Source organism: Lissotriton helveticus, chromosome 4_1 (assembly GCF_964261635.1).
Source record: "Lissotriton helveticus chromosome 4_1, aLisHel1.1, whole genome shotgun sequence".
NCBI lineage: Eukaryota > Metazoa > Chordata > Amphibia > Caudata > Salamandridae > Lissotriton > Lissotriton helveticus.
In genome coordinates this window covers 1,210,663,991-1,210,736,079 of record NC_136063.1, presented here as the reverse complement: position 1 = coordinate 1,210,736,079, position 72,089 = coordinate 1,210,663,991, and positions in this window count along the sequence as shown.

Here is a 72,089-nt window from a genome sequence, read left to right as displayed (position 1 = left end):
CCCACCAACTCATCAAGAATGAAGCGATCTTACCTCTGTCTGGTTTGCATTCAGCAAACCCAGCGCAAGGCATTTTGATGGTATTTACTTTCTAAAGCAAATCAGGATTTTCCATTGAAAAGTTGACCAAAGTGATAAAAAGTAGCACTAAGCGCTACTACGCTTCAAAGGGGTTGTTCCATGGGTGTCTTCATGCAACCATTCATGGGTATTGATGCGAATACTTCTCTATTAGCAGTTTTATAAAAAGATTTAAACCAAAACATCATGCTTCCTGGAGGCAGGCGTAACGGAGGAGAAACATTTTAGTTTGTCAAAACTTTTCAAACTTTGCATGTGTGCTGCATTATACAGCAGACAAACAAAGTGGGTAAAATATTAAAACATAGTTTTTGAGCAGGAAAACGCTCCAATCAGTATTTAAACTATTCTTGATGGAGTGTACACCCTCTTGCACCATGGTGCACAAGTGTGTTTTGGGGAATGGCAGCCTGAAGTGCACCAGCGCTGGGTGGGATGGAAAGCAGCGCCATTTCATGGTAGAAATAACACAGTTTTTCACACTCCCCTTGACGCAACGCAGTGCTGAAATTCTGGTACTGCATTATGTAAACATTTTGCACATTTCTCCCTTAGGTTTTAGTTTTCAGACTCTCCCAGATATATCTTTCAAGCCAATTGGAAAGGCATACTTTGACAGCACATTTATTAGTTAAAATATATGGTATGTTATCTTTATCCGGTGCATATTTATGCACATCTAGGAGGTCTGCTTGCCATTGATGATTAAGGACCCGATATATAATTTGGCGGAGGGGCTTTTACTCCCTCAGGGCAACAGAGTAAATGACTCCATCCCCGCTATCCAAATTTAGAAATGACCTCCAACCCTGTGGTCATTTTTAGGCATGGGCAACAACTGTAGTCATAGCAGGTCCTGCCAATGCTTTTTTAAGTGTGACGCATGGCTCTGCCAATATTACAGAGTCGTCCGTCAAACTTATGTTGTTTTTATTTTCAAAGAAAATCTTTATTGAAAAAAAATATCTATATATATATTTTAAATTGTCTAAAAGGGGGGGAGGAGCCAAGCAGGTATTCGAAATGGTCGCATAGTCGCTCGGCTCCGCGAGCCCTCTCTCCCCACACGGTTATCCTGGCCCACGGAGGCATACTTTGATCGAGGAAAGACAACGAGCACCTACCGTTTGCTCCCGGAGCTCCTGCATGCCGCCGATCCCGGGAATTCTTCCCAACTGCTCTGAGTCTTACGCGATGGAGAGACCGGGGCGTTGATTAGGCGGGGCCTCCGGCCGCAACCACAGCGCCAACTATCGTTGATGGCGGAGGGGAGCCTTGCCGGTGAGAGCCACTGATCTGAAGGACCGCTGCCTGCGGTGACACCCCGTGCCGCTTGACGGAGGCCCAGAGGGGCGGTGTGGTGGCGAGGACTCGGAGGGGGCGCTTGGCTCCTGCCCCCCTCCCCACGTCTTGTTGCCCTGGTGTAGCCTGAGATCGCCCCCGACATAGGCGGGCGGCTCCCGGGGTCCGGCGGGACTTTTAGCCTTGTGGTGGCTCTCCTTTCTGGACCCTGTCCCACAATCCGTTTGACCTGAGGACACGTCCTGCGGTGCCCTCGCAGTGCGGCCTGGTCCCTGAATGTGTGAGGAGGGACGGTGTTAATTGGATTAAGATGGCGGCTGGTGCCCTTCTTCCCGGCTCACGTCCGGACCGGGCGGCTGTTTCGGAGACGGGGCCGAGATGCTTGCAACAGAGTTCACGCCCCGGGACGTGTTGGTGGCCATAACAGCTTTGCACGAAACCATTGATTGTCACGCCCACGATCTAGGCGTACGGCTCGACGCCATTGTTGTTTCGCTGTCTGTGGAGGCCGCGGTTCTACTTCAGGGGTTGGCCAATGAACTTGATACTGTCATCATGGAGAAGGTCTTGGATCTTCGAGTGCCCTTCGGGCCGTTTAGAGACTGGACTCCTGTGCCCGTGCGACTCGTCCCGACTGCTCGTATGGCTCTATCCCTGGGACACATCTCCGACTTGCGGTTGGAGGTGGAGCGTTGTTCTCCTCCTTGGACTGGCCTGGATGTATCACGGCAGTGGCCGGATTGTTTGACTTTCATCTCCTGGCTGTTTCTACTCCTTGCCAGCTTTGGGAAGTTCATGGGACCGGCGTTGTTATTGCCTGATCTTCACTATCTATATTGGGATGGATTTAGATTATTATGCCTTTTTATGGCCTCGTCCCTTCCGGGCCCGCTCATCCTGTTTGGACCCTCGAGACTGTGCTCCACATTGATTACTGGGAGGACTTCGGGCTGTGTCACCGACAGGCAGGGTCAGGGATGAGATGGCTTACGGCTTATTTGCTCTATTACCGTTAAACGATGCAGTGGGTATCTTCGACTGACATTTCATTGGTTTTTTTATGCTCATGATTTGCATTTTTCCTTGTGGTACTGCTATCTTCGTGGGATTTCTGTAGTGTTGGGGTACTGGGCGGGGCCGGGCGGCGCGTTGTGGGCCATCCTCCGCTTATGTTTTATTTTCTTTCTTCTTCCCTTTCCTATCTTTCTATATTTCGGGTTCTCTTAGGGCGACGGGCACGCGGCTGGGGGGTAGGCCATGGCCTTCTGCGGGTGTGCAGGGTGGGGGGTAACGGGTTGGGTACTGGATCAGTATTTGTTTCTATGGCCCTTTAGCTTCCTTTTTCTTCCCTTTTTTCAGTGTCGCCATTGCCCATGTTTCCTGCGGGGTGCTTGGGGCGGGAGGGCGGGGTTTAGACTCGTTGCATGTGGGGGTTGTGTTTCCACTTCTCCTACCATTTGTATCTTATTCCCTGATGACCCCCCCCCGTATTGTCATTGTTCTTAATATCCTGATTCTTATACCATCGCGAGAGTGGGAGTAACTGTGCGACACCACTTTTCAGTTCTTTATTTGAAAATGAACCTTTTTCATCCTGACCCGAGCTGCTGTGTTCACTTACAACTTCTATACTGTTTTGATATTACCTTACGCTCTGAACTGTTGCCACTGTACGTAATGCTTGCAATGTCTGATCTTTTAGCGGCCAGCCGTGATGGTTGTAGGCCCATCCTTGTAATCGTATTTGCTACCAATAAAGGTTCACAAATAAAAAATTTTTTAAAAAGTTAAAAAATTGTCTAAAAGGCATTCAACATGCATTCAACATTTTTCACTGCCCTTTACCACAAGAGTTTTCCTGGCGTGATGGGCAGTGAAAATTGACCTGCATGTCTGGGAGGACATACAGGTCAACCGCCCACAGCCCTTACTCTATCAGGCCGTCAGAGGGGTGTAACCATGGCGGAGATGGAGTGGTCTCCACTGTGGTTACATCAATGGACCTCCTACATTTAAATCAGGCGGACGGACCATTATCTTGGCCGTAAGCATATCCGTAGCGTCAAGATATGAATCAGTCCCTTAGTCCTGTGACGAGTGTTGTTTTTTTTTTACAGTCTAAAGTATAACGATGCCTTAGGTCTGATTCAAAAATTCTTTTTCTGAAAGAGCAATATAAATTATCTCCTTCTAAATGCAATTAATCATTTCCAAGAAAATACATTTTGCCTCATTTATGTACCTCCATACCCAATTCCAACTCAAAACACCAATTTCTAACTTGTGCTTTATTTTTGCGTTTGATTAGAAAAATTCTGTACCACAGCGACTTATTGATTTACCAAACAATATTTAGGTACAATCACAAAATAAACATCTATATACACACATTACTTCTATACAAATATATATATACACACATATTTTTTATCTCTTTTAAAACATGTTAGCCCAACACATTTTTTGAAAAAAAAGGATGCTATAAACATGTACAACTAAGCATTCCTAAGAACTAAGATCTAACCAGAAATCAACCAAAGAGCAAACCAGGTCTATATTCTTTCGACCTATCTTCTTATTATACTCTTTTAGATATGTATTTTCACAACGTAAACTGTTTTAGCACTGGTGTCTTTTCATGGGTGTCGACGCGTTTCAGCCCATTCACTACGGGCCTCATCAGGACAAGGGCTAATAATGATCCGTCGTAATGGGTGAGCTCAAATCAAATTGAAGACAACAAACGGCGAAGTTCTTTTCCAAGTGAACTATTCAGACACGAAAAAAACGGGGGGTAGGGGGCTTCTCTTTTCCAAACAGTATGTCCTATCCAATTCTCCTCTACCGATGTTATTGAGGCCGCTCCCTCTAGTCAATGCGGACCCAACTCCAACTGAATACGTGGGGGCACTCAATTCCTTTTTCTTATTTTCCACAGGTTTTTTAGTTATGAGTCGCCACTTGTTCGTCCTAGTGCTTGTTCGACATCATCTTTAATCAACCGCCATGATCGATCTGTTGCGTTTTTTTTAAGCATTTCCATGCACTGTTACCTAATGTATGAGCATATTCTCCTGATAAACCACTCAACTTCATGATTTTTGATGTTGTGAATTTAGCATTCTTTGTAAAATGTGTCTACCCCTCCAAAACTACTAATCCACAAAGGGTTGCAATAAACGCCTTGGAAAAGCTTCTGCATTCTGTCATTTCTTGAATACAAAAAATGGCCACTATCCTAAATCATCAGTCTTTCTTAATTTAATTTTTATTGTGGTATTAGGAAATTAAGATGCTGGGATATTTTAAGTCAAATCAAAAACTTATTTGATTGATTATGAATACACATGTATGTTTTAAACTTCATGTCGTATTGTAACACACAATGCTTAAAATGAAAATTTACATATGCATGTATGGCACTGAGACACAAAATAATCCATTTAGCTCAACCCTGTCAAAAACTTGTGGCACTTAAGCGCTTTGTTGGTTTTAATTGCTGTTATTAGAATTATTCTTTTTACCTTCTTCACACCCCCTTCAAGAAGACTTGACAAAATAGATTTCAGGACATATTCATTAGCTGAAAAATAGTTTTTTATTCAGAGTTATTCCTTGTGTGCAGAATGCTCATAATGCATGTGTTGTTGCAGTTGTCCAGCTCATCTTTGGGGCTCAAGGAGATTCTTCCAGCTCATCTTTGGGTCTCAAGAACATTTAATGTGTTTTAATGCTGTAAAATCCTGACAGTTTCTGCCTTAGCTTGTTTTCGATCTCATCAACTATTTCACAACACTTGCTATGGCACAGAGAAGTCCACCGAAACTGTGCCTTGGGTGCTGGCCCATTTGTTCTGATCAGAAAGTATCATCTTCCTTCTAGACTTGTAATGCTAAGCTGTACACTGGTCTCCACCACATGCTGAAATATATTTTCCTGCAATAGAAAAAAATACATAAATTACAGCAGCCACAAATGTATTTATGTTTTCATTTACTACTTTATAAAATAACAGAGGCCACATTTTTAGACCCTTATAAAGATAATTGATCTTCAATAATACTTCCTACTGAAATTATGTTTCATTATGAAACAAATGTCCTCATTGTCCGACTTGTACATGCTTGCCACTTTCTCAGATGGGCTCCATACTCCTTTAAAGCACAGTCAAACCTGTCCAATCTTCTTAAAACATTCAGCCGGTTCAGCCATCTTTTTCACACTGTGAACGACTCTCACTACTTCCATAATTGTAAAGGGGTGGAGCTTGAACAATAAGTTTTGTATCAACTTTTCCTAATAATCAGCATCCATCCATTATGGAGCCATGATTCAGTTGTCTGAAGTTAATAATTTCACAACCATCACAGTGGTCACTCCCTGACCTTAGGCACAATTGTGTGGTTCTTGCTAGCACAGTCTGAAGAGTACAGAGCCCCTTTTTACGATTGTATCTGTTTACTTACAGTTTCACTTTTAATGAGAAATGGAAAAAAATTCTGTCGTGAGTAGGAGAGGTATGAACAGCTTTGCAAAGGGTGTAGAACTCCCATAGTCGTGCGAGCGGCTTCATCCTCCCACAGCACCTGTCTTTGCTGATAAAAGAAACATCAACCGGCTATAACTACTGCCTCATTACCGTTGATTTAAATGCCACTAAATGTGCACTGGATAAGGGTGAAATAGACTTACTTTTCATATTACAGGTTCACATGGTCCTTCACTATCCAGTGATTTCTATATATCATGTACACATTACTGTTCTAGAATCCAGATACATACTATTACTAGTAAGTTACTTACTTGTTTACTTACTATTTCTTGAGTTCTGCATCTGACTCTTCCTGTTCAACGTATTCATATTCATTGTTCCACCTTGTTCTCTCATGGCCGCCTGTAGCTGGTATATTGAACACACCTTTAATGCTGGCATTGTAACATTCAGTCCTGGCTCCTGGTTTTCCTTTGTATTGTCGAGTAGTATGTCCACATTTGTGGCTACCTTCATCATTATGGCCATAGACTCTCCTAGAGGTCTGGTGTTTACACTATTACAAGCCATTCTTAAAGAGGTTGTGGTGTTGTCGTGTCATGCCTGGAATCGGGAACACTGCTGAGTTCCAGATTCCAGGGAAGAAGGTTACGACCCAGGCTTCACGTTTAGACCTGTAATTATATCTCAAAATAAATATTCTATTTCTACCCACTAAACCACGTTGTAACATCATTTCACTGGCGACGATTGGGCGAGAAACGAAAACATAAGAGCCTGGAGTCCCTACCTGCATCGTTTGATGTCAAGATAAGCGGAGGATCACGAATCGTCTTTGAATTCCTTAAATGCTGCCAACGCTGTGTCACGGACCGTAGCGGAAACGTGCAGGTGAAAACGCCACAATTTTGTACCCTTCCGTGACTGAAATATTAAATTTTATCCATTTTGAGCATTTGGAATGATAAGTCTGCGCGAGTCTACTGGCCCCATGACGAGCTTGTGCGCATGCGCGTGACGTCACAGCATGTATACACGCATTTTGACGCACGGCGGCCATCTTTTGGGACAAAATTTATTGAAAACCCATTGAGAACGCGTTATAAGGAAAAGAACGCGTTTTAACGAGCAAATGTCGGCAAAAAGCCTCGCAAGTCAATAAAAAGCCTCGAACTATCTTTGCCAAACAGTCTAACATGGCAATTATCAACAAATAAACAACAACAATTTTTTTTTAACTTCAACATTGTTCACTGCAAAATTCACCTACTGTTATTTTAAATTCTTATTAATCAAGATGGAAAGTTTTTCTGCTCCACCACCTTTTCTACCAAGCCCAGGTGATCCAATTCTAGAATGGAAAAGATAGAAAGAAGGTTTTTATGCTTACATTGAAGCTATTGGTGGAGAAGACTACACCGATAAAAGGAAACTAGCTATTTTAAAACACTGTTTAGGTGCTGAAGGAAGACATGTCCTAAGTCATTTACCTTTAGATTCACGCAGTGTAACATCTACTGAACAAGTGATAGATGTTTTCGAAGAAGCGATCAAACAGTTGGATAAACAATATATAAAGAAAGTTAACGTTGTGATTTCCCGTCATAAATTCTTAAGTAGAGGTCAATTACCAGGTGAATCCATTGACTCATTTATGAATGACTTGAGAATTTTAGCATCTAAGTGCAATTATTCAACCTTTCATGATCAAATGTTGCGTGATCAAATGGTCCACAAAATTGCTGATGTCAAGCTTCAAGGGAAACTTTTAGACACTGAGGATCTAACTTTAGACAAAGCGTTGGATATTGCTCATCGTTTTGAAAACATGAAAGTGGGTGTGAAAGAACTTGGGGAAAGGAAAATTGCTGAAGTCAATATTGTAAAAAAAAAATCTAATTTTGAGGAAAGAAATTCTTTTAGAAACAGAAACCAACCATTCCAAGAGAGGAGAGAGTATGCATGCTTCAAATGTGGTAGTCCAGATCACCTAGCGAATGACAGAAAATGTCCGGCAATTGGACAATTGTGCAGATATTGCAGATTGAAAGGTCATTTTCGTAAAATGTGCAAAAATAAGAACACATTTAAAAGTAAGGGTTTTGTTCAGAAAAGGAATTCTGATGAACATGTTAATGAAATAGATGACGATTATTTAGAGGAAGAATTTCTTTTTGCAGTGTATGAAGTTAATGAGTGTGATAAAGATTCTCCATATTGTACTGTAGATATTGGAGGGAAGAATATCAGTGTTATGGCAGACTCTGGAGCAAAACGTACTCTCATTGGTGAGGAATGGATAAAAGAGTTTCCAGGTTTAAAATTATCTCCTCCAGACATAAAGTTACTAGGGTATGGGAAGAAACCCATTGAAATTCTTGTTTTTTTTACAACATCCCTAAGTTTTAAGGGTAAAACCATCAATTCCAAGGTTTATGTGGCAAAAGATGGCTCTTGTTTATTGGGATGGCCTCAACAGAGGGACTTAATGATAAAATTGGATCCTAACCATCCTGAACAAGTGCTTGGTTATTCAGACCTGGTCATGAATGTAGAGTCTGATCTTAGTTCTGAGTGTGAAAAGAAGTTTCCTTCTGTGTTTTCTACATCTGCATTAGGTCTCTTAAAAAATTTTGAACATAAAATTATCCTTAGGGAAGATGCTGTACCAAAGGTCCATAAAGTTAGGAATGTTCCTTCACATTTAAGAGATGCTGTAAAGTCTGAACTCAAAAGATTATGTGAGTTAGATGTCATTGAAGAAATAGAATCTTCCGTTTGGTTGTCCCCTGTCGTTGTCGCTCACAAGCCCAATGGCAAAGTGAGACTTTGTGTGGATTTGAGAGATTTAAACGAGAACGTATGGGTGGATAGGCATCCGTTGCCTAATATTAATGAAATGTTCACAAAATTGAAGGGGGCATCAATTTTTTCTACATTAGACCTGTCTAATGCTTACCACCAGATAGCATTACACAAAGACAGTAGGGATTTGACGTCTTTCATCACTTCAGAAGGTGCTTTCAGGTACAAAAGGATGCCTTTTGGACTAATATCAGCATCTTCTGTCTTTCAAAGAGTGATGCACAACCTTTTTAAGGATTTTGAAAATGTCTTGTACTTCCAGGACAACATTTTAATCTTTGCACCCAATCCATCTGATCATTCAGAAATACTGTATAAGGTATTATGTGTGTTGCAAGAGAGTGGTCTCACTCTCACAAAAGAAAAATGTAAATTTGGTGTGTCTTCTGTTGACTATTTGGGACATACTATTAGTAAAGAAGGCATTTCCCCGAAAATAAATTTAGTCAAGGCCATTGAATTAGCTCCAGACCCTGTGAATAAAGATCAGTTGAGGTCTTTCTTAGGGCTTGCCGAATATTACTCCAAATGTATTCCCCTGTTCTCTGATAAAACTGTAAATATGAGAAATTTGATGAAAAAAAATGTACAATTTCTTTGGGATGAAAATTGTAAAAAAGAATTCATGTTGTTGAAGCAAAACATTGCATCTGCACCTGCTTTGGCAACATTTAATACTGCACATTGTTCATTTATCATCACTGATGCTAGTAATGTGGGTATCGGTGCAGTTTTAATGCAGCGTCAAAAGGGTCAAATGGTAACAATTGGATTTGCATCAAGACCTTTAAGGAATGCTGAGTGCAAATATTCTACATTAGAAAAGGAAGCTCTTGCTTGCTGGTGGGGCATAGAGTATTTCCGCAAGTATGTGTACGGTACTGTTTTTAAACTCTGGTATGACCATCGTCCTTTAGTGGATTTATTTACTACGAAAGGTTGTGGAAAAGCAACTTCAAGAATTGCTAGATGGCAATACAAGCTTCAGGATTTTCATTTTAAAGTGGAGTATATTCCTGGTGTTAGGAATGTGTTAGCTGACTGCTTGTCTAGATTGCCTGTGCCTGATGACAATGTAGTTGAAGAGGACAAGGATGATGATAATGTTGTGTCAATTTGTGAAATTTCCAAGGGTTGTATCCATGAGGATGCATGGAAATTGGCATGTAGTGGTGACCCTGTTTTTAGTGATATATATAATTTTGTAAAAACACAGTGGCCACGCAAGGTTTTGTTGTCTGATGATATACAACCTTTCTTTCACGTTGCTCAAGAGTTGTCTGTGGTTGAGGGAGTATTGTTTAGAGGTCTGCAATTGGTGGTTCCTCGTGAATTACAACCTAAGATTTTAGAGATGGCTCATGAGGGACATCCTGGAATGACATCTATGAAAAGGAGGATCAGAAGTGAGTTCTGGTGGCCAGGGATGGATAAATGCATAGAACGGCATGTCAGGGACTGTATGGATTGCTGTTTGAGTGATAAGTCTCAAAAACATGTTGCATATGAACGTCATCCCATTTCTAGACCTTCACGGGTTTGGGAAAGTGTATCTTTAGATATAGCCGGTCCTTTGTCATTCAACAAGAATGCGATGTATGCTATTATCTTGGTAGATCAGTTGTCCCAATGGCCTGAGGTAAAAATGTTTTCTAGCATAACGTCTAGTGTGGTGATCAAGTTTTTAAATGAAGTATTTGAAAGAGAAAGTTTCCCAGAGTCTATTACAACAGACAACGGTGTGCAATTTGTGTCTCAAGAGATGAAGGAGTTTTTGGTGCGTCATGGTATAAGACATAAACGTGTGTCAGTTTATTATCCCAATAGTAATGGCATTGTGGAGAGGTGGATCAGGGTGTTTAAAGAGGGTCTCCAATTAGCCTTACGTAATGGTAAAGATTGTAAACAGACCATAAGTGAAATTCTGTGGTGCTACAGAAATACACCTAGGAGTATGGGTGATCTCTCTCCTTTTGAGAAGATGAGAGGGAGGAGGAGTGACTCCAACATGAGTCAACCTTGGATGAGAATGCTTGGTTTAGAAAGGGCCGCTGAAGTTGATCGTTCTCTGTGTAACGGTTCTTCCCAGTTCAATGTCAATGATTGGGTGCGTGTTAAGAAGTGCAGATTAGTCAAGTCTGGGGAGTCACGGTATTCGGATCCTTTGATGGTCAAGCGTGTTGGTCGTCAGGTTGTTGAACTTTCTGATGGTAATGTGTGGAGTATGTCCAAAGTGGTAAAGATTCCCAAGTGGTTGTGGCCTAAAGAAATGTCCCAAGAGTCTGGAATTCCGTCCTACTCAAGGTCCTCCAACAGTGCTGACAATTGGAGGAAGTTCTCTAGTTCAACAACTTTTCACAATGTTACTGAAAATAAGTCTTCCTGTGCTCCTGACGACTCTGTTCCTGTCCAACGAGCACAGAGAAAATGTCTCACTCCAGTGCGGTATAAGGATTATCATCTTTATAGATGATCCAGTTTGTTTATCATGCAATTTGTTCTCTTATTATTGATACCTCTGTTTTTCTTTTCAGAGTTCTAATTGTACTTTGTTTATCTAATTTTGTTCTTTTTATGTTGGTTTAAAGTGTTTCTTTATTTCTCATTACGAAGGGGAATGTGTGGTGTTGTCGTGTCATGCCTGGAATCGGGAACACTGCTGAGTTCCAGATTCCAGGGAAGACGGTTACGACCCAGGCTTCACGTTTAGACCTGTAATTATATCTCAAAATAAATATTCTATTTCTACCCACTAAACCACGTTGTAACATCATTTCAGAGGTCTAAAGTATTTACTTTCTTATTTATAAAGTTAGAATGTCACACTTGCATCTCTGGTGACCATACTTGTCATGCAGAGATCTGTGTATAAAGCGTTGTTCGCGGTTTGCAATCGTATGTATAGATAAGTGGCTTAATGCACCTAGGGTAATGTGGCCAATGTTTACCTTTTGTTTTACAAGTTGTAATTCAAGTGGCATACCCCCTCCCCCATAGTTTACTCGTAGAATGAGCTCCAAGTCACCAGAGTCCTACAATACTTAAAATATGTGTTTAGAAAATGCACTGGCATCCGAAGACGACCTCAAATTCCTCCTAGCCCCAGACTTGTGTAATAGCTTACAATGTGAGCATTGTTTTGCAAAAGGACACAGCCGGTACTACAGCGATCAGGTAATTCTAAAACAAACAAATACTTTTCTGTGCTGTTAATCCCCTTTTAGAGACTGTGCCAAGGACACTGCAAGATATTTACGAATCAGGGCTGTAGCTCCTATGTCTCTGCTTGTCAATTGTTTGAAAAGCGACAACACCCATTATTTGCTCCCCTGCTGTAAAAGGAACAAATATACATACAAGGACTACATCATTTAGTGTTTCAAGCCAGTTCCTGCATACATAACGCAGGTAAACTGGACGTCCTGAGAAAAAAGGTGCTCTCAGTCCCCACCCCAGTACCAAGGTCATTGTTTGCCACTAGATTTAGAAGTGTCATCCATCATAAGCGCTGACTGATACAGCCATTGTTTTTTTTTTAATGTATTTTATTTGCATTTCAAAACAAACATAACATAACAGTCAAACAATTAAATAATTGCACAGATATTTGCACGGTCACAAGTCTCTAACCCAAGTGGGGAATGAATAGTTCCACTCCGTCCAGAATGGAGAATCTGTATCGCAATAAGACTGGGGGGTGAAGGGGTTGAGCACCATCTTAGCGGTCCATAATCTCCATTAGCACTGCTCTGTCCCTGTCTCTACTCCGGGCCCTGCTGGTCACCCATGCAATCCGGTATCCCAATCACCCCAAATATTCCCTCCCAATCTCCCCAAATGTTCTCAGATTTCATCTCAACACCCTTTCACTTGTATACCAGCTTTTCCTTGGCACAGTATATGTTCACTTCCCTTTCCCAGTTCCGCACCTGCGGGTTAGTTGGGTTCCCCCATAGCCATGCAATCTCCCTTTTTGCCTACAGGAAGTCCAAGTTAACCAGCAATTGTTTTCATAAGAGGAGACATCCGAGTTCTGCCATATCCCCAGCAAGCCTAGGGCTGCCTGTCTGTCAGTGGGTGCACCTGCGGTGCTTTCCAGCCTCTCAGTAACTCCCTCCCAGAAAGGGCGTATCTTGGGCAAGCCCACATGGTATGTATGAATGTACCCTCCTGGATGCAGGTGCGCAGGCACGTTTTGTCACTGGCCCTCCATATTTTGTGTAAAAATGACTTACTGTAAAATCTTCTTTGTTGTATTTTCAGCTGAATCAGCAAAAAATGCGCCTGAATGTCTACTGCACACTAGTTCCCACACATCAGTTTGCCAACGGGACCTCAATCGATCACGCTCCTTTTGCATGTTAGTCAGTAAAGTGTCATATCTAAGGGACATTGCCTTCGTGGTCATGTGGAAGTTCAGCAACCTCCTCTCCAGCAGTAATTCCTCTTTAGTTTCCTCCCCAGATGATATCTGTGCTTTCAGTGTGTGGCTCAGTTGTCCCTTTTTAGGGCTCGGGCCTAGCGTGCACTGCGCATGCAGTGTCGTGCAGCGAGAGTCCTTTTCCCGGAGATTTGAAAATGGACCTGGAAATTCCACGCAGCTCGTGTGTGTTATTTCCAAGGTCCATTTTCATTGGTCTTCGCGTGCGTGCTGTTTTTTAACAGAACACGCAATCGGCCATAGGCGGTCGCGTAGCTCCGCCTATGGCCTATTGGTGTCTGTTACGCGCACCAGAGGCCATATGTTTTGAATTATCGTGGCTTGACAGCCGCGATAATTCAAAACATATGCTCGCAGTGGCGCGCGCGCACCACTCGCTGGCTTTTTTTTTTTGTACTATAGCGATCGGATTCACAAGGCTGTCTGCGTGCCTTCCAGACATGTGCCTCCTGCTCCCTTCCCTTTTGTTACTTATGGCTCGCTAGAGACTAATGTGTATGTGTCCTTGGGGGGCTTTACTGGCACTCTGGTGCGCAGCCTGAGGAGAGCGTGCTCTCCTTCACGAAGGAGAGCATGTCAAAGGTCTGCGCGCTTGTCACTCACTATGTGCCCTGGAAAATAATCCCAGGATGAAATAAATCACAGCCTGCAAGTATGGAACAAGCAGCTCATAGGAGTCACGAGGCAGGGCGGCTTCCAGGAACAAGCAGACAAGTACCTTCCAGTCAGGAAAACACGGCTGCAATGAACACCCCTCCCGCCCTGCCCCACTCTTCCCTGTTGAACAGAGGCTCCCCTTCTAGCCTGCCCTAAACACTCACCGCACACTCCCTGCCCCCACCCCATCCCTGAGTTACCCCAAGCTTCAGGCAACATGGGCAGAAAGAAAGGCGTCCATCCTGCCCTACACTCCAGATACCTCCCTGTGCCACAGAGACCATGTCCCAGCCGGCCCCACAACATCCCACTCCTCCCCTGTCTCACCAAGGCTCAGCCCAGACTTACCCCAAGCTTGAGGCAGCAGCACCAGGAGTACACCCCCTCCACGGACAGCTGAGTGCGGTGTCCGCCTGTCCCGTCTGCGCTTCCGAGGAGTTCCTTGGCGTGCTGTGTGCTCGGTGCTGCTCCCGGCACCACACTCCCTCCCGATACAGTTCCTCCGCTTCCCCCACTCTGTCCCATAGTGCTTCCAACACTCTTTTCTGAACCTCAGCGCTCCGTTTCTCTGACAGTTCTTTCTAGTTTGTGGTTTTCCCGTCTCTGTCACCCTCTGTCTAGTCTAACCTTGTTTCTAAATCGCTCACCCAATGTCCCTTCCCCTTGACTGTTATTTCTATTTTCCGACCACTCTATTTTCTTTTTTTAATATATTTACTTTACAGTCGTATGTGGCGCCAAGTCGGTCCAAAGGTATTGGAGCGCTTTACATGAGCAGCAGTTACATTACACGAGGTTACTATTTTTATACACACTAGGAGATTAAGTTGTTTTCTTTCCCAAGTCCTTCTTCTGTTTGTCCTTTTCTCTTTCCCACTTTCGCTGCCCCTCTTCCCATCTTTTATTCCCCTGCCACTGCCTGTCTTCTTTGTGTCCCTCTCTTCTTGTGTTCTTCCACGTACCACTTTTAAGCGACGGTGCAGCGCTGCACACACACAGCAGTGCTTTGCAGGAGAGGGGGAGGGGGTGTTACAAGAGAAGGGGCATTTTCATAGGGTTTCGGGTGGACCGTTTTCGTCTCTCTGTCTACCCTTCTATCTCTTGTTTTCTTGTCCCAGTGCCTGTCTTTACGTTATCATTCTGTCTTTTTCATCCGTGTAACATTCATTCCATGTATGTGTTTGCCCCTATAAATGAAATTGCGTGCCGCCATCTCGAAGCTGCTGTCTCTCTGACAGATCGGCTGTGCCGGTCTCTGGCTTGCATTGCTGCACTCTTTCTTTCTGTGCACTCTCACGCCCATCCCCAAAGCCACCACTGGCTGGGTTGGGTGAGGAAGCCTCAGAGAGTGTGAATGCGTCTAGGTCGACCATTATGTCTTGGGCACTCATTGCACTGTATATGTGTCTCTCGAGCCCCTCTCTAATGCTCTGCGTTTTAACTTCCTGTCTCGTAATCCACGTACCTACTCTTGAACAACATCATCAAGCTCTCTCTCTGCATGTCTTATGTTCCACAGCCAGGGGTTCATGATAACATAAATTCCTGTCTTTATCCCTACCTCTGTCTTTTTCCCTACATCTCTTTCTCCCTATCTCTGTCCTCCCTATATTTGTCTACCTCCCTACCCTGCCTCTATCTTTCTCCCTACTCCTTTCTATCTTCTCTACTCCTATCTCTTACGTTTCAGGCATCAACCCCTTGCCTCAGTGCCTCTCTACTGCTCCTTACTCACCAGCACCCACACAACCACGCACACACAACCACAAGCACACACACAACCACACACACATACAACCACACACACACACACACACACAACCACACACAAAACCACACACACAACTACACACAACACACACACAAACCACACACCAACCAACCACACACACCCACACACACACAACCACACACACAACCACACACACCACCACACATACCACCACACATACAACCACACATACAACCACACACACGACCACACACACACAACCACACACACAACCACACACTACCACACACACAATCACACATACACAACCACACACACAATCTCACACATACAAACTAACAATTCCAATCCAACCCACATAATTCCACTACACACCACATGCATACACTCCATAACACATGCCTAAAAGACATTGCCATTTTCAATGCCATTTGCTCTATCTCAAATAAATCCGAGACCTATTGCATTTCCAATGCTTGTTAAATACCTGTGTGGGTGCACTGTCATACTGTATCTTTAGATGTGCAAAAGGTACATTACCATTTGCCTCCACACATCTTCCAAGGTGGAGAGGCTGATATCACCCCATTTTGTTAAGCATGGTAATGTAGTCACCCAGCCCAGTCTTGTGCCCAGCCACAGTGGGGTCTTTGAAGTCAATCTCCTCTCCCATTTCATTTCACTAGGTTATCTATGCCACGTAGTTGCCAATGTTGCATGGGGGCATCAGCTAAGCGTTCTCCACTGTGCAGTGCATGCCGATAGCCCCTCATGCCCAGCCAGACAATCCAGTAGGAAGGCGGGATACTCTAGCGGTACGTGTCCCATTTGTTTACAACACTGATCTGTGCCACTTCAGCCAAGCCTAGTATTTGTATATGTTAGATAGTGCTATACCCCATCATAGGTAGACTGTTGAATTGTTTGGAGTGCTCTTTGTGGAGGGCTCTCAAGCCAGAATAGGAATCTCAGGAGCCTATGTATTGCGAGGAAGAAAGTGTTGGGCAAGGCACATATGCTATTCTGCAGTATAAAGGTGAATCCAGCAGTGGTAGTGCCCTCCAGTGTTTTGGAGAACCGCAGCCTTAAGGCCCAGTGGCGCAGGGTACGCCTAAGATCCCCGGGATTCCCCTGCCTTGTCAAATACAGAGACACGGACTCTTCGTCTGGCGTAGAAGATGATTTTTATTAGCTGCAGCTAGTACAGTGGTCTTAGAAGTCGTCAGTATAACGAGGTTCAAAAGAGACTGCCACTTAACTCCGTGGCGTACAGGTTTATAAATGGTACAATACAATGCAAAATGCAATCATACGAGAGCAGGAGACATAAACAAATGTTATAAACAATGCCTTAAGCCCAAAGTAACTCAAGTTTCCCGGTTGTATTTGTTACTCGACCCCTTGAGTAAATTATCGAGTGAATCCACACAATTCGGTTTACAAGCAGAGAAAACACAGCTGTATGTGTTAGAAGAATAGTCGTGAAACAGGAGAATACATGAGACATGTAGCGAAGGACAGCAGATAAGATAACCTGGAGGAAAGAATGGTGTGAGCCAACAAATAGTCCGGACGGCGATTACTCAGCTCAGACAGGAATTAGTGTACTCGGCCAGACCCTGACGCTCGTTAGTAAACATAAGCGAAGAAGCCACCTGACACGTGAATGCAGAAACGACAAAAACATCGTGTTCACCGCGCTGCCTGAGTGAGGGCAACACAAAATGGCGGCGATTACAAAATGGAGGCTGAGTACGAACGAATTCGTATTTTACAGAATCTCAGACCCTCCTTTTGCCATTACTCAGGCAAGAACAAACCAACTCATGCTAATCTGAGTCGGAATCAGCATCGATGTTCATAAAGTCCTCAAGCTGTTGCTGCACCATCATCCTAATATTCTCTGTCCTCTGTGTTGCAGGATGTGGAACGCATAAAGTAGCCAGTAGGCCACACACTGCGGGACCACATTGAACACACAGACAACAAGAGAATATGATGGCCAAAATTGCTCCCAGGAACGTCAAAATCTTCCATCCCCATGTTGACAATATTCTCCAAAACCATCCCATAAAAGACAAATCGCCTTCATCCTGATGAATCGACTCGGAGATGGTATGCAATTTGGAAATGGCTTGATATACTGCCGGAGCATCGTCTGGAATATAAATGCAGCAGCTAGATCCGATCAATTTACAGACACCTCCTTGGTCTGCTAGGATCACATCTAACGCAATTCGATTTTGCAACGTCATAAGACGGTCAGCCTGAAGCTCTGCTGTAACGTTACCTATTGCGCCTGCAGTAACATTAATAGTGGTCTCGACCACACAAACCAATTGCCTGATGTGTCTGCTGTTAATCATTGGGCCCCAAAAGGGGAGGAATCCTTTAAGGAAATCCCCTCCTTCTTGGGCTGACGTGTCCTTGGCATCAAATATACCTCGGCTATATCTAATTTTATGGTGGTCTGACGGAGCCGAATATGTAGGGGGAAGAAGGAAGGCTACATAACAGGTTCCAGAAAAGTTGGAAGGGAGCCAGGTGTAAGCTCTATCTTTACAAACAAAATATGTTCCTTGGGATGGAATCAATGGAGGGGAATCAAGGGACGAGAAAATGTAGGTGTGTAAACAACTCTGCTTATTGTCAGTTTTCTTACTGTTGACTTGGAGACAAAGATTACTTTGATGGGGTACAGTCCATAAAGGAGAAGACTCACCCTTTTTAGTTTTGTCACCAAGACTCGAAACATAGTGGGTGGCATTCCATCCTTCATAGGCTCTCTTCTCATCTAACGGAATTTTTGCTTTTTCTACAATCTTAGCCATCACCACTATACCTTTAATCAAAGAACTGTGGCTGAAATCCAATCCAGTCCCTTGTCAAAAACAAGATAATGTTTAGGGAGATGGTCTTAGACAGAAAGCCTGCCCTAGTGTTCATCACTGAAACTTGGGCTAAAGATTCATCTGGTCCTGATCTGATCGAAGCGGTCCCGGAAGGGTACTGCCTGGCCAGACTGGACAGACAGGGACGAGTGGGAGGGGGTATAGCGATCCTCTTCAAAGACCACTTGCAATGCCACACAGTACCTATACCCGACTTTCCGGATAACTTTCAAGCTTTCTATTTCACCATAAAGGAAGTGCAATGCCCTTTTTTCAACGGAATTCTGCTGTACCGACCTCCTGGCCCGAGGACCGACTTCATGCACAATTTCCTCCAGTCCTTGGAACCTTACTTTGGTCGAGAATTTTTTTCCATTTTAGGTGATTTTAATTACCATTTAGAACTGCATGATTTATCTGATACTTCATGTCTTATTGAGGCCTTGGCGTCCTGTGGACTCACGCAGCGAGTTAGCGGGGTTACCCATCGTGCGGGCCACACACTAGATGGTATTTTCTCTAATGACCATCGTTTGACCATCAAGGATCCGGTGTATCTGTCTTGGTCCGATCACTTTGCGGTCCCTTTCCTTTTGGAATGCCATAGGATGGATGGAAGTAAAATAGGGAAACACTCAGTGGAAACTGCCAGAAATTTTAGGAATATCAGCAATGACTCCTTTGCGCCATGGGCTGTCAGTCTTTCTACCACTGGCATGGACAGTGTTCAGACCGCGGTTGGTCATTTTGAACAGGTTATTACTGAGGCCTTGAATGAACTGGCCCCAGTACAGACCCGCCGCCGAGCCAGGAAAAGACCATCTGCCCCATGGTTTTCTGAATCCCTCAGACTCCTCAGGCAAGAAGTGAGGAGGATGGAGAGGCTCTGGCACTCAGGCTGGGACCTCAAGAACAAGGAAGCTCACAAACTCCTGGTCAGGAAATACAAGGCTGAGATTGTGCAGGCCAAACAAGATTACTTTGTGGCCATGACAACCTCGCTCTCCTCGCCGAAGGAGCTTTTCAGAATCGTTGACTCCTTAGTCAACCTACAAACTCCTGACCCTGTTGTACCCTCGCAAGATCTATGTGATAAAATTGCTTCCTTCTTTCACACCAAAATACAGGATATCTACCTGGCTCTTGAGGAACAAAGAGCATCTATCAGTGGGCCCCCTGCTCGGGTTGAGATGAACATGACCACCACAGATATCTCCCTTCTGAGCACCCTGGATTCCTTTCCCCCGCTGGTCTTACAAGATCTGGAGACCTTGCTTAATAAGACCAAATCTGGCTCCCCCCTAGACATCTGCCCACTGAAAATCATTAAGCAGTGTAGGGAAACCTTCCTACCGCCTCTGCTAGAAATCATGAATCTAGCTATGAGAGACGGTGTCTTCCCCTCGGAGTGGAAGAGTGCAGTAGTGAAACCCCTGCTAAAGAAGGCCTCCCTTGATCCGGAGGTCCTAAAAAACTTCCGTCCGATCTCACTGCTCCCAGCCCCTGCGAAGATGCTTGAGGCACATCTAAACAAGCATCTCGCTGCCTTCGTGGAAGACTCGGGCTGTCTGGACTTTTCCCAGCACGGATTCAGGAGGGAATACAGCACTGAGTCGGCCCTCACTATTGTGCTTGATAAGATCCGCACGAAAGTGGATGGGGGCCAGACCACCCTCCTGGTCCTGTTAGATCTAACTGCGGCCTTTGATACCCTCTCCCCCTCAGTACTTACATCTCGTCTGAGGGAAGTGGGGGTGAAGGACGCAGCTCTAGATCTACTGACCTCCTTCCTTTGTGGTATATAAATAAATAATACCGGATCTATTTTTGACTGGATATGGTAATAACAGATAGCTCAATAAATAAGAGTCAAGATTCGAGGTAGTAGGAGTTTGCAGGTTTAATACAGCATAAGGACAGGAACAGAACAACCTGCACAGGACTAGGATGGCAGCGCTGCCGGGGGCAGGATCGGAATCGGCGTAACATTTAATAACAGTGCACAAGTATATATACTAAAACAATTGCATTACAGTACATACAATAGGCGGAGCAGTGGGTGTGGTCAATAGCAGTCGCGAAAGATAAGGGTGAAAGTAGGTGTAACAAGAGGCGTGAACATAGACATGTGATGTAAACGTAACAGAATATGTCATAAAATGGGGCGGAAACATGGAGGGGGCTACCTAAGGAGCTGGAACCTCTAACCTAGTGGTGCACGCAAACTGACAATGACGTGTTACTAGGAGAAGCTGGGGGCTATGACTTCTGCGCTAGGAGCAGAGACTGAAGTCTGGAGAGTCAGGGCGACATGTACCTAAACACTATCTAGTATCTGATGTTTAGAGAACATGTTGATAGAATCCAAAAGTTATCAGGGTAAAGGCTAACAGACACTAAGACTGGTGCATGCATTATTCTACATGTAGTGCGTGTTGAAGAATATTAAATGACCATAAATACAGTATTTCTCTTACATGGAGACGTAAAGGCTAGACCATTACGGAAACTATTGATGCGATTCAGTAGCTTAGGAATGCAGAGAAGGAGGGCTGGACTGATAACTGGAATCATAACATACTTTTGGCAGACTAGTAGGCAGAGGGCCAGGCCGAGCCGGGCACTGTGAGGCAGGAAGTAAGTGAAGGGTCAGGAATACAGGTGGGGGCTGTATCGCTCCTCAGCGAGGGCTCAGGAGACAGGAGCTGAATCTGGTGTCCGGGCCCTTTTGAGGCCTAGAAACGGGGACTTTACAATGAAATAACGTGCACACTGAGAAACGTGGTAACGTAACTTTACATAGGCCTAATACTCGTAGCTTTCACGAGAACTGGAAACTGGCATACTAGAGATGGACACAACTGTAATTGCGTCTTTAATCGATCACGGAGAATACATATGCATATTAATCATGCACATACAACATAGGATGGGGAACACGTAGGGACACAGAACATGGCAAAATTTACTTTTCCACATTCCCTCCTTGTCACTACGTTTCCATCAGGAAACATCAATATTCATGATACCATCTATCATCTCATAAAGTATCATTTGCTCGTCTCGAATTGTCTTGGAACGGGATTTAGGACGGGACTTGGGACTAGGAATACAAGAGGTAGCACAAATGCCGCAAATCGCAGGGCCACATTGTATACAGAGGCAGCAACTGAATGTGATCGCTACTGCAATACCTAGGAAGGACAACACTTTCCATCCCCAGGCAGAAATTATACTCCAGAACCAACCGGACCATGTCCAGGTGCCTGGATTTTGGTGTAACAGATGGGCAATTTTATGCAGTCTGGTTATAGCTGAATAAACGGACGGCGCGTTATTAGGAATGAAAATGCAGCAACTAGATCCGATGACTCTACATGCCCCGCCCCTATCGGCCAGTATGATGTCAAGGACGAGACGATTCTGGAGCACGACAATTCTCATAAAAGATTGCTCTTCGGTTAAGTTACCTAGAGCAGAAGTAGTTTCAGTCACTACTACTTCAAGGGTTCTGGTCAATCTACGTATCAATTTACTATTCACGACAGTACCTAAGTAGGGAAAGACACCTTTATTGATATCTATGTATTGTTCTAGAGCAGTTTCAGTATAATCGACAATCGGGAGGTCTCTCTTGTGTCTAGTATGTACTAGGTGGGAGTTCCTATGATAGTCAGGTGGGGCTAGAAAAACTGGTGGCAGTAGGAAGGCAATGTAACAAGTTCCCTCCCAATCGAGGGGCAGACGAACATATGCGGTCTGACCACAAACAAAATAAGAATGACGTGAAGCTTTGAAAATAGATTTCCCACTGTCACTATACTTGACAATAGTAGTACAATCACTATGTCCTACATGTACGGAACCATTATTTCTGACACATAATTCGCCTTTGACTGGTAGTACTGACGTAGCAGGTAAGTCTGGAGTAGAATCAGACTGAACATTCAGGACCATAAAATTCGAAGAATAATTACCCAAATTATAAACTTCATTTTCTAGATCTAACCCTGTTCTGTGGGGAAGACCTTGCTTGTCTGGAAAACATGTACCGTTCAGGAAGGACATATCAGTCGAGGATGACGTTAACGTGGACCATGCTCCACACGAACCAGTATGTGAAAATGGATAAGGAAAGAGTGGCAGAACTCCCTTCGGTGTCTGGAAAGGGGGGAGTCGACCACACACCCAACAATTAGTGGCATTGCTGGTCTGGTGTGAATAATGTAACATGCGGATAAAGGAATTATTTCGCATAGCAAGACGATAAGATAGTTCATGAGGAGGCAGATCACTAAACGTATGCTCTACTGTAGTATTAGAAGACTTATTTACATGAGAAATTGGAAAACATAAATGCAATGCATAACTCGTGCAGGTAATCATAAGGCTGAGATATAGCAGGAAACATAAAATAATAATGCAACTTTTAGAGTTCTCACTAACTCTCTCTCTATGCGGGTCTATTTTATACATGTCAGAAACCGGTCTAACCGTTTCACCTAGGGGAGGACTTAGACAATCAAACTGGCTGACTTATTTTACTAGACCTTAATTTCAACTTATACTCCTGCTGCGGAGTTTTCTCTAACAGGGAGGGTTTTGAATCAGTGTCTTTTGCGGGACAGTCCTTGAGAATAGTACTTTGGCAGTCTTTAAAATCCTCGGAAATGTTCTTGGAAACAGTCTTTAGTCCATAAAACTTCTTTACATGCGACAAATGCACCCAGCCCTTCCTGCCTTCCAGCTTGACGGCAGTACGGGTGGCCAGGAGGACTTGCTTGGGCTCCTTCCAGCGGGGCTCCAGCGGACTTGAACGGTCAAAGTTCCTTACGAGAACCAGACTTCCGGGAACGATTTCATGCGGTGCCACCTCGGTATTGTCTGGAAATGCGGCGGCAACCTGTGAACGACAAGAGTGTAGGGCAGACATCAAGGAAGCTAGGTAATCTGTCAGCATATTACTTGAAACATCTGTAATACTTCGGGGTCTAGGTGTACCCCACATATTCGGGGGGCGGCCAAAAACGACCTCGTACGGGGACAGACCTGATCTGGAATGTGCGACCATGCGCATATAAAACAGAGCGACTGGCAGAGCTACTAGCCAGTCCACACCTTTCTCTTTACAAACTTTAGCAATGCGGATTTTCAGGGTCTGGTTATGTCTCTCTACTAGACCGGCTGCTTCAGGATGGCGTACACAATGGAACTTCCACTGGTATCCCAACAACAGGGAAACGTGTTTCATCAGTTCAGATGAGAATGGCTGGCCGTTATCAGAATATACGACCCTAGGGAGTCCATAGCGGGGGAAGAATTCACGAACCAACTGCTTGGCAGTGGTCGCGGCTGTGTAATCTGGGACTGGATATGCTTCTGTCCACCTGGACAAAGCGCATACAACTACAAGGACATACTTGAAACCTCGACATCGCTCCATCTGAATATAATCCATCTGGAGGGCTTCAAAAGGGTGGTCAGGGGGCTGGAATCCACCTTGTTCCACCGGGACACTTTTACCTGGATTAAACTGGCAACATATCATACAGGTACGGACTTTCTGCTTGGCTGCAGCTCGTAAATGCTTGTTAAACCAAATGTTCTGGATACTGTCTAACATGGCTTTTTCTCCTAAGTGTGCTGGACTATGTGCGGTATTGATAATGACTTGAACCATAGAGTCGGGGAGAAACCATGTGGCTTTTCCCTTCGTTACCCATCCCTGATCTGTCTGGACCCCTCCTTGTTCGGACCATTTCTTGATTTCATCGGGAGTAGCATGTAACTGGATATCTATGACATCTTGAGTGGGGTCCTTAACTGTCATACTAGTAGTCGGATCTGGAGTATGTGTCTGTGTCGGATTAACTGACATGTCTTGAGTCTGTGCTGTAAGCTTGGCTGTTCGATCTGCTAGATCATTACCTTGGGAAATAATGTCTGTAACTTTCGTGTGTGCTTTGCATTTCATGATGGCAATGGATGTCGGTAAATGTATGGCATCTAACAGAGCTTGAATAAGGAGACCATGCTGAATCTTGGTTCCATGAGAAGTCATGAAACCTCTCTCCTGCCAGAGCACTCCAAAGTCGTGTACGACTCCAAATGCGTAGCGTGAATCTGTGTAAACATTGACTTTCAGGTTCTTGGCGTGTATGCAGGCTTGTGTCAGAGCAACTAGCTCTGCTGCTTGAGCAGACAGGGTGTCAATACGGTGTGTTTCTATAACTTCAGTGTCAGTAGTCACTGCATACGCGGCTACTAGTTCTCCTGTACTTGTTCTCATACATGAACCATCCACATAAAGTGTCAGGTCAGGATCTGGTAATGGAATATCTGTCAGATCTTGTCTTGGCTTAGTCATAGTGTTAACTACTTCCACACAGTCGTGTGTGGCAGGATTCGAATGAACTGACGGTAACAGTGTAGCGGGATTTAGAACGTTGCAGCGTCTGATTTCTATGTGTGGCTGGAACAGTGTCAGTTCATAACCTGTTAAACGTGCAACTGTCAAGTGCTGAGTCTGTGTTCGGTTTAAAAGAACTTCCACGGAATGTGGAACTTGTACTGTCAAGGAGTGTCCTAATACTATGGAATCACTTTGTCTGATAGCTAGTGCTGTGGCTGCAACTGACTTGAGGCACGCAGGCAGAGCCTGGGCTACTGGATCTAATGTGCTCGAAAAATAAGCACAAGGCTTGTATTGTCCTGCTTGATCTTGTGTGAGAACAGATAATGCTGTACCATCACGTTCTGTAACAAAAAGTGTAAAAGGCTTACTGTAGTTTGGTGTAGCTAGAACAGGAGCTTGACATAGAGCTTTCTTTAACTCATTGAAGCTAAGTGTATGTTCAGATGTCCAAGGGAGGACAGTCGATACGGCTGCCTCCTGTGTCGTTAACTGTATCAGTGGCTTGGCTAGAAATGCATACTGAGGAATCCATTGTCTGCAATAAGAAGTAAGGCCGATAAAAGCACGTACCTCCTTCTGTGTCTTGGGCTGAGGAAGACTCGCTATTAACTGGATACGATCGGGTGTCAACTGCCTACCCCACTTGGACAGTAAGTGGCCTAAGTAGATCACTTGCTGGACACAGAATTGAAGCTTTGAAGGGGACACCTTGTGCCCCATCTCGGCAAGGAAATACAAGACTGTAAGTGATGCTCGCTCGCAAGCACGTTCAGAACGGGCTGAGATCAGTAGATCATCGACATACTGGAGCAGGGCAGTGCCAGTTGGCATGTGAATGTTGTCTAGTTGTCTCTTAAGTGCTTGACTGTAAATGCTAGGACTTTCTGTGAAACCTTGAGGAGCTCGTGTGAATTTATAGCTCCTTCCATTTAAACAAAAACCAAAAAGGTACTGGCTGTCCGGATGAATGGGGACACTGAAAAACGCGTTCTTGAGGTCAATTACGGTAAAGAATATTGCCTCAGAATCAATGGCTGTCAACAGGGATGAAATATCTGGAACAACTGGGTACTGGGGAATAATACATTTATTGAGTTCTCGAAGGTCAATCACTAATCGATATACTGGGGGAGCATTTGGATCAGTACGTTTCATGACTGGAATGATCGGAGAATTACATACATTGGAGTCAGTTTCTACAACTACTCCTTGAGCCATGAGCTCGTCAATTATTTTAGATAAGGCCGCTACAGCCTCAGGTGGTAATCTGTACTGTCTGATTCGTGGTAACACTACACCGTGCTTGAGAGTCACACGATGGGGTGTGATTTGCATGTAACCTACATCAGTTGGACCTTGCGCCCATAGATGCTGCGGGACATTAGACAATCTCGGATCAAAATCTCGTAATACATAGTGACCCTTGAAGTCACGTAAAAACAAACGTATTCCCTCTGGGGAACAGCAAATAACTGCACCTAGTTCTTTCAGTGTCTTAATGCCTAACAGATTTTCTGGACATGATTTTGTAAGTAATAGATCAGTAGTGCGGGACAATGGACCTACTTCTAGAATAACTGGCTTTGAAATCTCGTTTACAATAGGCTTTCCTGAAAATCCAAGGGAAACATTTCTAGAGCCTGAGAGCGGAGCCCCTGGAACCTCGTCGTGACTTATGGTAGTCCTACTTGCCCCTGTATCAATCAGAAACTTTCTGTCTTTTCCTAATATTTGACTATGAATATAGGGACCTTCTTGATCTACAGGAATCTCGATGAGAGGCAAGCCTACCTCCCTCTCTAGGCTGTTTCATGAGTATTGTTGGTACTCTGGATACTCTGTCTGAGCATACTGATACATCTGCTGTGTAACATGCTGTGTTGCAGCGATAGGCTGCGGTGCTGGAACTGTCTGTTGTGCATTCTGTGGCTGAGAAGTCTGTGAAACTTGTTCTTGTCTAGGCGGACGTGGTCTTTCTTTAGTCTTACCAGTGGCTATATTATGTTTCAGAACTGCACACTCGTTTATAAAATGACCTGGCTGTTTACAATAATTGCATGTCCCTTTAACGGGAGCTGCAGGATGACTGACTTGATTCGGACCCCTCTTCTGACTGTCTTGAGGAACAGATTGTGCAACTAGTACTTTCATTTTCGTGTCTTTCATACGTCTTCTCTCGTGTTCTTGCTCTTCTCTTATTCTATTCTGGTGATACTGGAGCATCTGTAACATCTGGGACGGGGTACTAGCTTGCCATGTACTTTTGACTTTCAAAACTCGATTCTTAACTTGTGGACTTGAATTCTCGACTAGTTTAGTAACAAAAAGATGAGGGTATGACTCGCTACTCGTCTTCAATCCACTGTTTATAATGAAACATTTTTCAAATCTAGAATAAAAATCACTAGTGTCTTCATCTTGTTTCTGTTTACAGGCTGAGATTGCATCCCAGTCTTCCTTTTTAGTGGCTAACAATCTGGGCAAAACTTGTATTAACAGTTCTGGTAATTCTTTACATTTCTCTCCAAGACCGGTACCTGGTACTCGTATCTTATCTTCAGCTTCTAGAACTGCCCAATCGATCTTTTTCTCTCCCACCTCCCATTCTTTTTCCTTGAGTTTTTCGTATACCCCTGCGGGCAACAGGACCTTTAGCATTTTAATAATATCTGGATACGTATATTCTCCCATACGGAGCATGTCCTTTAACTCTCGGTGGAACCCTGCTGGATCTTTGTCGTGACAGGGGATTAATTTCTTCATCTCTAAGAGTTCCATCTTTGTAATCGGGGTGTAAACAAATACTCGTTGCATTTCACCATCTGCTGTCCTGACTGGGTGTACTTCTCGTAACGGATTCTGTCTATCTATGTAAAACGGTTTACTTTCTGGAGGTGAGACGTGAACAAAATGCGGGTTCAAAAACATACTATATTTATGACGCTGTTCTAGAATGACACTAATTAAATCGGTACCTAAACCTTTCCATCTATACTGGAGTAACTCGTTCAGGACATCATGTAACGGACCTGGATCAGAATGTTGACCCTCATACAAGGTAATGAGGTGCTGAATCATATACATACCCACCAGTCGCTGCTCGGCTGGGGGCAGTTTCAGAAACATTTGTGCCACTATTTCGTCTGGAAAAGTGGTAGAATCAGTAACCCATCGGACTGCTGATCGGGCTAGTTCTTGTTTATGCATAGTACTTAACTCACTATAACCGATTCGTGATTTCAGAATGTGATCGGTAGCTTGAAACACTTGTTCTAGAGAGCCTTGTTCTGGTGCTGGATGATGAAAGACTTTCTTGTGTTCTAGGCGTAAATGTCGGCCTGGAAATCTAGATTTACCTACATACGCTATTCTGGCGGGATTCTCGTCGTCTACCTCTTCGGTAGGAGAGTCATTCTCTTTCTCACTTACTTGTGCTGTTTTACGTTGTTCGTGTAACCTTATTATTTCCTTACGAATTTTCTTGTACATACTCTCTATACTACTGATGGTTCTGTGCTTACCCTCGGCTATATTATCACTCCACCTGGTCAGGGTTCTCATTTCGGCCGGATCTTTGGTCGGATAATCTTGTTCCCTTATTAAACAATTAATCAGAAATTTTAATATCATGAGCTGGATCTCAGCTTTCCTTTGAGACATGGCTTCGCCAATACTTTCTGGATCATCCCCTGTACGGATGAAACGATATATTCTGTCTAGATCTTCTTTCATATCCGGTAGGGTGTCCAAATACCCGGTCACCCGTCTTACACGTATGGAATATATAACCGTACTATCATCGCCTGTGACTGGATCATAGCGGCATTCAGTAAGAGCTCGTCGGATTTCTGCAACGGACTTATATTTGGGCGTACGCTGTAACGCACGTTCATGTAACTCGACTAACGTTACACGTTGGTGTGGCGGCGGGGTACCAGGAGGACCTCCTCCTGCGGCCCCTAAACTGGAATCGTCGACTGATACTCTTCGTGCTGGCAGAGTGACTGATGTGGCGGGAAGTTGTACTACGGGCTGGACCGGGGGTACCGTAGCAGATACTGCAACAGGTGCCCTGGTGACTGGAGGAGCAGGAATTTCATCATTTACAGGAACTGACGGAACAGGATTTGCATATTCTGGGACTGTGTCGTCCAAATAGGACGAGATAAAAATATCAGCTGCGGTCGGTTTGTGACGTAGCTTGGTCGGAACTAATGGTGGCGGAAAATTACTGGATGCCTCCGGGGTCGCTTTTGGCAAGCCCTCGGCAAGAAGAGGATACATACCCTTAATGAGGGCATTCCTCTGTCTGTCTGACTGTTCGGTTTTAACTCGTTCACCTATTTCGATTAATTCCCTTTCTTGGGCTCTTTCTATGGATTCTCTACTTAATTCTGACTTTCTGATTTCTTTTTCGGTTCTTTTATGAGATTCTTTGCGCCATAACTCGATGGCATCTTTCTGTGACTATCTGGCTTTCTTTTTCCATAATGCTTCTTCTACTCGCATGATGCACTCGGCATCCCACGTACCTGATACGGGCCATCTATACTTTTCCTCTAACTCTTTGGTGTACTCCACCCATAAATCTAGATACAATATGGCACTTATGCCATGCTTTTGATACATAAAATGACCTGGACTGTCCCTAGGCGGGACAGGAACTGCTTCTTCTAACAGACCTTTTCTAGTTTTTAACTGACGTAGTTTGGAAAACAAAGGCATGACTGGACTGTAATCTAGACACAATACAATACACAATGAACACGATAATTACACCACTTTCATTCCACAACATTAAAATACATGAATGACATTTTAAAATAACAGTCTTGACAAAATACTACCTGGAATACTGAAAACAGAATACATGAATTTTCTCGAGAACAGAACTGACTAGAACAGAAACTAGATGCACTGCTGAAACAGTACGAAACTTACCGGTCTCATAAAGAGACGCGTCAGGACCCGCGTCCACCTAAGTGGACACTTCGTGTTGGATCTGTGTACCACCAAACCCACGGACCAGAGTCAATTAGATTGACCCTGTCTAGATACTACCCCAGCAACGGTACTCACCGGGCAGCAAGAACGGAAGGCCTCGGACTGGACTGGACTGCTACGACGCCGGACGGACACACTTCGGACTTCTGTTACGGGTGGGCCTCCGGATACCTCGGACCTTGGACTCTCGGCTTGGGCTCTGGTCGGGACTCGCCGCGTTCCTCCACCGCCTCGTCTGGATGCTGGACCGCAACCTCCGTCTCCTCCGTGGGCCTGAGGGATACTTGAAGCAGAAATATCTGCACGTGGCCGGTATGGTTCCGTCACGGCTGCAGAGGATCAGGGGGCTTGCGTGGCTTCACCGGCGCGTGGGGAAAGGGCAAGTCCCTATTCGGGCGCCATTATGTGGTATATAAATAAATAATACCGGATCTATTTTTGACTGGATATGGTAATAACAGATAGCTCAATAAATAAGAGTCAAGATTCGAGGTAGTAGGAGTTTGCAGGTTTAATACAGCATAAGGACAGGAACAGAACAACCTGCACAGGACTAGGATGGCAGCGCTGCCGGGGGCAGGATCGGAATCGGCGTAACATTTAATAACAGTGCACAAGTATATATACTAAAACAATTGCATTACAGTACATACAATAGGCGGAGCAGTGGGTGTGGTCAATAGCAGTCGCGAAATATAAGGGTGAAAGTAGGTGTAACAAGAGGCGTGAACATAGACATGTGATGTAAACGTAACAGAATATGTCATAAAATGGGGCGGAAACATGGAGGGGGCTACCTAAGGAGCTGGAACCTCTAACCTAGTGGTGCGCGCAAACTGACAATGACGTGTTACTAGGAGAAGCTGGGGGCTATGACTTCTGCGCTAGGAGCAGAGACTGAAGTCTGGAGAGTCAGGGTGACATGTACCTAAACACTATCTAGTATCTGATGTTTAGAGAACATGTTGATAGAATCCAAAAGTTATCGGGGTAAAGGCTAACAGACACTAAGACTGGTGCATGCATTATTCTACATGTAGTGCGTGTTGAAGAATATTAAATGACCATAAATACAGTATTTCTCTTACATGGAGACGTAAAGGCTAGACCATGACGGAAACTATTGATGCGATTCAGTAGCTTAGGAATGCAGAGAAGGAGGGCTGGACTGATAACTGGAATCATAACATACTTTTGGCAGACTAGTAGGCAGAGGGCCAGGCCGAGCCGGGCACTGTGAGGCAGGAAGTAAGTGAAGGGTCAGGAATACAGGTGGGAGCTGTATCGCTCCTCAGCGAGGGCTCAGGAGACAGGAGCTGAATCTGGTGTCCGGGCCCTTTTGAGGCCTAGAAACGGGGACTTTACAATGAAATAACGTGCACACTGAGAAACGTGGTAACGTAACTTTACATAGGCCTAATACTCGTAGCTTTCACGAGAACTGGAAACTGGCATACTAGAGATGGACACAACTGTAATTGCGTCTTTAATCGATCACGGAGAATACATATGCATATTAATCATGCACATACAACATAGGATGGGGAACACGTAGGGACACAGAACATGGCAAAATTTACTTTTCCACACCTTGACGGAAGGGAACAAAGAGTCAAGCTGGGAGAGTTCCTATCTCCATCCCGACCGGTGCTGTGTGGGGTCCCGCAAGGGTCGGCTCTTAGTCCGACCCTATTTAACATCTACGTGACCCCACTAGCCAGACTAATTAGAACTTTCGGGATGGAGGTAGTTTCTTATGCAGATGACACCCAAATCCTCGTCTCTCTTTCCCATTCAGATGTACCAACTGCCTCCAACTTTAGATCTTGCATGGAGGCGGTTGGTCAGTGGATGATCCAGAATTCACTCAAACTGAATGGGGATAAGACTGAGGTGATGGTGTTTGGAGGGAAAGAGAACATCTGGTCAGCCAGCTGGTGGCCTGACTCGCTAGGAGAGTGCCCTTCCCCCACGACACCTGCTAAGAATCTTGGGGTGATGATAGACCCTGCCCTGGATATGGGCAGACAGGTTAGTAGAACCATCTCCACCGGTTGGGGCTTAATCCACACCCTGCGAAGAATTAGGAAATATCTCTCTCAGCAATCCAGAAAGCAAATAGCTGTCGCACTTATCGGCTCACGACTGGACTACTGTAATGCGCTGTACGCGGGGCTAAACAGGAGCCTGCTGCAGCGCTTGCAGGTAGTCCAGAATGCCGCGGCCAGATTTGTTCTGGATGTCCCCAGACGCTCCTCGGCCACGTTGGCCAGGAAAGCGCTGCATTGGCTACCGGTAGAGCACCGAGTACGGTTTAAAGTCCTATGCATGACCTATAGAGCCATTGCAAAGAACAGCTACATGGGAGTTGGTTCCATCATCTCCCACTACACTCCTGGAAGGGACTTGCGCTCCTCCAGGAAACTGCTCCTGACAGTTCCCCGCATACGAAGAGCCAAGTGGGGTGGCAGGGCCTTCTCCACCCTGGCCCCTAAATGGTGGAATGATCTCCCTCTGGATCTCAGGTCCCTACCCTCCCTACAGAAATTCCCAAGTGCCCTTAAAACTCGCCTCTTCCTGCAAGCCTATGTGTAAGGATGCATGTTTCCTTTTTTAGATGTTATTGTTAGGCGCCTTGATACCTGCGGGTATTGTTTTGCGCATTATACATTTTTTATCAATCAATCAGTCCCAGAAGTCTTTACAGGATTTCTAAGTTTGTTGTGGTATGCGGCCGAAAACATAGTCAGATAGGCCCAAGCTGAACCTTCATATGAGAAAGGGAGAACCAAATAAGGCATTCCCTTCTGCGTATTATGTGGCATAAGACAACACACCCAATAGTCAGTCATATTAATGGCCAACTGGTGTTGGTGCAACAACTGGATGAATGTTTTATTCATATATTCAGCTCTCCTTATCTGTTCATGAGGGGGTAAGGCATGCATTTTATGTGAAAAGACAGAAAGACGAGAGGGCAAAGAAGTTGTAGAGTTAGCAGCATTTCTCGGGTGTTGAACATGGACAACCCAACCTATGCAAGCTAATAAAATACACAAAAACATAAAAATACACAAAGTTATGCCAAATCGACTACGCAATGATTTGCAATATTTCAATCTCATTTCTTGTTATCTATTTTCCCTACCTATGGTTGTTGTTCCATCCATCTTTATCTAAAAAAAAAAATCGCTTGCGGCAATCTTCTTGAATCACTCAGCTATGTACTTCTGTATATCCTGAGGCGCTAGCCACTTACTAAAAGAACAAAAACCAGGTTACAGTCTGAGTCTCCTACCGTGACCCTGCGACGGAGACGGATGGCACATCTAATACTAAATATCACATAAAAAAAACAAGAAGGCAAGAGATCAGTTCATATATACGAAAAAAAATGTCTTTGAGTAATAAAGAAAAAAGTGTTCAAAATATTCAGTTCTTCTGGTCAGCTCTCGATCTTAGGTTGTAGCGAGTTTTGCTCGGCACTGTCTGGTCCTTAAACAGCGTTTTTGGATCCGTAGTGTCTATTCGAAGGTGCGCAGGCACAGCGGCTTGAAGAATGTCATCATCTGCTTTCTCAGACTGAGTTCCATAGATTTGAGCATCACTGAAGGGCACAAAACAAGGGACTGCTGCAGTATCCGATTCTCTTATACCACTGCGAATCCACTGGTCAAAGGGTAATGGCAATGGCACTTTTTTACAGTGCACGCCATGCACCCAATTTCGTTTGCCGACCACTTTCACAGCCGTGCGGGTGACGAGCAAAACTTGCGTAGGTGTAGACCAACTAGGCTCCAGATTTAGTCCGCTGAAAGTTCTTAATGCAGACCCAGTCACCGGGCAGAATGGTGTGACCTGGGTCCGTGGAGGCCTCTGGCAAAGCACTTTGTACCTGTTGACGAATAACACTTAATTTAGTAGTCAAATCGTGCAAATAGTCAATTAACAAAGAATACGGTATATCAGAATATCTCTTGGGGCGAGGGACACCCCAAACATTAGCTGGGCGTCCAAATACCACTTCATATGGGCTAAGTCCCATACGAGAGTGTACAGTAGTTCTGGTTGACATGAGAGCTAGGGGCAAGGCATCTGGCCAAGCAAGACCCGTACTGGCTTGAATCTTAGCTAGTTTAAGTTTGAGTGTACCATTATAACACTCAACCAATCCTGCTGACTGTGGATGGTTTGCCGCATGGAATTTTTGTCTGATCCCAAGACCAGAACATACTTTCTGCATAATTTGACCCACGAATTCACTTCCATTGTCACTCCAGACAATTCGCGGCAAACCAAATCTGGGGAAGAACTCTTTAAGTAACACCTTAGCAGTTGACAAAGCAGTGTTATCTTTCAAGGGGTAGGCCTCTATCCATCAAGAAAAGGCACAGACCACCACCAGAACATGCTTAAGGTTGTTGCATCGATCCATATGAATGTAATCGATCTGTAACATTTCAAAAGGATATGACGGGGAGAAAAATGACCTGCCGGAGTTGGGGTACCCTTTCCTGGGTTATGCATTAGACAAACAATACAATGCTTAACCACGTTCTCTGCACATTTTGGAATTCCCTCATTCTGCCACACAGGAGCCAAGAGCTTACAAATGCCTTTCGCACTAATGTGGGCTGGACCATGAGCCATAGTTACAACCGGTAATACATAAGCATCTGGTAATAACCATCGCTGATGTTCCGACAATTCCGTCCAACAACCTGTCGAGTCTAACATTCCCGTACTTTCTTTTCACGTTCTTAATTCTTTCTCAGTTGCTTCTCCCTGAATCGTTTTCACACTCTCAATCGTGTCTTCACACATTCCAATTTCCCTCACCCAGTTTGCAGGACCTGCCACGTACATTCGACTAGCTGTATCTCTAGCTGTAGATTTTGCTACTTCATCTGAAAACGCATTTCCACGACCCACATCATCTGTAACTTTCTTATGTGCGCTGCACTTTATGATTGCTATCTGTGCAGGTAAGTGACTCGAGAAGATCAGTCACTAACTGGCCATGCTGGATCTTTGTCCCGTGAGAGGTAAAAAATCCTCTCTCCCTCCATAACCTACCAAAACTGTGTGCAACGCCAAAAGCATACTGGCTATCTGTGTACACATTCACTCTCTTTCCCTTTGCCAACACACATGCTCTAGTCAAGGCTATCAATTCAGCTGCTTGGGCTGAATTATATCCGATACGTGCCGTCTCAACAATTGTGCATAAGGTGGTAACAGCATAAGCAGAAGTAGTCTCACCATTTGGAAGCTTGAAACAAGAACCGTCTACCCATAGGATCCCGTCCGGGTCCTTCAAATCAATCCTACCCTTCGTTTCTTCTTCCGTTCGTAGAAAACAATCATGTTTTTCCTGAACATCTTTCTCATCTGGCAGTGGCAACAATGTAGCTGGATTTAACGTGTTACATCTTTTGATGTGTACATGACTCGCCAGAAGTGTCAGCTCGTATCCAGACAAACGAGCACTCGTAAGATGCTGTGTTCTGGTTCTGTTCAACAAGGTATCCACTGCATGTGGAACCATAACAATGAGTGTGTTATCCAACACTAATCCGGCAGATTGTCTGATAGAAATCGCTGCAGCTGCTGTGGCTCTGAGACAACTGGGCAAAGCTTTAGCTACTGGGTCTAATGTAGCGGAGAAATAGGCACATGGTCTCTCCTTATCTCCAAATAACTGTGTCAAAACTGACAATGCACAACCCTCTCTCTCATGAACGTACAGTGTAAAGGACTTGCTATAATCTGGGGTACCCAACACTGGAGCAGAACATAGAGCAGCACGTAGGTCGACAAAGCTTTTCTGACATTCATCCGTCCAAGGGAGCGGATGTGGCGTATCTTTCAACGTTAATGCCAACAATGGTTTAGCCAAAAGTGAAAAATTAGGAATCCATTGTCTACAGTAGGAAGTGATACCCAAAAAGGCACGCACTTCTCTCTGTGTGATGGGTACCGACATCTGTGAAATAGCGTGAATACGTTCTGGGGTCAATCACCTTCCCTCCTTCGACAAGAGATGACCTAAATAGGTAACCTCTTGGCGGGCATATTGCAACTTAGAGGGAGACACCTTATGACGTAGAGCAGACAAATGATGCAACAACGCAACAGTCACTTCCTTACACACATCTTTCGTATCAGCAGCCACCAACAAATCATCTACATACTGAATAAGTGTAGCACCAGGAGGCAAGGAAAAAGTATCCAGTTGTGACTTAAGAGCCTTACTATAGATAGAGGGACTTTCACAATAGCCTTGAGGAGCTCTCTTAAATCTAAAACTTCGGCCACCAAGAGAGAAACCAAAGATATCCCTACTTTCTTCAGCAATAGGAATACTAAAGAAAGCATTCTTGAGGTCTATAACTGAAAACCAAGCTGCCGAAGCAGGAATTATCGTCAACAAAGCTGTAATGTCCGGAACAACAGGAATCTGTGGCACAACAATTTTATTGACCTCTCTAAGGTCAATAACAAATCGATAGACAGGAGGCTGTGAAGGGTCAGTTCTTTTAAGGATCGGAAGAACAGGACTATTACAAATATTGCCTCTCGTCTCTTCAACCACACCTTTCTGAATGAAATCATCGACAATAGCCAAAACTGCTCTCTCTCCATCACTGGAGATACGGTATTGGGGAATGCGTGGCATCCTCACATTCTTTTTAATTGTAACAACATACGGTGGGATCGCAAGACAACCCACGTCATTCGGGCCTGTAGCCCAAAGACTTTCAGGGAGAGAAAGCAACTCAGATGGGAATTCGTCCCGGGACAGATACACACAAGATGTCATTTTCTTTCCCAATGTAAGATGCACACCCGAAGGGGAACAGTACAATGTTGCATGTAATATTTTTAACAAATCCAAACCCGGCAAGTTCTCACCGCAACCAGTTGTCAGAATAAGCGGAGCATTTAAATCATAGGGACCAATCGAAACAGGCAAGGGACAATAAACCGGATTACGAACTAGGGCGCCAGAAAATCCTACAGAAGTATTTATTAAGCCAGACAAAGGTGCCCCAGGGAGTTTAGTATGCATAATAGAACTTCTCATCGCACCTGTAGCCAAAAGAAACGGTTCTGAAACACCCATAGTATTAATCATGACTTATGGCCCATTTTGATCTAGTGGAATCGACACAACTCCCTCACTTCGTCCATGGCTGTCCTATTTGATCTGAAAATCATCAGCCCTGTCTTCACAATAATTGTCATTATAATACTGCGCGGACTGAACTCTCTGTTGATCAAAATAATTTGTCGTAGATGGAACAGTAGAACGCTGTTCCTTAGAGGACACACCTCGTCCTCTACCTCTAGATCCTGGCTGAGAATTTCCACGTCCTCGTGGAGCAGATATCCCATTATTACGCTGTAATAAGACCGGACAATTATTCTTGAAATGTACCTCTTCTCTACAATACGCACATTGATTAGGACCCAACGGAAGACGTGGCGTGAAGTACTCAGGCTTCTGAAACACTTTCTGAAATTGCAGGGGTTGAGAAAACTGAGGCTGTGCAGAACGCGGAGGATAAGCTTGCTGTAAAAGAACCTTTGTTTTCAAATCTTTATTTTTCTTCTCTTGTTTCTCTTTCTCCTCCTTATCTCTATTCTCATAATACTGTGCAGTAGCCAGTATTTTAGCAGGAGAAGAGACAGCCCATGCACTCTCAGAACTCTTTAATTTATTCGACAATTCTGGAAGCAAGTTGTATACAAACTTTTCCACAAACAACCGCTGGCCGCCCTTTGTACTCAAATCCTGACCACTATGATCAATAAACGTCTCTTCAAAACGTGTGAAGAAATCCGAAACACTTTCGTCTTTCTTTTGCTTGCATGCGGCCAGCTTATCCCAATTAACTCGCACCGCGGGCATCATAGTTTTCATCAATTCAACCTGGTAGGGCCGTAATCAGATCATCGGGTTTCGCACCACCCACTTGACCTGCATCAGCGGCTCTAATAGCAGCCCAATCACCACCTAATTCAGCATTATGATTTTCCCTACGAATCCGTGCCCACAATGCTTGTGGAACAACATTCCCAAATAACATATAGATGTCGGCCAAATTCATAATACAAGCGTCAACTGTCTGAGACAATTCCTTATAATATCCAGCCGGATTTTTACGAGGGTCCGGAAGAGTTTGTTTAAGCGCCAATACTTCAGACCTTTTCCAGGGTTCGTGGACCCATATACGCTGAAAATGAGCAGGGACGGGAGGCGGACAAACTACTGCGTCCCTCCATACGGTAGGAACTTCACGCATCGGATAATTCTTAATGCCTTTGGTTTTGGCAGGACCAGTCTCGGAAAGGGATAAAGACAAAAACATTGTTCGAAACGCAATGAGTTTATTCACCGCATCTTCGACTCGTGGCCCTACAATAAAACCGTTATCAAAGTCGGCTTGTAACTTCAATAGCTCAGAAGGGACTATATGTAACTCCATATCTTCCCAACCTTTAATAAGAGTCTGACATATGACATTGAAAACATATCTCTGTGTGGGCTCTACCCATTGGTGAAAAGAACTCATAATATCTTCTGTACTATAGTCTAGTCCTCTCTCAATCCATTTACGAGCGAGGGAACCCAAAACTACTTTCTGGTCCATAAGAGGAAGTTGACAACGAGATTGTCGTCTAGAGAAAGCCGGAGACAGATTCAAAGAACTGAGAAGAGGAGAAAGGTAATTGGAGACAGCATCAGCTAATCTCCTGTGCGACATAGGGGAATCCCCCGAGAGAACGGGAGGCAATACAGATGCAGAAGGTGACGGAGACTGAAATGTAGACGGCTGAGGGACAGGAGTGAGGATTTGTAGAGGTGGGGGCTGAATTGTAGGCTGGAAAGACGGAGCAGAAACAGGCAGGGAAGCATTAATGGGCTGAACCGGTTGCTGAATAATCGGCAATTGAGCAACCACTGGTTGAGCAATAGGAGGGGGGCAACAAAGGTGCAGTAGGATTTTGGGCATAGGGCGGAGGTGAATTCAATAAACAAGACATTAGAGAATCTTCTTCTAATTCCTTACTTTTTTCTGAGGAGGAAGTAGGCAACACCGGATAGCATCTATCTATCGTCATGCGATGGTGTCTTTCTGATATTTCATTTGCACCATCTGTTTCATTATTTTTAAACTGCTGAGCAGCCTCTATAATTGACATATTTTGTGCTTTCTTATCCTTTTTCGCTTTCTTAATTTCTTTCTGTTTGGCTTCCTTACGCCAAAGGCGAAAAGAGTCAAACATTGCCGGCCGGGCTTTTCGTCTAAACAGAATCGTTTCCAAATTATCTAGTATGGCAGAGTCAAAACTACCATTTTTGGGCCATCTTAAAACTCCACTATTTTTCGTGTATCGGACCCATGTCTCATTAAAGGTAATGGGACCAATACCATGTTTAGAATAGAGCTCATAAGTGGGAGTTCCAACTGGAGGAATCAGACATGAATCCTCCAACTGGGAATCCCTCGTACAACCTAAACAACAAATTCTTTTAAACTTACTTAACCCAGGCATCGTTACTTCTCTAGGCTATTCACAAACAACAAGGGGTATAAATCAATGAAACAGTACAAGCGTACTTACCCCTTGGCTTCAGTTATTGCAATAACTGAATCAAAACCCAAAAACAAAACAAAGGATTGTGGGAGCGACCCACCAAATACTTAACTATGGATCGTCCTACACCAGCGAAGGTCCGTCTATCGCCTCGCTTTACCAAACACCATCAGAAGGGTCCAAGGCAGGGCGACAGTCAGGGCAGCAGTCTTCAATAGCCGTCGGAAAGGAGTAGCCGCGCTGTCAAAGACCTTCGATCCACTTACGACATACAGGGGTCGATCACGTGGTGCGCGTCCTCCAGAATTTTCTTGCGGGGCTCCTCACGACCTTTCCCGGTTGTATTTGTTACTCGACCCCTTGAGTAAATTATCGAGTGAATCCACACAATTCGGTTTACAAGCAGAGAAAACACAGCTGTATGTGTTAGAAGATTAGTCGTGAAACAAGAGAATACATGAGACATGTAGCGAAGGACAGCAGATAAGATAACCTGGAGGAAAGAATGGTGTGAGCCAACAAATAGTCCGGACGGGGATTAATCAGCTCAGACAGGAATTAGTGTACTCGGCCAGACCCTGACACGTGTTAGTAAACATAAGCGAAGAAGCCACCTGACACGTGAATGCAGAAACGACAAAAACATCGCGTTCGCCGCGCTGCCTGAGTGAGGGCAACACAAAATGGCGGCGATTACAAAATGGAGGCTGAGTACGAACAAATTCGTAATTTACAGAACCTCAGTTTTACATCTTTGTCTAGCTTACTAATCAGTGGGATCAGGTTATCCTCATAGTGGGTATCATCTTTGTTTGAGATCCACAGACCCAGTTATTTAAAGTGCTGGGTGGCAACATTTAATGGCATGGGTGGCCCTTGGCTTCCCAGCTGCCCATTGGAACTATTAGGGAATTCTCCCAGATTATACCAAAGCCGGAGTTCCCATAAATAGTGACGATATCACCTATATGCAAAAAAATATTCCGGGTTTGCTAGGTGCAATATTGAATATCATCCGCAAAAATGGATAGACGTTCCTCCCATGGGTGATCTCATCTCCAGCCCCAGATTTGGGCATCAACACAAATCGATGCCACCATCGCCTCTATCGCTAGAGCAAGTAGCACTAGTGATAGGGGGCAGCCCTTCCTCGTGTCGCTCTTTTATGGTGAATTCCCGAGAGAGGACACCATTGACATTTAGCTGCGCCCTAGAGTTAGTGTAGTGCAACCTGACCCATTTCAAGAAGTTGGGACCAATTCCCATCTTGTTCAAATATATATAGGAAGGACCATTCCACTGAATCGAACGCCTTATTGGTGTCCAGTGAGACTACCACCAACAGGGCCGCAACTTCTTCTATTGCAGCAATGTTAGCAGCAATGTTATTATAGAGACAACGAAGGTTAACTTTTGTTGATCTATATGGCATAAATCATATCCAAGATTACCCTTCTGAGTCAGTTTGCCAGTACTTTAGCCTATATTTTGGTGTCCGAATTAAGCAAAACTATCAGCCTGTAGGAGGCCCACTAATCTGCAGGTTTCCAAACACTGGGTATTAGGACACTTGTTGCTATGCACATATGGTCAAGGAGCGCCCCCTGTCGACACAGCCATTGATAATGCAATATTTTCAGAACAGCCTGTCCAGTTACATGGGCTGCATCTTGGCCTGTGTTCTGTGATTACCAAGCTACCTGAAATTACCTATTACAGAGCATTTATGTTAGATGGTAGCATGTTTTGTACAGACAAGAATAATACCGCTTTCTATTACAAAATGTTTTATTTTAGCATTGTTGCAAAGCATTTCATTTAAGCTGGTTTTATTAAAACAAAAGTGAAATCAATTAATGCTTTTTTGCACAAACATATAATTAACTTAGTGAGTAGACTTGAGTAATACATTTCTATATAAGACCCAATATGTTTCACTAGCATTTTGCCCTTTGGGTAAGTTTATTGTGTAAATAACGCCATTCACAGCAAGTTTGATGCAGTGTGTGGACACATATTGATAATGACTGCTGTATGACTAGGAGCGGGGAAAACTGGGCATATAACAAAGACTAGCACATGATGGGTATGACAGGTTTTGTACAGTGTGACATGAAGCAATTCAACTGCCTTTTAATGCACAGTATAATGAATGTGCTGTTGCATTGTTTCCCATTTGAGGGATCTTGTATCATAACTTTAAACAGTGCCTGCCACTCGATGCTCATTGCAGTACTGCTATTTTTACCTATACTTTTTATGCTTCTGGCCCAAAGGTATTGTGTCTGTAAATCACTGCCTGTTGCCGTCTGAGCTGTTGCGATTTATCTCATAGCATGTCTTGGAGGGTTGCATCTTGAACCTCACATCATCCCCTGCATTTTAGGATATGTTTGGTTTGTGGTTGGAGATGGTTGTGTCAGTGCTCCTGAATCTGCAGGTTACTTTTCAAATGTAGTATGATGCCCTTTGGTCTTGTATGGTGAGTTGGGCGTAAGTCCGTAGTTAGCAATAGGTGATAATTTTAGTTGGACTGGATGCACAGTTAGAATGTGCTTGGTTCCCTTAAAGTACTAGACATTTCTGTAAGTATTCTGAGTTTTGTTTGATCTTTAAGTTCTGATGCACAGACACATTTTTTTTGTATTATGTTTTAATGATCTTTAAATACAAACAGCAAACATAGTATGAAGTTGGTGATCTATGAACCCGACAAGCCATCAGTTATAGCCTAATGAATACTTACAAAGTGTAATAGTTCTAAATGAGTCACTCTAATTGTAAACAACAATACTCTATATAAAGACTGACAGGGACATAATCGAGCTCTGTTCTGTTTCAGGAGGCAACATTTCCTATGCATACAGCACCTTAGACATCATTTTGTATCATCTTCCCAGGTGCTGATTAAGTTTAGGGGCATTTCCTGTGCGCTTTATGCGAGTTTCTTCAGCAACTCTCCTATGAGCAGCAGCTTCAAGCCACTTGCTGAGCCTGATCAATGACTTTCATTGTAACGCTATTCTTTCCTAAGTCATCAACATGATGATGTGAAATGTATTAATTGATAGTCTTGCTGTACCATAGGACTTAAGCCACAACTCACTGACCTAGGCCAACACGGTAATTTCCATTATGCATGGTTGCCTATGTTACTCTTCAGATCCAGGTGAACTCTGGTACATACTTGGTTGTTCATTTTGGAGCAGGATCAATGCTGAATTCCACAAGAATGATTATTGGGATGTACGTTGTTACAACGCATGTTGTAACAACGCATGCCTTTACCACGCAAGTCTTACAACGCAAGTCGTTACAACGACTTGCGTTGGAGGGCGTGGATTTAGGAATCTTATAATTTTATATTCCAACACCAGTCCCCGTAACAGTAGGGAAGGTGTTGCAATATAAAATTGCAAGATTCCTTATCCCACAGCGCCATCCAGCGCAAGTCGTAGTAACGACTTGCGTTGTAATAGCTGCGGGGTAAAGGCACTGCAGTGTAAAAACCGCGTCGTAAACGATGTTCCCCTGATTATTGTCTATAGTGGCACAGTGAGCTAAAAATATAGACTGGCTTGCTATCTAGAGTAATCATCTGTGGATGGAATTTATTTGTGTTAATTTTTTGACATTTCATCGGAGACATAGTGTACACTTTGCTGCTTATAGATTTTGACATTACATTCTTGTATCCCCCAAATAGGAGATTCCTGAACACATAATAAGACGAAGAGTAATGAAGAAAATGTGACAATACTTGAAAGCTATCTGATACTCAAGAAGAACCAGAAATTATGCCAAACTGTAATTCGAAATAGAACCTCTCTGTTGGAAACAAAGACACTCGTACATGAACAGACAAATCCTGCAAGAAAATAAAGTGCAATCTGTCTACTTCAAGAGGATGAGGACATCCGTGCTGCCGGACTCTAAAGATTGAATTAAATTAAAATCACAAAAATTAAACTGGCAGAACACAACCATTATTAAAATATGCTAGATACCACCCTTTATCTTAGATAATTATCAGGTAGTTACAACAATGCTAGCCTCCCTAACATGATAATATAAAGGCTGTGATGTTAGTCCATCATAAACACTGTTTGGCTGGCCCCTACGATCCGTACATTAATCTAGAACATGAAGACTTGGTAATGAGTTTTTTTCTTTGTGTGTTTATTTTATATATACTGTGCAGGAAATAGACTTTGCGGTTCTACCTGAAAGTTCTTAACACAGTTTGAAGACACAGCTCCTTATAGTAAGACCATGCATATGTTATCAGTCTTGCAAGAATAACAGTAACTATTCAACATTATTATTAAGAACAGATACACTGCAAACAGTATACATATCTTTTGACTATTAAAATATAGTTAGTGGTTCAGGAACCACAATGGTCAGTCAGCAAACACATTAATATGATTTATGCCAAAATATAGCCAACACTTCGACTCTAAACCCCAAAGTAAAACACACACAATGGAAGACAAGCTTTAGCTTCTCCTCGGTGCTATAGTAGCATCACCAACCATGCACAGGGGAAAACCCATGAGGACCCAGTTAATGTGGCAATAGATTTCAGCAGCAATTCACAACTAAGGGTTCATTAATAAAGAGAAGAAATAACATAAAGGTTCTGTGTTTGTGAGAAGAGTTTTAATAACTTCTCATCGAAAGACTGACACCAACTCAACAGAACATTTATTTTGGTGCAATGAATGTAAGATGACCTTTAACGAGTCATGGACTCTGTGGGGCAAATATCGCACACATAACGCAGAAAACACAGAGAGAAGTAGTGAAAATGGAAAGAGCTTTACTCACACAGCACACCTAAAGATCCATCAGCAAACACACACAGAGGAAAAATCATACACATGCAGTGAATGTGGAAAGAGCTTTACTCGCGCATCAAACCTAACAATCCATCTGCGAAGGCATACAGGAGAAAAACCATACACATGCAGTGAATGTGGAAAGAGCTTTATTAAAGCATCAGACCTAAACCTCCATATGCGACGGCATACAGGAGAAAAACCATACACATGCAATGAATGTGGAAAGAGCTTTCATTTATCTGCAACTCTAAAGAGCCACTGGCTAACACACACAGGGGAAAAACCATACAGATGCAGTGAATGTGGAAAGAGCTTTACTAAAGCATCAGAACTAACAATCCATCTGCGGCTACATACAGGTGAAAAACCATAGACATGCAATGAATGTGGAAAGAGCTTTCGTTTATCTGCAACTCTAAAGAGCCACTGGCTAACACACACAGGGGAAAAACCATACAGATGCAGTGAATGTGGAAAGAGTTTTACTAGTGCATCAGAACTAACAATCCATCTGCGTCGGCATACAGGAGAAAAACCATACACATGCAGTGAATGTGGAAAGGGCTTCACTCAGGCAGGATACCTAGCAGTCCATCTGCGATGACATACAGGAGAAAAACCATGCACATGCAGTGAATGTGAAAAGAGCTTTACTGAAGCATCAGCTTTAAAGATCCACAAGCGAACACACACAGGAGAAAAACCATACATTTGCAGTGAATGTGGAAAGAGCTTTACTAAAGCATCAGCTTTAAAGATCCACAAGCGAACACACACAGGAGAAAAACCATACACATGCAATGAATGTGCAAAGAGCTTTCGTGTATCTGCAACTCTAAAGAGTCACCAGCTAACACACACAGGGGAAAAACCATACAGATGCAGTGAATGTGGAAAACGGTTTACTCAAGCATCAAATGTAAGGAGACATCAGCGAATTCACACAGGGGAAAAACCTTACACTTGCAGTGAATGTGGAAGGAGCTTTAGTAGATCTACACATCTAAAGAGACACCAGCTAACACACACTGCGGTCAAACCATACACATGCAGTAAATGTGGAAAGAGCTTTACTGATGCATCAGCTTTAAAGATCCACAAGCAAATACACACAGGAGAAAAAACTAACACTTGCAGTGAATGTGGAAAGAGCTTTACTCAAGCATCAGTTTTAAAGATCCACAAACGAAGACACACAGGAGAAAAACCACACACATGCAGTGAATGTGGAAAGAGCTTTACTAATACATCAGAACTAACAATCCATCTGCGTCGGCATACAGGAGAAAAACCATACACATTCAATGAATGTGGAAAGAGCTTTCATATATCTGCATTTCTAAAGAGACACCGGCTAACACACACAGGGGAAAACCATACAGATGCAGTGAATGTGGAAAGGGCTTTACTGAAGCATCAGCTTTAAAGATCCACAAGCGAACACACATAGGAGAAAAACCATAAACATGCAGTGAATGTGGAAAGAGCTTCACTGCGGCAACAACCCTAGCAGTCCATCTGCGAAGGCATACAGGAGAAAAACCATGCACATGCAGTGAATGTGGAAAGAGCTCTGTTAAAGCATCAGACCTAAACATCCATCTGCGACGGCATACAGGAGAAAAACCATACACATGCAGCGAATGTGGAAAGAGATTTACTGATGCATCAGCTTTAAAGATCCACAAGCGAACATACACAGTTGAAAAACCATACACATGCAGTGAATGTGGAAAGAGCTTTAGTAGCTCCACATTTCTAAAGAGCCACCAGCGAAAACACACAGGGGAAAAACCATACACATGCAGTGAATGTGGGAGGAGCTTTCGTATATCTGTATTTCTAAAGAGTCACCAGCTAACACACACAGGGGGAAAAACCATACAGATGCAGTGAATGTGGAAAGGGCTTCACTCAGGCAACACACCTAGCAGTCCATCTGCGAAAGCATACAGGAGAAAAACCATACATATTCGGTGAATGTGGAAAGCGCTTTACTTATGCATCAGTTTTAAAGATCCACAAGCGAATACACATACGAGAAAAACCATACACATGCAGTGAATGTGGAAAGAGCTTTACTAATGCATCAGAACTAACAATCCATCTGCGTCGGCATGCAGGAGAAAAAACATACACATGCAATGAATGTGGAAAGAGCTTTCATATATCTGCAACTCTAAAGAGACACCGGCTAACACACACAGGTGAAAAAACAGATGCAGTGAATGTGGAAAGAGCTTTAGTAGATCCTTAAATCTAAAGAGTCACCAGTTAACACACACAATCGAAAAACCATACACATGAAGGGAATGTGGAATGAGCTTTACGTGCTTGTCAAATATAAAGGACCAACGCATGCACACAGGAAAGACCATACACATGGAGTGAATCTGGAAATGTCTTCACTTGGGGGTCAATCCTAACCATCCATCTGCAAAGGCATGTAGCAGAGAAACGATGCACTTGCAGTGAATGCGGAACGAATTTGGAAATCCATGCATCCAAAGAGCCACCATCTAACATGCAGGGGAAATAAACAAAAGCAGAGAATGGGGAAAGAGATTTACACAAACCTCAGAACTAACCATCCATCTGTGATGGCCTATAGAAGAAAAAGCATAGAAATGCAATGAATGTTGAAAGAGCTTTAGTAAATCCATACATCTTAATAGTCGGCAGCTAACATAGAAATGGAAAAAACACACATGTGGTGGATGTGGAAAGAGCTTTACTCAAGCATAAGTCCTAACCATCTATCTGTGAAGGCATTCAGAAGAATACCCATACAAATGCATTGGAGGTGGAATGGGCTTGCCTAGCTCAACATACCTAAAATGCCACCAGCAATTACACATAGGAGGAAAAAAAACATAAAATATGTAGGATGTTTCAGTTATTAATAAAATGTAAGATGCCTCCTGTAAACCCCTCAGGTGTAGTTAGTGAGGGAAGAACTTTCATGATTTATTATGTCTAGTGGTCAATTAGTGAACACACACAAAGTGTAAATAACATTCTGTTGTAATGGGCGTGGGAAGAGCTTCCATGTTTTTTCCATCTATTTATGCATCGGCAAGTTTACACACAAATCTCATACAGGAGCATCGTATAGAGTGTGTTTCAGTCTTTCATTAAATTATAAGTTGCTGTCAGCAACACATCTAAGAACATAATTTTGGCTACAGTAAATGTGATAGGGTTTCATTTACTTTCCAGCATTCAGAGTTATAAGGTTTTTGAAGAAACTATGTCTAGACCTTTCCGATGTCAGGTGAGGTTCAATATTGTGTTTTCTAGCTTTGGAAAAACTCAATATGTTGAAACTTCCCTCCCACTGTGGAAGGTGTATTTTACATGCTGTAAGGAGAGATAGCTCTTTTATCTTGTTACTCAATGTATTGGTAACCTGTGGCATTGTTGACCATGGGACACATTTTTTCTATTCCATTCATGTACATGGGGATGGTAGAGGCCCTAATGAATTATGTAAACATTACATTCCAAGTATATTGTAATGTATAACCTTTGTTATTTTTGTAGGATAATAGGTAACCATGTAGTATGGTCCTGCATTTCCATCACGGTGTTCTGATCATATCATAAACCACAAGGCTAAAGGTGATGTTGTTTGTAAATATCACCAGATCCCTTAGATGGCAATGTAGGGTCATGTCATAAAAGTTTGCCAGTTTGTATTTTTTATTTTACATCATTATTTTGTGGCAGTTGGGTTAAAAAATGTATTGTTTCTCAAATGGTAATGTTCACTAAAAACTGTAATTGAAGTCTGCTTAAGGGTGAGATTGTTCATGCTGTTCTCCTTATTCCTTAATTAAAATAAGAACGGCCAGCTGTGAGTTTTCATGTTTGGAATATTAAATCAACAAAATGCAATAGTAAAGCTCTGCAGGCTCTGCAGGTAGGCTGGTTTGAGGCTGTCCACTTGCTAATGAACCATATTTCATAGGGACCCATGAAATGCCTCCAGAACCCCATGGGGTCAGTATAAGAGCATATTACAGGATAACCTGCTATGTGTTTGTCTTCTATTAAAGTATGATGTAATTTCATTGCTAGGATCTGGGAATTCTGTATGATTGTAAATAGAAGAGTACAATGCGTTGCAGATAGGATATACAATCTTTTTTTGTTTATTGTTTTTCTTTTTTAAGGAATTATGATGTGTAGGGTGATCAGATGCCACTATTTGGCAAGTACTTTTCAAGTCTTAGACTTTCTTTTAACAATAATTTTATAAAGCCTGTCAGTTTTTATTGAAACTGGAACATTATTATAATACTTACAATGCACAAATAAATGAAATCCAGACCTTTCAAGCAGCATCCACATAACATTGACTCGTTTTTCGCTGCCACTGCCAGGAGTCACAGCGGACCTACCTTCGGGGGCACTTGCATCAGTTTGTGGTTTTGCCGCCACTGCTGGGAGTCAGTTTAGGCCATTGTCGAGCGGGGAGACGCCGGAGGGGAGTTAGCCTACAACTCCCAGCGACCCCTGCGACCTACAGGCCGCGCCCGCAGCCAGCGCGCCAGGAGGCGCATAAAGGGACGCCAGGGCTGCTAATTAGTGTTTCTCGCCGCCACTGCCAGGAGTCACAGCGGACCTACCTTCGGGGGCACTTGCATCAGTCCGTGGTCTTGCTGCCACCGCCGGGAGTCAGTTGGGGCCATTGTCGAGCGGGTAGACGCCGGAGGGGAGTTAGCCTAAAACTCCCAGCGTCCCCTGCGACATACACGCTGCGCCCGCAGCCAGCGCGCCAGGAGGCGCATAAAGGGACGCCAGGGCTGCTAATTAGGGGTTTTCACCGCCACTGCCAGGAGTCACAGCAGACCTACCTTTGGGGGCACTTGTATCATTCCATGGTCTTGCTGCCACCGCCGGGAGTCAGTTGGGGCCATTGTCGAGCGGGGAGACGCCGGAGGGGAGTTAGCCTACAACTCCCAGCGTCCCCTGCGACATACACGCCATGCCCGCAGCCAGCACGCCAGGAGGCGCATAAAGGGATGCCAGGGCTCCCGCGGCGCGGGACGAGCGCCCGGGCCCGTTTTAGCCCATTCGAGGATGTGACGGGGCCACTTTCTTTCGCTTGCAGTCTAAGGAAAGTCAAGGTCAGTCCAGAGATATCTGGTTTCCTTTTTCGGTTGGTTTTCTCGTTAGCGGGCACTTTGCATTTGCATTAAGGATTCACTGTTGCAACAGGTCCCTTTAAAATGGCGTCCTCTAAGGTGGGGAAAGGGAGAAAGTCGATCCCTGGCGGGTCATTTGCAGGAACTCTCGATCAATTCCTTACTAGGGCATCTTCCATGCTGGCACATCAAATAGATTTTACTGAAAGGAGGCTCTCCTTGGACCCTATTTTCGACAGAAGCTCATCTCTTGGCCGTTTGGCACAGGTGTCATCGCCTAAACTGCAAGAAACATCCGGTAATACTTCATCAGGGGCTGGGAATGATGGTTCCCATCAGGTCCTAATAGAAATACAACCCCCGGATTCACCAGTTAGTGTGGATGGTGCCTCTTTTGTTCAGTGTGCCACTGCTCAAATCGAAGACTCTATAGGTCTGCCACCCTCGAAACATCAGACTCGTTCTGCAACTAGTTCCAAGACGGGTGAGGAGGCTCCCGCACTAGCTTTGAAAAGGAAGCGTGGAGGTGCACTTTTAAATAAGAAGAAAGCCAAAATGCAGAAATATAACAATGTAGTGTCTGGACATACGCCCCCACTAAGTGGCAGCCCAGCCATTGATCAGCAACATGATCATGTGCCAAAGACTCCTACTGTCGTTGAAGCTGTCTGCCCCACCGAACCTGGAGAGGATTTTCTGGGTCAGAATGGAAACCATCTTTATTAAGACGTGCCTTCCTTTTCATGATAGACTCAATGATATCGAGAACAGACTCTTATGTCTAGAACAACAGCATTTAACTATCACAGGGGAGGGGGCTGTTCCTCTACCAATTGATGCTAATGTCACTATTGAGAGACCACAGGAGTGTGATAAAGTACCCTGTAATCCTTCTGTGATACCGCCAAGGTCTAATTTAGTCGATCCAATTTCCCAAAGCGTGCCAAGGGAGGGACTGGCGCTCCAGCCTAGGGAGAAAACTGCAAATAATAGTCGAGAGAGGGATAGAACTAAAAACCAGGGGGGCGGAGGGTCTAACAATTCCCAAGCTACACCCGCTAGCAATTCTTCCTAGATCTTCCCCCTGAGCCTGAGTGTGCCCCATATGTAATAGTCCTTTCCGGGGTCCCATTATTGGATAGGGGGAATAGGGAGGAGTATGGAGACCTTAAGAACAAGTGCATCCACTGGCTGAACCTTAACAGGCCATTACCCCCGCACGTATCTAGCGAAATCATTTTTGTTCGACGGGTTGATTGGGTAGGGACTAGGGTGAAAAATATAGGGGGAGACTGTGTAGTTATTTACTTTAGGAACAGTCGGGTGGTGGACTATATAAGCAATTGGGCTTCGCAAACTTTCACCTTGACCTATTTTTACCCTACCTCTAGTGATTCTGGAAGGCACCATACCTGGGGAGGCTGTGATCTCCGAGGTTATAGAGCTCAGATGTGCCATGGTACTAGAACAGTTAACAACACTAACATCCCCAGAAGTGACTTGCTTCCCTTGAGTAACAGATTTAGTGTCTTGGACCAGCTAGACTGACAGCCAATCATCCCAATTTTCCGCCTTTGCTGTGCAGGGCACCATTGCTGCCCATGCTCGTTCTGACAGCTGTGTGTGTTCCAGCAGCGCTGCTGGTTCACAGGGGGGATGGATGCCTGTTGGGGTCTTAGGGTGTGTGGGATTGGGGGAAACTGGCAAGGGCCACGGGATCAGTGTGGTTCCTGCTGTTCCCCGGCTGACAGCCGACGGTCGTCCGGCCTCTCTGGTAGATGTGGGTGGAACACACGGGGGAGGGCTGGAAGTGAGGGACCATATCTTGAGCTGGAATACTGCCAATGACTTGACTGTCCTGGGTGGAAGCTCTGATCTAGTCCTTTCCCAAATTGGGGTGGGGGACATAAAAGAACCGATTAGAACCCCCCAATTAACTACTCAGGTGGATGGTGGTTGCTCTGTCTCCCTGCTGGATGTTGTTGGGACTCACGAAGGTGAGCCAGAGGAGGTGGGCCACATCCCGAGTGGAGATAACACTGTGGATTGTTCTAACTTCGAACAGAATGGAACTGGGGTGGGGAAGTCAAAGGAATCTATTAGAATCCTCTCTTGGAACGTGGCTGGGATTAAAAATAAGTTGCTATGTCCAGAGTGGGGCACATTTGTGCGAAAGAATGATGTCTGCCTATTTCAAGAGACCTGGGCACGTGGGGATACCCAGAGGAGTGGGTTCCCAATCTTCAACACACTGGCAATCTCGAGGGGTAGGGGCAGACCCTCGGGGGTCTTAGCACCTGGGTAGGTACCCACCTGGGTGCACAGGCAGTGTTGATTCCGACCGATTCGCTAGATGTACTGTGTGTTCTTCTCACACTTCCAGATAGCAGTCAAACGGCCCTAATAAACATTTATTCATGGCCAACTCAAGGTGGAAAGGAGTCTGGAGTCATCAATCACCTTAGGCAGTTCATTCTAACCCTTGACCCTGCTATTACTTTAATAGTAGGTAGAGATTTTAACTGCCAGTTTGAGCCACTCACTAATGCAGTAGAAGATGGCTTTGATGACCTGGATCAGTATTGGCATATCCTAGAACCCCAGATCCCGGCAGTCAGAGCCTGGACCCCGCTGGTACTCCAAATTAACTCCCTCACTCTTTCGTCCTCTCTTAGAGCCTGCAATGGCAGGAAAAACTTAGACAGACCAGGCCGAATGACATTTAATAGAGACGGGCATAATTGAATCTTTGATTACATCATGGTGGAATCTAGAACTTGGGGGCTGGTTGTAGATTTCCAGATCTATCCCAGGAAAGATAGCTACCATAACCCCTTGGTCATGACATTGAAACCTGGGAGCCTGGGTCTGTCCAATTCAGATTCTGCCCCTAATGTGCCAGAACCCCCGCTTATATTATCTAGCAATAGGCGGAGAGTTAAATGGCCACAGATATTAGGATCCTCTGATAAGCTTGCTGATCTATACCATAGGGCCTTGCCGTATTTAAGTGATATGGCGAAGTTGGAGACCAATGCCCCTGACTCAGGGCCTGGGGATGAGTCCTTGATTATACATCAAGGTCTCCTTCAGAATTTAACAGAGGTATTCTACCCGATGGGAAGTGCTAAGTTAAAAAGAGCAGTGGCTCATCGTTGGTACAATGTTAATTGTAGGAAATCCAAAATGGATTTGATTCAAGCAGTAAAATCACAGGATAAAACAAGGATCAAACAGTGCAGTCAGCTGTATAAGCGGACCCTACAGAGGGAAAGGAAAGAGTGGGAAGCAGATAATTGGGAAGACCTCAGAATTGCCCTAAAGACCAAGGAATCGAAAACCTTTTGTGCAATTGTTAGTTGCGGGAGTAGGGAGGATAACTTGGCAACCAAGCCTAATATAGCTGCGTCTGCTTGGGAGGCACACTTTGAGGCTTTGTATGCCTCTCCAGTTGATGAGGGCCCTTTAGTCCCATTCCCAGGCCTCCTCAATGAGAATCGACTGGAGGGGGGCGGGGAGATTACTCTTCTGGAGGTGGAGGGTGCTATTTCTAAACTAGTGCTTAATAAGGCGCCTGGTTTGGATAAGCTACCGGGGGACTTATTCCGGTCGCAACAAAAAATTTGGGCCCCCTATTTATGTGTTCTTTTCAATGCGATAATAAATGGCATGAATCCTCCGGATACGTGGCCCGGTGCCGAAATAGTCTCTATTTATAAAAAAAGGCTGCCCCCTCAAACCGACTAACTACAGGCCTATCAGCCTGATAGATGTGACCCAAAAATTGTTGGGTCGGATCATTCTAGACAGAATCCAGAGTTGGACAGATGAAAAAGAAATACTGTCTCACTTTCAGGCTGGTTTTAGGTCGGGTACATCAACTGTGGACCAGTTATTTAGACTCCAGGTTTTATTCTGGAAAACGGTGATTGTAGAGGGTGGCATTCTCTACATGATCTTTGTTGACCTGCGGTCAGCATTTGACCTGGTCCCCAGGAATAAACTGTGGAGGGTACTACTCGAATTAAAAATACCTCGCTATCTCCTGAACGTTCTAAGGAGGCTACACAGGGGCACCTATGCACAGGTTAGGTGTGGAAAGAGTGGTGGTTTGTCAGCTCGTTTCCAGGTGAACCAAGGGGTTCGCCAGGGATGCGTTTTGGCCCCCAACTCTTTTTTGCCTGTACATCAATGGACTAGTTGACCATCTCTTTGGAGTTAAAAACATAGATGCCCCGAGGTTAGCTACAGGACGGGTGCCCGCTTTGATGTTCGCGGACGACACTTTGTTGCTGTCCAAGACATCAACGGGCATACAGCTTACCCTGGATGGCTTCAAAGACTTCTGTGTGTCAAGGGGTTTGGAGATAAACCTTGACAAAACTAAGTTTATGGTTTTTAACCCCCCGCGGCAGACACGCCCGAATCCCTTGCTGGGTGGTTCCCCTTTGGAGAGAGTTAAGATCTTCGAATACCTGGGTATTACATTGGGTGAACACCTAGATTGGGATTCGCAGTTGGCGAAAGCTGCACTTAAGTTAACAAAAGTAACTGGGGGGATTCAGAAGCTACACATAGAGTCTGGGTTTAAGCCAGCGGCTCCAGTTATTGAAATTTATAAGGTTCAGACCAGACCTGCAGCATTATATGGGGCCGAACTCTGGGGTCACAAAAAAAACCATAGCCTAGCCAAAGTAGAACATGCATTTATGAGAAATTTATTGGGCCTTCCTGTAAGTACCCCTCTTGTACCCCTTTGCATGGACCTTGGATTACTCCCTATCGAGGAGGTTATGCCATTACGCCCCTTAATGTACTGGAAGAGACTATGGTCCGTGCCTGAGCTAGAGTGTTACAAGAATGAATTCAGGGATATCTGGGATGTACTGAAAACCAAGAACATCGGGTGGTTGTCCCATATAAAGACCTTTTGTTCAAGGCTTACCGGAAGTTTGAGATACTACTGATGTATCTTGCCCTGGGTTAACTAAAGCTGAACTGCGATCCCACTTTAGGAACTACAATTTAGCATCCCTGCTCTATGGGGGGAAGACTGACTACCGAGTTCCTCCAAGTCAAAACAGATTATAAAAAGGAAGACTTTTTAGACTTGATATACCCTACATCAGCCAGAAAATTGTATATGCAATTCAGAATGGGTACTTTGCCACTTCGAGTGTTTACCAGTAAATGGGATAGTGACAAGAGTATGGACTGCCCAGTTTGTGATTCCCATCTGGAAAATGAAATACATGTTTTTTCTTCTGCCCAGCATATCTGGCTGCACGAAAACACTGGGTAATTTCAATTTGCAAGAACTTAGGTTTTCGCCAGTGTGCCCAGGCACTCAGAGTTCTTAAATATGATACTCATACACCTGTCGTTTTTGCTGTTTCGCGTTTCTTGAACAGTATGTGGCATAGAGGCAGGAAATTGACTAATGTAGATACTGATTAATTGGTGCCATTGTGTTTTATTATAATTCCGCGTTCGATAATTCTTTTTAGGAGTTTACAGAATTGTACTTTACTCTGTAAATTTGTAAATTTTAAACATAGTATGTATTTATTGTTTTAAAATTTTTCAATGTATGCATTTTACCTGTACTTTTATGGCCCATTGTGGCCGAAATAAAGTTATCGAACGAACGACTCATCTGACCATCTTCACGGTGTCCCACTACTTATATTTAATAGAAAAAATAATTCTGAATGCATTTTTTAAGTTCAAAAAAATATTTAAGTGTTAGTACGGAAGTCCTCATCTTAGGATCATCCCCCTCTGCCTGGGACGACTCATGGTGGCCACCGGCCCTGGGTACAGCACCCATACCTACAGATCATGCACGTAACCTGGGCTTCATCCTAGACTCCTCCCTCTCGATGACCAGACAAGTCAACGCCGTCTCATCTTCATGTTTCAACATCCTACGCATGCTCCAAAAAATCTTCCGCTGGATCCCCACTGAAACAAGAAAGACAGTCACCCACGCACTGGTCACCAGCCGATTGGATTATGGAAATACCCTTTACGCCGGGACCACAGCCAAACTACAGAAAAAACTCCAACGCATCCAAAACGCCTCAGCCAGACTCATACTGGACATTCCCCGTCATGCTCACATTTCCGGTCACCTGAAGGATCTCCACTGGCTCCCCGTCAACAGAAGAATAACGTTCCGTCTCCTCACCCACGCACACAAGGCAATCTACGACCTAGGACCCGAATGCCTCAACACACGACTGTCCTTCTACACACCCACCCGCCAACTACGATCATCCAATCAAGCCCTCGCCGCAATTCCGCGCATCCACAGATCCACCATGGGAGGAAGATCCTTCTCCTACTTAGCGGCCAAAACCTGGAATTCTCTCCCCACTCACCTCCGACTTACACAGAACCACCTCTCCTTCAGAAAGCAACTAAAAACCTGGCTATTCGATAAGTAATGCACCCACCCTCCCTCAAGCGCCTTGAGACCCTCTGGGTGAGTGGTGCGCTATACAAATTCCTGAACTTGAACTTGAACTAGTAATGTTGTCATGTCTGTAAACAACAATATACATTAGAAATTTTTTCTCTTGTGCACAGATCACACCTTAGGACAGATATTATCGTCTTTGCGCTTTATTGGGCAATACTGTTAAAAGGATTCTATGATAATACATTTTGTCTTATTAAACAGCAATTTTAACTTTCATAGCACTCTGACTGTAGTGCACACTCGGGCACAAGAATACTCTCTGGGACATAAATGCATTTCTTTTGTTTCTAATAAACTCCAGGAGAAGCAGTGCGTGCTTCCTAGGTTCAACAGATTGGACTGTAACAAACCCACATAGGAATGAGAAAGTAAAGGAAACTTCTTTCAGGAAAAGCAGAATATGCTATGGAAAGATGTAGATAATTTATACCACTTCCTAAGCACTCTCCTTTCTTTCAATCAATAAATCAATCAGCAAATTGTAAAGCGCGCTACTCACCCGCTAGCGTCTCAAGGCGCTGGGGGGAGGGGGAGTCGCTACTGCTCGAACAGCCAGGTCTTGAGTTGTTTCCTGAAGGAGAGATGATCCTGGGTCAGCCGTAGGTGGGTGGGGAGGGTTCCATGTCTTGGCCGCCAGGTAGGAGAAGGATCTTCCTCCGGCGGTGGATGTGCGGATTTGTGGGACGGTGGCGAGAGCGAGGCTGGCGGATCGGAGCTGGCGGGTGGGTGTGTAGAATGCGAGGCGGCTGTTGAGGTATTTGAGGCCCATGTCGTGGAGAGCCTTGTGTGCGTGGGTGAGGAGTCTGAACGTGATCCTCTTGCTGACGGGGAGCCAGTGCAGGTCTCTCAGGTGGTCAGAGATATGGCCATGAAGGGGGATGTCCAGGATGAGTCGTGCAGAAGCGTTCTGTATGCGCTGGAGTCTTTTCTGGAGTTTGGCTGTGGTTCCAGCGTAGAGGGTGTTCCCATAGTCCAGTCAGCTGGTGATGAGGGCCTGGGTGACCGTCTTCCTGGTTTCGGTGGGGATCCACCGGAAGATCTTTCGGAGCATGCGCAGGGTGTTGCAACAGGATGACTAGACGGCGTTGACTTGCTTGGACATCGTGAGGGAGGAGTCCAGGATGAAGCCCAGGTTGCGTGCATGGTCCGTTGGCTTGGGGGCGGTGCCCAGGGCAGGGGGCCACCAGGAGTCATCCCAGGCAGAGGGGGATGGTCCCAGGATGAGGACTTCCGTCTTGTCTTTGTTCAGTTTCAGATGGCTGAGCTTCATCCATTCCACGACGTCTTTCATTCCTTCCTGGAGGCTGGCTCTGGCGGTGGCGGGGTATTTGGAGAGGGAGAGGATCAGCTGGGTATCATCAGCGTAGGAGATGATGTTTAGGTTGTGTTGGCGTGCGATGGCTGCAAGAGTGCTCATGTAGATGTTGAATAGGGTGTGGCTGAGCGAGGATCCTTGCGGAACGCCGCAGATGACTTCGGTGGCCGCGGATCGGAACGGGGGAGGCGGACTCTCTGGGTTCTTCTGGCGAGGAACGAGATGATCCACTCCAAGGCCGTTCCTTGGATTCCGGTGTTGCTGAGGCGTTGTATCAGGGTGCGGTGACATACGGTGTCGAAGGCTGCTGAGAGGTCCAGGAGGATGAGTGCAGCTGTTTCCCCGTTGTCGAGCAGGGACCTGATGTCGTCGGTAGCTGCGATGAGGGTGGTCTCGGTGCTGTGGTTTGCTCGCAAACCAGACTGCGAGGGGTCAAGGGATCCGTTTGTCTCGAGGAAGGCGGAGAGTTGTTTGTTGACGGTCTTCTCGATGACTTTGGCAGGAAAAGGGAGGAGCGAGATGGGGCGGAAGTTCTTGAGGTCCGCGGGGTCCGCGGTGGGTTTCTTCAGGAGGGCGCTGAGCTCGGCATGTTTCCAGCTCTCCGGGAAGGTGGTGGATGCGAAGGAGCTGTTAATGATGTCCTGGAGTTGGGGTGCGATGATGGAGTCGGCTTTGTTGAAGATGTGGTGTGGAAAGGGGTCGGTTGGGGAGCCGGAGTGGATGGTGTTCATCGTGCGGGTGGTGTCTTCGTGCTGACCGGGGTCCAGTTGCAGAGGGTGGTGGTGGGGGGTGCTGGTTCGGTGGTTGGGTGCGTGGTCTGTGCGGCGAAGCTGTTGTGTATGTCAGCGATCTTGCGGTCAAAGAATGAGGCGAGTGAGTCGCAGAGGTCTTGCGAGGGTGTGATGTCGTTGTTGCAGGCGCTGGGGTTGGAGAGCTCGTTAATGATGCTGAAGAGTTCTTTGCTGTTGTGGGTGTTGTTGTCCAGACGTTCTTTGAATGTTGTCCTTTTGGTGGTGCGGATCAGCTGGTGGTGTTTGCGGGTGACGTTCTTGAGGGCTGTCATGTTCTCTGTTGTCTGGTCGTGGCGCCAGGCTTTCTCGAGGGTGCGGCAGGTTTTCTTGGAGTTTTTGAGGTCGTTGGTGAACCACGAGGCTTTCTTGCTGCTGGGTCTGCTGGGAGGGTTCTTCAGTGGCGCGAGGTCATCGGCGCAGTTGGTGAGCCACTGTGTGAGTTTGCGGGCTGCTTTGTTGCGGTCCCTTGTGTTGGTGGGAGCTTTCTGGCTGAGGGAGGTGGTGAGTTGGTCGGCGGTGATCTTGCTCCAGCTTCTGTGGGTAACCTGTTGCGGGTGGTGGTGGGTTGTGGTTCTCCTGAAGTTGAAGTGGACGCAGCTGTGATCTGTCCAGTGTAGTCCGGTGGAGTGGCTGAAGGAGATGTGCTTGCTGGAGGAGAAGATGGGGTCTAGCGTGTGACCGGTGTAGTGGGCGGGGGTGTTCACCAGTTGCTTGAGTCCGAGGTTGGCGAGGTTGTCCAGGAGGGCGGCAGTGTTGCTGTCATTGTTGTTCTCCAGGTGGAAGTTGAGGTCCCCTAGGAGGATGTGTCTGAGGAGGTAAGGGCGTGCTGGCTGATGAAGTCTGCGATGGTTTCGCTGAATTGTGTGCGTGGTCCCGGGGGTCTGTAGATGAGAGTGCCTCTGAGAGTGGTCTTGGGGTCGGTGTGTATCTGAAAGTGGAGGTGCTCGGCGGCGGTGATGGTGTCGTCGGAGTTGGTCGTGATTCGGATGGTGTTTCTGTGGACGATGGCGATGCCTCCTCCGGTTTGGTTATGAAAGAATGAAGCGCGTGAGGAGCACTCCGTATTTTATAAAATTTTTCAGTGTTTTCCAATGGTGCTGCGATTGATCAGGGTAGTCAGTCCTGTGGTATCTGAATTGGTTATGGCGGATTGTTAGACCCACCCAATCGTGCACTGTTCACGTGGTGCTCCGCACCTTAATTACTCATTACACTTTTACTCTTGTAGTATTAGTAATCTTTTTATTTCTCTTTGTTATTTTGATTATTGTCTTCTTTATGTCAATGAATGTGCTCATATGTTATTTACAAACTTCATAACACAAGCATATGATTCGTTTCCTTAATCACATTAACATTGATGCTTTTTACAATTTTGACATTTACAATACTTTGGCATTGCTTAAATTTATCCACATAAATTTATGAGTGAGCCCAATGCATTTCGGCACCCCTACTGTGCCTTCGTCAGGGGCGGCTCTGTAATAAAAACATATAGAAATGTATAAGATTCATTTCTGTGGTAGTTCATGGGGGAATGTAAATAGATAATGTGTGCTAGTCCTACCTTATCTCTGTAGTTGTGGATATGCGTATGTGTTCGCCACTCTCTTTTACTCAAAAATGAACACTGTAAATAATGGTAAACCACCTTAGTAGGTTAGACGCTAGACATCAACTGTCAACTAATTTAACAGTGAAGAATCTCATTAAACATACCTGGTGAGCATGTTCAGTATTCTCTGAAATGACAAGAATGTAAAACCTATCAGGACCAAAAAATGGACCACTCGAGAATTAGGTAACTCTAACTGTTAATCTAAACGCCCTTACCTTGTCTTCACCATTGATAGTAATCTATATGGTGGAAAAAAAGAGATATTCTTACTTTATCACGTTAAGTAGCTGATGGAAGACTAGAGGGTGTTCCTCATACTATCTATCTCGTACCTGATATGCCAAAGGTTTTCTCCGTATTTAGATTCCTGCTCCTATTGCTGTCGCCAAGTAACTCTCAGTGTTTATGGTCGCCATTAAAACTCCGTGAACTCCGCCGGAAAGTGGAGTTGAAAACATAGAAAACGGACTATCTATCAAGCCTCAAACCGAAATGTTTACTTCTCTGACCGCCATATTGGTATCGCTCATGTATCATGCTGTTTGATGCACAGAAAGTAATTCTTCTCATCAGATTGATCCCATTTTAATTAGCTTAATAATATATGTTTATATTTCAGAAGCCTAATGATTTACGCAATCAAAACCGATTGTCGTTATATGAATGAAGTGCTCCGTGAGAATTAAGTGCTCCGTGAGAATTATCACAATACTCACATATATATTCTGAAAAAATAAAATCAAGTGCTTTTACTTGATTTAATAAATGCTAATTCAAATGAGAAAAAATAAATAAAAATGTAACGCGACCTGTTTCGAGAATTATCATGTGACGCTATTGAATGCTCTAAACTACGGTAGTCCTTTGGTTAATCGTCCTAGTATATGGCACTCTAAGCTATTCAAATCCTAATGTTGGTAATAAAGATGTTCTCAGGTTAAATGGAATGTTGATGAAATTAGTGAGGTAGCCTTCGGTGGTATCACAGGTGATTCAAACATTAAACAGTCATAGTTATTAATGCTATGCTCAGTAATAAACAATTATGTAGCAATGGTGCAGAAGCTGAAACTATTGGCCTATACATCAATAAATTATAAGAAAAATACAAAACTTATATAACTCCATGTGATGTTCTCATGTGATAGTGGATAGTATCACTGGTAATTCAAACATTAAACAGTCATAGTTATTAATGCTATGCTCAATAATAAACAGTTTTGTAGCCATGGTACAGAACTTTTGGCATATACATCAATAAATCATGAGAAAACTTCAAAACGTATATAACCCCATGTGATGTTCCACTGTAATAGTGTATGGTATCAAGACTGGTGATATTATGAGGGTTATTATATCTCGGAGTGATTCATATAAAATGGGCACTCAAAGGTTATTTAAAGATAACATGAAAAGTCATATTTGTCGTTGAGCCCTGTCGGGGCTAATGTTCTGAAGTGTCTAATCCAAAATAGTTCTCTTTGCATTAGTCTCTGGTGATTGTCAATCCCTTGCTTTACAGAAACTTTTTCAATGATGAAGAATCTCAGCTGCGAAATAGAATGTTTCTCATCTCTCCAATGGAGAACTAACGGAGAGGTTAAGTTCTGGTTGCGGATTCTGCTCTTATGTTCCGTTATGCGAGTTTTGACCTTTCGTTCCGTTTTGCCTATATACATTTTGCCGCATGGGCATTTAATCGCGTATACCACATTGGTAGTATTGCAGTCACTGGTGTGTTTTAACTGAATAAGTTTCCCTGTGGTTGGATGTCTACAGGTACTCCCAATGATCACATTGTTGCAGTTGATGCAATTTAAGCATCTTGTAGTGCCCTTGTATGTTGCTGGGTTCTCAGGCGGTTGTTTGTATTTAAGCCTTGTTCTCAGGTTTGGTCCTCTAGTGTATGCATGTACTGGAGGTACTTTGAAAATGCCATGAAAGTCTGGTTCCTCTGATAATAATTCCCATCTTTTGTTAATTATAGCTCTGATCTTTGTCGATAAAGTTGTGTACTTCGTGACAAATACCATTTTATCATGTGTTTTCTTCACGCTTGGTTTCAATAGATCCAGTCTGTTCATCGATTGTACTCTGTTTAATTGAGATTCCAATGCTTCCGCTGGATAGCCTCTTTCCATATATTTGTGAACCTGTTTCTCCAGTGTGTTTTGACACTCTTGAGGGTCTGAGCATATGCGTTTGATCCTGATGAATTGGGATACTGGTAAATTCTTTATGAGACTCCTGGGATGGAAACTCGTGTAATCAAGAGCGCTGTTGCGGTCAGTTGGTTTCGAGTATAGTGCTGTTTCAAAGCCATGTTGTGTTTTAGTGATTCTAACGTCTAAGTAGTCTATTGATGTGTTACTGATTTTATGAGTGAATTGAATCCTGTTGTCCACTTGATTCAAAGTCATTATCAATTGTTCAAGGGTTTCTTGTGTGTCATCCCAAATTAAAAACACATCGTCAATAAATCGACTATACATTTTCACGTGTGACCACTCTCTTACTGCCATCAAATGGTGCGCCTCATACTGTGCCATGAAGGTATTGGCATACGCAGGAGCCCCTGCAAAACCCATAGATGTCCCGTTCAATTGTGCAAAATACTCATTCTTCCATGTGAAATAGCTGTTATGAAGACAAAATTTTAGTAACTGTATCAAAAATTTTTTGGGGTTCATTGATACATTTTCCATTTTGAGCAATGCCCATTCGATGGATTCTAATCCTGCATGGTGTGGTATGGAGGTGTATAGTGCCACCACATCTATGGTGCACATTATCCAATGTGGTTGGAACCCTTCCTCGATCCATTTCAGTTTATTTAAAAAGTCTGTCGTATCCCGTATGTATGATCCCCAGCCTTGAACAAACTGCTGTAGATGATGATCAATGTAGCGACCAAGGGGGTCAAAGATAGACCCGCACCCTGATACTATCGGTCTAAATGGGGGGTTTGTTGGGTGTTTATGAATCTTTGGGATCATATAAAGATTTGGACGTCTGGGATTCTTTTGCGTGAGGTATGCTGAAGTTTGCTCATCAATCCATTCATTGTCTGTGGCTGTTTTAAGTATGTCACTCAGCATATGCTGTAATGTCCCTGTAGGATCTGATGGTAATTTGAGATATGTATTCAGATCTGCAACATGTTCATTAACTTTTTGATCATAAAACGCCGTATCCATCAGTACTAATGCGCCGCCCTTGTCTGCTGGTTGTATGGTTAAGGACGCATCTTTAGCCAAATTGTTTATGGTGTGTTGTTCTTGTTTGGTTAAGTTGTTTGGTCGTTTTCTGTTGTAATCCAATGTCTGGAGGTCTTTCCTGACCATTATTTCAAATGTATCAAGCATCTTGTGCGATACCGGTGCCTGGAATGTACTTTTAGGTCTGAATTTCTTAATGGTGTAGGGATCTCTGTTTTCTGTGGGTTCTGCCACATTTTCAAAATAATGTCTCAGTTTCAAGGTTCTCATGAATCTGAAAAATGCCCCCTCCGTTTCCATCTCATTAGTAGCAACTGTTGGTACAAATGTTAAGCCTTTATTTAAAGTTGATATTTGTTGTTTAGTCAATGTGATAGAAGATATGTTAATAATTAAATCACTGTCCGTCCGCTTCTCAATGCTTTTCCGGCCGTTTCCTCGCCTTGTTTTCCGCTTGTTACTGCTGGCTCCGATGTTACCGTTGGCGGTTGTCCTGACTCTTGTGCCTGTGACAAAAAAGATGTTTCTCTGCTTGTAGTTGCCTGGTTGATATTGTCTGCGGGTGTGGTGACCCCTTCTTGGTTCACATTGACTGGTCCCCTGCGTATTGATATCTCCTTATCTGTAACTAGGCTTTCCTCAGAAGAGCGTGCAGTTGTGGTTGTTTTCGAGATACTATCGATTATAAGCTCAACGAAGTTTATACATGGGCAGACATCTATGCCCGACGTCAATATATTCCAAAGAAAACAACCACAACTGCACGCTCTTCTGAGGAAAGCCTAGTTACAGATAAGGAGATATCAATACGCAGGGGACCAGTCAATGTGAACCAAGAAGGGGTCACCACACCCGCCGACAATATCAACCAGGCAACTACAAGCAGAGAAACATCTTTTTTGTCACAGGCACAAGAGTCAGGACAACCGCCAACGGTAACATCGGAGCCAGCAGTAACAAGCGGAAAACAAGGCGAGGAAACGGCCGGAAAAGCATTGAGAAGCGGACGGACAGTGATTTAATTATTAACATATCTTCTATCACATTGACTAAACAACAAATATCAACTTTAAATAAAGGCTTAACATTTGTACCAACAGTTGCTACTAATGAGATGGAAACGGAGGGGGCATTTTTCAGATTCATGAGAACCTTGAAACTGAGACATTATTTTGAAAATGTGGCAGAACCCACAGAAAACAGAGATCCCTACACCATTAAGAAATTCAGACCTAAAAGTACATTCCAGGCACCGGTATCGCACAAGATGCTTGATACATTTGAAATAATGGTCAGGAAAGACCTCCAGACATTGGATTACAACAGAAAACGACCAAACAACTTAACCAAACAAGAACAACACACCATAAACAATTTGGCTAAAGATGCGTCCTTAACCATACAACCAGCAGACAAGGGCGGCGCATTAGTACTGATGGATACGGCGTTTTATGATCAAAAAGTTAATGAACATGTTGCAGATCTGAATACATATCTCAAATTACCATCAGATCCTACAGGGACATTACAGCATATGCTGAGTGACATACTTAAAACAGCCACAGACAATGAATGGATTGATGAGCAAACTTCAGCATACCTCACGCAAAAGAATCCCAGACGTCCAAATCTTTATATGATCCCAAAGATTCATAAACACCCAACAAACCCCCCATTTAGACCGATAGTATCAGGGTGCGGGTCTATCTTTGACCCCCTTGGTCGCTACATTGATCATCATCTACAGCAGTTTGTTCAAGGCTGGGGATCATACATACGGGATACGACAGACTTTTTAAATAAACTGAAATGGATCAAGGAAGGGTTCCAACCACATTGGATAATGTGCACCATAGATGTGGTGGCACTATACACCTCCATACCACACCATGCAGGATTAGAATCCATCGAATGGGCATTGCTCAAAATGGAAAATGTATCAATGAACCCAAACATTTTTTTGATACAGTTACTAAAATTTTGTCTTCATAACAGCTATTTCACATGGAAGAATGAGTATTTTGCACAATTGAACGGGACATCTATGGGTTTTGCAGGGGCTCCTGCGTATGCCAATACCTTCATGGCACAGTATGAGGCGCACCATTTGATGGCAGTAAGAGAGTGGTCACACGTGAAAATGTATAGTCGATTTATTGACGATGTGTTTTTAATTTGGGATGACACACAAGAAACCCTTGAACAATTGATAATGACTTTGAATCAAGTGGACAACAGGATTCAATTCACTCATAAAATCAGTAACACATCAATAGACTACTTAGACGTTAGAATCACTAAAACACAACATGGCTTTGAAACAGCACTATACTCGAAACCAACTGACCGCAACAGCGCTCTTGATTACACGAGTTTCCATCCCAGGAGTCTCATAAAGAATTTACCAGTATCCCAATTCATCAGGATCAAACGCATATGCTCAGACCCTCAAGAGTGTCAAAACACACTGGAGAAACAGGTTCACAAATATATGGAAAGAGGCTATCCAGCGGAAGCATTGGAATCTCAATTAAACAGAGTACAATCGATGAACAGACTGGATCTATTGAAACCAAGCGTGAAGAAAACACATGATAAAATGGTATTTGTCACGAAGTACACAACTTTATCGACAAAGATCAGAGCTATAATTAACAAAAGATGGGAATTATTATCAGAGGAACCAGACTTTCATGGCATTTTCAAAGTACCTCCAGTACATGCATACACTAGAGGACCAAACCTGAGAACAAGGCTTAAATACAAACAACCGCCTGAGAACCCAGCAACATACAAGGGCACTACAAGATGCTTAAATTGCATCAACTGCAACAATGTGATCATTGGGAGTACCTGTAGACATCCAACCACAGGGAAACTTATTCAGTTAAAACACACCAGTGACTGCAATACTACCAATGTGGTATACGCGATTAAATGCCCATGCGGGAAAATGTATATAGGCAAAACGGAACGAAAGGTCAAAACTCTCATAACGGAACATAAGAGCAGAATCCGCAACCAGAACTTAACCTCTCCGTTAGTTCTCCATTGGAGAGATGAGAAACATTCTATTTCGCAGCTGAGATTCTTCATCATTGAAAAAGTTTCTGTAAAGCAAGGGATTGACAATCACCAGAGACTAATGCAAAGAGAACTATTTTGGATTAGACACTTCAGAACATTAGCCCCGACAGGGCTCAACGACAAATATGACTTTTCATGTTATCTTTAAATAACCTTTGAGTGCCCTTTTTATATGAATCACTCCGAGATATAATAACCCTCATAATATCACCAGTCTTGATACCATACACTATTACAGTGGAACATCACATGGGGTTATATAAGTTTTGAAGTTTTCTCATGATTTATTGATGTATATGCCAAAAGTTCTGTACCATGGCTACAAAACTGTTTATTATTGAGCATAGCATTAATAACTATGACTGTTTAATGTTTGAATTACCAGTGATACTATCCACTATCACATGAGAACATCACATGGAGCTATATAAGTTTTGTATTTTTCTTATAATTTATTGATGTATAGGCCAATAGTTTCAGCTTCTGCACCATTGCTACATAATTGTTTATTACTGAGCATAGCATTAATAACTATGACTGTTTAATGTTTGAATCACCTGTGATACCACCGAAGGCTACCTCACTAATTTCATCAACATTCCATTTAACCTGAGAACATCTTTATTACCAACATTAGGATTTGAATAGCTTAGAGTGCCATATACTAGGACGATTAACCAAAGGACTACCGTAGTTTAGAGCATTCAATAGCGTCACATGATAATTCTCGAAACAGGTTGCGTTACATTTTTATTTATTTTTTCTCATTTGAATTAGCATTTATTAAATCAAGTAAAAGCACTTGATTTTATTTTTTCAGAATATATATGTGAGTATTGTGATAATTCTCACGGAGCACTTAATTCTCACGGAGCACTTCATTCATATAACGACAATCGGTTTTGATTGCGTAAATCATTAGGCTTCTGAAATATAAACATATATTATTAAGCTAATTAAAATGGGATCAATCTGATGAGAAGAATTACTTTCTGTGCATCAAACAGCATGATACATGAGCGATACCAATATGGCGGTCAGAGAAGTAAACATTTCGGTTTGAGGCTTGATAGATAGTCCGTTTTCTATGTTTTCAACTCCACTTTCCGGCGGAGTTCACGGAGTTTTAATGGCGACCATAAACACTGAGAGTTACTTGGCGACAGCAATAGGAGCAGGAATCTAAATACGGAGAAAACCTTTGGCATATCAGGTACGAGATAGATAGTATGAGGAACACCCTCTAGTCTTCCATCAGCTACTTAACGTGATAAAGTAAGAATATCTCTTTTTTTCCACCATATAGATTACTATCAATGGTGAAGACAAGGTAAGGGCGTTTAGATTAACAGTTAGAGTTACCTAATTCTCGAGTGGTCCATTTTTTGGTCCTGATAGGTTTTACATTCTTGTCATTTCAGAGAATACTGAACATGCTCACCAGGTATGTTTAATGAGATTCTTCACTGTTAAATTAGTTGACAGTTGATGTCTAGCGTCTAACCTACTAAGGTGGTTTACCATTATTTACAGTGTTCATTTTTGAGTAAAAGAGAGTGGCGAACACATACGCATATCCACAACTACAGAGATAAGGTAGGACTAGCACACATTATCTATTTACATTCCCCCATGAACTACCACAGAAATGAATCTTATACATTTCTATATGTTTTTATTACAGAGCTGCCCCTGACGAAGGCACAGTAGGGGTGCCGAAATGCATTGGGCTCACTCATAAATTTATGTGGATAAATTTAAGCAATGCCAAAGTATTGTAAATGTCAAAATTGTAAAAAGCATCAATGTTAATGTGATTAAGGAAACGAATCATATGCTTGTGTTATGAAGTTTGTAAATAACATATGAGCACATTTATTGACATAAAGAAGACAATAATCAAAATAACAAAGAGAAATAAAAAGATTACTAATACTACAAGAGTAAAAGTGTAATGAGTAATTAAGGTGCGGAGCACCACGTGAACAGTGCACGATTGGGTGGGTCCAACAATCCGCCATAACCAATCCTCCGGTTTGGTTGACACGGTCCCTCTGGGTGATCTTGTAGACCTCCGGGATGGCTATGGCGATGTCGGGGGCTGAGGAGGCGTTCATCCAGGTTTCTGTGAGGAAGGCGACGTCTGGTGATGTTGTGTCGAGGAGGTTCCAGAGTTCGACGGCATGTCTGTGGATGGAGCGGGTGTTGAGCAGGATGCACTTGAGGTGAGTGTTGCTGGTGTCTGGCTTGGCGGGAGCGGTGCAGGTTCGGAGGCAGGTGAATTTGCAGGCTTGGCAGGTGAAGGGTCCGTGGGTGCGTTTCGGGATGGCTCGGTTGCAGGCGGGGTTCCGGCTGGCATTGAGTGCATGGAGGGTGGCGGCGTCGTAAGTCCGTCGTGTGGGCTGGCATCGTCGGGGGCCAGGGGTCCTGGCGCTGGGCGCGGTCCAGGCGCCGACGGGCGCAGACGGGCGCAGACGGGCTTGCCTTAGGCGCGCCAGCGGCACGCCCGCTTCGCGGCCTCCATATGAGGACAGAGGGAGGGAGGAGCAGCTGGGAGGTGGGAGCGGGGCGGCCAATGGGAGTGAAGGGGGCGGAGCCGCAGGGGCTCAGCGGTGGGGGAGAACCCGGGTAAAAAACGGTGGGAAAAGACGGCGGGAGAGGGACAACAGAGCGCAGGGGTACAGAAAGCAAAACACAGGGACACAGAATGAAAAAAAAGCAAAGTGGCACAGAGGCCAGGTGCAGGGGTACAGAATAAAAAAGGGAGTGAGCAGTCAGGCGGCAAAAGCGGCAATGGAGGGACAATCCACAGGGGGCTGCGTGGCGGATGGGGGGAGCGACCTGCCTGGTGAAATGGTCAAAGGTCGCTCTCTACCACCGCTTCGCGGCCTCCATATGAGGGCAAAGGGAGGGAGGAGCAGCTGGGAGGTGGGAGCGGGGCGGCCAATGGGAGTGAATGGGGCGAGGCCGCAGGGGCTCAGCGGCGGGGGAGAACCCGGGGAAAAAACGGCGGGAAAAGACGGCGGGAGAGGGACAACAGAGCGCATGGGTACAGAAAGCAAAACACAGGGGCACAGAATTAAAAAAAGCAAAGTGGCACAGAGGCCAGGCGCAGGGGTACAGAATAAAAAAGGGAGTGAGCAGCAGGCGGCAAAAGCAGCAACAGAGGTACAATCCACAGGGGGCTGCGTGGCGGATGGGGGGAGCGACCTGCCTGGTGACAGGGTCAAAGGTCTTTGAAAAACCCAAAGCTAAATATGGAAGTGTGTGTCATGCACCCCATTTACTTCCATGCTGACTTTATACTGTGTACTGTCAGTTGTCATTGATTTGTATGCACCAAATGAGGGTCCAGTATTGAGCTTTTGCTAACTCTGCCACACAGGAGAGCTGGACTTTGCGTGGAAGGCGACTCTGTGGAAGGCCCAATATAATATACAAATACTTACATTTTTGTTTAATTGTATTTATTTGATTAAGTAGGCTATGCTATACAGCAAATATTTCATGGTGATTTTTTTTCTGAAATATGGCTTTTAAAACTAATGCCAAATGTTAAAAAGTCCTTTTCATGTAAATAATTAAAACAGTATCTATGTTAATGCATAGAATGTTATATGTTGTGTATGTTGGATGGGGAAATGTATTTCGAGTAGGGAAATCTTAAGTTAGTCATCCATCAGCAAAGTTAATAAGTAGCAAAATATATTCAGCAGCTTTGCATTGTATGATTTGTCATGCTGTGGATTAGTTATTGGCCAAGTTATTTAACTTTAACCAAAGCACAAGGGGTTACATTTGTGCAGTGGGGGGTGCCAGAGAGCTGCTGCCACCGATGGCCACTCTGCACTAAGCTCCTGCGGACAGAGTTAAAATTCACCTCCATCCTACAGTTAACAAGCTAAAAAAAATCAAACAACTTCATACCTAAAGAGTATGTCGTTTGCTGATTCTGGAGAGCAGAAATCTGCTGCCTGGGCAGATACGTGGGCCTGGACCACTGCTGTCTCAATGTGACTGGCAAGCATGTTGAGGCCAAGCAGGGTACTTGGCGTGACTGCTGAGATGGGATGCCCAAAGCCAGTCCTGCAACGATAACTCGTGCTAGCTGCTAGGTTTAATGGAGTGAAAAAAACCATGCAGTAACTCTATTCGACTGCAATACACCGCTATGTGGGTTCCAGCAGAGGAGGGGCCATTACTGAGTGGCCCTCCGGTAGAGGCCTGCACTGGTGACTGCCTGATTGGACCTGGAAGAATTCATGGATTGACTGCTTTGGACTCCTGGGCAGTGGTACTGCCCACCACCATCACCTGACCTACATCAACGTGCCCCTTTGAAGGTGGGAAATAAAACGCATGAGAACACAGATACAAAAAGCGAAAGAGGGAGGACTAGGTTATCGCTGAGGCCTATTGTGTCCAAGTAAGGTGTGGCATAACAATTCCAGCATGCTCATTGAGAGCCTCAATTCATGCTGCATGTCACAAAACAAGATTCTGAAAACAGCGGATTTGCGTTTGTTCCCCCCTTGCAAATGCTAATGAGTATATTTACCTACTTTACCTAACAGAGTAACAGCTCATTGTTGGGGCTGTGTCCACGGTGCTGGGGCTAGAGTAGGAGGACCGGTTGTGTGCCACAGGATTATAATATGCCTAATCGAAAGCACGATCAAACTACTAAACTTAACGTTGCCACACTCTTGGACGTTGTGTTTAGCATCAATATCAACTAAGAGCCTCAAAGCCTGGCTATGAGTGGATCGGTTAATTCCGACCCATTGGTAAACCCCTGATTATGCACTGGTTAGAATTACGAGCTAAAAGCTATTTATTGTATCCGATAATTATCAGTCGTATTAAACACCTCAAGCTTTATTAAATTTTGGCAGGTCAAACCTGCCAAAATGAACTGAGGAAAAATGTAAGTTATTTACCATACCATGTGGATTTTGGTGTATTAAACACCAAAAGGTGCAAGTTATTCTCCACAAACTCTTAATTGGTGCCATTTATTGCACCCGATAAATAACGTACCCAGTGGTATAATTATTTATCAGGTGTGATAAATAGCACCTACACTCGTACTCAGGGCCTTCGAATATTAACACAGACCTGCACATTCACCATCATAATGGCGTGGGTCTCCATGATCACAAATGAGCACAATCTTACTTGAACATTATAAACAGATTGTGAGGACCTGGGAGTCCTAGCACTCAAAAACCCACAGTCACAGGAAAACGACTACCACACCCCATGCAGATGGGGGATAGCAGAGTCTCATCTAATCAGATGCTGAATCCAGTGGATCTTCTGCAACCAAACATGGGTAAACCAGATCAGTGCCAATCCAAAGTGTTCTACAAGCAAATGGGTAAGAGGAAACAAGAAAACACAGATACAGAGGTGGGAGGTTACAGCCCTGGACACAGTCGGTAGCAAAGCTCTTCTACTGGACCTGAAAACTGCCCATCTGTCATGGATGGGAAAAACAACTCATTGTGCATGTAGACCATGTAAAGGCGAGAATGGACAAACGGTGAGGGAGGATTGAAATGGTTGAGCAAGGGATACCTGACTGTGAGGACAAAGTGGTAGTACATAAAATCCAACTAACCAAACATAGTAACTGACTGAAATCAAAACTAAAAATAAAAAGATTTGGAAGTCCGCTCAAGAAGAAATAACCTCTGGCACTGGGTATCCCCAAGACAAAAGTAATCTATAGCGTAAAACATCACTGTAATAAAAGCTGTATCCAGGGGCATGGCCAAGCCGGCGACCAAAATGGCCGCTCAACTGTGAAAATTGGGAGGATTTGTCCCGATAAACGAATGCCTGCTGGCACTGCTAAGTGCTCTCTGTTTCCGCATAATGCATGTTTGCAATGCTCTGAGTGCATGGCGTCTTGATTATATGATCTAGTGCTGCTTGAGATCACCGATCTGCACCCTGTCAGCAGTCGCGGCATGACGCAGCCCTCGCAGGCCCCGTGGTGACATGCACTTTGGCTATGATTTCAATAAAGCAGCATGTGCATTGGCACCGGGACCAAAAGCTCCAGGCACCCCACTAAATACAGATTACTGA